Here is a 59165-nt window from a genome sequence, read left to right as displayed (position 1 = left end):
GAAACCAGGAGCTAAGCAGTTTAAAAAGACCTTTCAATCTCAGATATTTTAAAAACAAGTGTTCCAAATCCTCATCTTTTGTACAAAACCTACACTCCACTCCCACTGCAGTACTCAGGTGCGCCACATGTCTGTTTGTAGCTATAGCCCCGTGAATAAGCCTCCACTGTAGATCAGCCATCTGCTTCTCTATGGGAGGCTTATACTGGACTTTCCACCTGTCCCTCACAAGGAAGGCTGGTCCCAGAAGGTCTGGCCACTTTGACACTCTTTGCTGTCTCAGTGCTTTCTTTGGTGCTGACTCCAGATCACCAAATTTAGGGGTATTAAAAGATAAAATAGAACCACTGTCTTCTTCTTCTTGTTCCTCACTGATAGCTGGAGTGATCTTAATTTTGGGAAAGTCGTGTTCCTCTACTTTGTTTTGTCGAGGTCCACTTAAATGAGACGTGCTGATCGCAAGCGTGTCACCACTTTAAGGGCCTCTTCAGATCTCCAACCATTTCCATCCAGTAGATGTCCCAACTTTGTAACTCCATTTCTTAAAAGGCAACTCTCACAGTTGATGAAGACAACAGTTTGGTGTGAATAGCCGGATTGAAGAGAAGGGGTTCTTCAAAAGCCCAGTCCCCTTCTTCGTCTACAGTTCTTTCCACTTTTAGAATGTTCCTCCAAGCTTGCAGCACTGACTTATAAAAGGGTGTACTTTCGGCCAGATTTACCTCATCCCCTTTTAGTAGAAATATGTGTTTGTCGAGTCCCAGGTTGCCTGCTCTTTGCAGAATTAGACAGGCAGTTTTGGTTCAAGCCAGATCTTTGTGGTAAAGGAGTCTCTGAGCTGCTTGTAATCTGAAGGCCCGGATGCAAATCTTAATGTATACTAAGCCTTGACCTCCTTCTTCAATTGGCAGAGACAGCATCAAGGCCCAGATCCAGTGCTGGTCACTTCAAAAGAAGGATTGTTTTTTGTATTTTGCTTAGGAGTTTAGGAGTTCATCAGGTGGTTCTATGACTATCACTTTGTGCCACGAGCTTGAGGCAGCCAGGTTGTTCGCCACCAGAACTCTACCTCGGTAGGACAAGTGTGATAATAGCCATTTCCATTTAGACAATTGGGCGAACACCTTTTCTAGCAAGCAATCACAATTTTTGGCTTGAACTTGATCATTCCCTAAAAACACCGCCAACACTTTCAACCCCTCCCTTCTCCACCTGAGGCCACTGGGAAGCTGTGGGGTGGGGGGTGGGGGTAGTTTCATTCCATTGCCCAATGATAAACCTTCTGTCTTTTCCCAGTTAACTTGGCTGAGGAAGTTTTTTTGTACTGTTCTATGCATTCTCAATTGTAACATCATTCTGCTCTGAAATAAATATTGTTACATCAGCATATGCTGAAAGGTAAACTTTAACACTGTTTCTAGCACCTTGCATTATGACTCCATAAAGATCCTTCCTCAACTTTCTCAGAAGAGGTTCTATAGCTCGACTGTACAGCTTCCCTGACAGAGGACATCCCTGCCTGATCCCTCTTGAGGCCTGTATGGGAACACTTAGCCCTCCACCCACTTTGACCATCACTGAAATATTATTATACAGCAACTTGACAAGAGAAATAAAAGAATCACCAAAGCCAAACCTTTCAAAAACATTAAAAAGATAGCTATGGTCTACCATGTCAAACACTTTCTCTTGGTCTAATGAGAAAACATCCAAGTTATAATAATTTTTATGGCTAAGATCTATGACATCACATTAAAAAAAGACTGACCTTTCTGGAATGCAATATGTTTCTTTCTGAATAAGTAAAGTTAAATGGTCTTTTAATCTGTACAGAGAGAGAGAGAGAGAGAGAGAGAGAGAGAGAGAGAGAGAGATGGATACAGATAGTTAGAAAGACAAAATGAGAGAGAGACAAAGAGTAAGAAAGTAAGGGAGGGAGTTAGAGAGAGAGAGAAAGATAGATAGATAGAGAGAGAGAGAGAGAGAGAGAGAGAGAGAGAGATAGATAGTTAGAAAGACAAAATGAGAAAGAGATAGACAGAGAGAGAGAGAGAGAGAGAGAGAGAGATGGATACAGATAGTTAGAAAGACAAAATGAGAGAGAGACAAAGAGTAAGAAAGTAAGGGAGGGAGTTAGAGAGAGAGAGAGAGAGAGAGAGAGAGAGATAGTTAGAAAGACAAAATGAGAAAGAGATAGACAGAGAGAGAGCGAGAGAGAGAGAGAGAGAGAGAGAGAGAGAGAGAGAGAGAGAGAGAGAGAGAGAAAGAAAGGAAAAAGTGAGAGTGTGAGACAGAGAAAAGGAGAGAGGGACAGATACCGGTCTGGCATCAGAGGTGAAATACCTGTGGCCAGTAGTCGTGGTTGCCCAGGGCAGGATACACCGGCAGCTGAGGGAAGAACTGGCGTATGGTTTGTGTCATATTGCTGATCATATTTATCACAGTGTCTGGGGACAGCTTATCTGCTGGAACATGTGGAGGGCTGTCTCTACACAAAAGAGACAGAATTTAAGTTCCGCCCTGAACTCAGGTGTATATGTTTGTTATCATCACGCTCATCATTTATATGAATATAAATGAAAAAGTCCTCAAATGAGAACTACATGCAGCATTTAAGGACATATTGAGAAAAATCCAAATTAAAAATAAATGTATAGAAATATGTAGAAATGAAATGAAAAAAATTCTTACCCAGTCCAGATCATAAATTCAGGCTCAAGGTCCACGTTTTTCATATAACTGAAGGCAGACAGAATGAGCTGGTAAGGAGAGTCGCACATGAAATCTCCAAAGATTCCTGGATCGGATGCAGGGAAGCCCTTCGAGGAGTAACACACTTTGGTGCGATCTTCTGTGACGTGGTAGGTGGGATCGATGTGCAGGTCAGATATATGCCAGAATTTACCTGGAATTAGAAACAATATGTACATAAATAGCTACATTTTTCTTCATTCTCACTCTTAAACATTGGCACTGGTAGTGCACCGGTTTACTGCTCCAGTGTTCTTGATTCGATCCTGAGCTCAGGTTATTGTCTGTGTGGAGTTTCACATGTTCTTCCTGCACCTGTGTGGGGTTCTGGATTCTCGGGTTTTCTCTAATATCTAAAAAAAAACATGTACACTAAACTTCCTCTAAGGGTTTATATGACTGAATACATTGATTTACCTGACAGCCATGAGATTATTACAGTTATCATAGAAACTCAAGAAAACTCCACACTTGCAATTTTTTAAAATGGCCGCAGATTTTCTATAGATTTTTTTCTGCAAAAAAGGCACAAAAAAAAGAGCAACAGTAAAATAAAGCTGCAACTATTTCAAATGTATTATTGATATTACACCAGGAGTAATCAGGCTAAATTCTGGAAACTGAGAAAGAAGCATTTCAGTTTAATGCAAACAAACTACCTTAAGAATTGAATTTCAATGGCATGCCATGATGGGAAAAAACAGATCATTTTTCTCTATAAACAGAAATCATGTTAAAGTCAGAGACTCACACTGACTGACGGACTCACCCACTCATTCACCCACTCATTCACCCACTCATTCACCCACTCATTCACCCACTCATTCACTCACTCATACACTCACTCATACACTCACTCATACACTCACTCATACACTCACTCATACACTCACTCATTCACCCACTCATTCACCCACTCAGTTACTGACTCATTCAATCACTCACTCACTCACTCACTCCCAATGTGGTAGCCTAGTGGTTAAAGTGTTGGCCTACTGTTTGAATCCCAGGTCCACTAGGGAGCCAATGCTGGGCCCCTGAGCAAGGCCCTTAATCCATAATTGTTCAGTTGTATAAATTGAAATAAAATGGCAGAAAAAAATATAATGATATAAACACTCTCTCTCAACTGAACACCATTTTATTCCTTTTGAATTTATTTTACACATTTCTATATTAAACTGTTGCAAAAACAAGACCATCTGTAATTGTTGTTTGCGAATTACTACTCTACTTTTACAGTATTATTTTTGATTATTATACTGTAATATCTCTTTCTGTACTTCATGTAGTCCTGTGTAGCCTCATGTCTTGTACCGCCATGATCCTGGAGGAACGTTGTTATACAGTATTTCACTGTGTATGTACATGGTTGAAATGACAAAAAAAAAGCACTTGACTTTCTTTGATTGTTTGTTTCCCATCTCTGAGAAATACTTTATATTATGCATGCACAATATGCTGTGGATGATACCATCACCATCACCCTGGAGATGTCTTGGGACCCCATGTTTACATGCTACTTACATCCATCAAACTGTTTACAAGTTGTTTTGCACACTTTTTTGCTCCTTTGCACAAACTGTCCAACATTTCAGTCGTTTTGCACGTACTATACAATATTTCAGTCATTTGCTGTTTTTGCACAATTCTATACATTATCCTAAGGACCTGCTGATAAGAAACTGTGTTCATTCTAGTATTACCGCACAAAATATTGTGTGAACATTCAGTATTTACATACAGTATTTACAATGGTCAGCGCTGTTTCTGTTTACTGTTTATTGTCTTTTGTGTATTGTATTTTTGGTACTTTTAGTATTGTCTTGTCCTGCACTGTTTGCACCAGGTTGCACAGTTGCACTTTATGTGGCTAGGACTACTTACAAGTCCTTAGCCCTGTCTTTGTTTTATGTAGCACCTTGATCCTGGAGAAACATTGTCTCATTTCACTGTGTACTGCAACAGCTATATATGGTTGAAATGACAATAAAAGCTTCTTGACTTGACTTGACTTGGACTGCAGATGATACAAATATATTTTGCAATGGTGACTACGAACAGTTTTGCACACAAGTGATTTGTCGGGCAAATAGCTACAAAAGGGAAATGATTTTATAATCACACACTGTAGTGTCACCCAGATGATGATGAAGAGTTCCCTTTTAAATCTGGTTAAATGCTTCCTCATATTTTCCCAGGGCAATATTACTATAAAAATATTTTCTGAATCTGCCTTGTTTTTAATGTCAATTATAGAAAGTGTTAAACAAATAAAACTGTATTTAACTGGTACATGATATTCTAAGGATTTGTATTGTTTGTAAACTATGAAACAAAACTATGACTGGACATTAGGTGAAGCAGAAAATGTTATACTTACTTATATCCAGCAGGGGTCTCTCTTTAAAGCCCTCATTTCTTGGAGCAGCACAAATCTGCTGGTACAAAAGAAAAGCAACCCAGCAAAACAAAATCAGTGCCATTACTTGACTTATTACCGCTCAGTTCTGATCCTACTGCTGCTAAGAACAATGTCGAAAACCCCAACCGGAAGTAAACAGAGATCACGTGCTTTCACACAGTCCCTGGAAGAGACCGTTTTTTTTTTTTTTTTTGTTTGTTTGTTTTTTTACTGGACAAACGAGTTTAGTTTTTATTCAGCCGCTAGAGGGCAGTGTAGATTAAATTTATTTTTGTCTCAAATTTATAATCAAAACTTGTTTATGTCTATAATTAGATTAGATTAGATAAATGATTAGACTTTTGCCAGGATTTGCTTTGTATAGTTACAGAAACAAATCTGGAAAATAAATAAATTATAAATAGAAGAGAAACAAAATAGTGCTGGTTAATATTATGAACAGCAGCTATGCTAATTTCACTCCACTTGCTTCTCTTTTTTCTATCCATCCTGAAGCATCTAGAGATGACGCTTCATGAAGAATTCTGACCTTCAGCGATAAGATACAAACTCCATGTGGTCTTTGAGGACAACAACCTCTTAATCAATACACAATTATGGGACCATATCTGACTGTAGAAAGGACATTATTCATAATAACACTCTTCTGTGTTTATAACAGTTTATAATCACACCCTCCAGTGTCACATAAATGAGGATGAGGTTCACTTTTGAGTCTGGTTCCTCTCAAGGTTTCTTCGTCTTCCATCTAAGGGACTTTTCCTCACCACAGTCACTTAAGTCACCTCAGGCTTGTTCATTAGGGATAAATACACATTTAAATAGAAGGTTAATTATTCATGAACTTTTTGTACTAAGTTTCTTATGTTCTGTAAAACAGCTTTAAGACAAAGTACATTGTTTAAGGCTCTATAGAAATAAAATGATTTTACTTGAATATTTGCTTAAGATGGCATACAGCACAACTGTCCATTCATAGATTCTATTACACATGGATCTATATCTTATATATTAATCTTGGAGTTTTGTTTAATATTAATATTTTTTTATTAAAGTTTTTGTATTATATTTCTTATGTTCTGCTTTGAGACAATGCCCACTGTTAAACGTGCTATACAAAGCAAATTGAATGAAAATTAATTAATATATATACTCATAATACACTCATCAAAGGACATAATCTCACACATATTCACACACCATGCATGTCAATGGACTGGGAGAGGAAACTCGAGGACCTAGTGGAAAGTCCTGAGCACTGAGAGAACATCCAGACTCCACACACACACATGGAGGTGGGAATCCAACCCCCAGCCCCGAAGCTGTGAGGTAAATAAAGTGCACATGGCACGATACACCTTCCAATACATCTGATTCAACAAATGAGCTAATTAATGTTGTTCTGCCTCACCAAATTGTATTGTCAAAAGCTACTGATGCTATATTTTTAGTACATTCTATGTAGGACAATTACATCTGCTCTTCTGTTCTAATGTGTGAGAATCATGGTCATCAAGGTCTGTGCACTTTTCCCCAACTTCCAACCATATTAACTGATAACCATGGATCTAAGCACAGAGGTCATTTTAGTCACTGTTGATATTGAAACACAGTCTTGCAAAGTGTGTTTGTGACTGAAGCTTCTGCCATGTTTGCACCAATAACAAACTCTCTTACAAATCATTTAGGAGTTTTCTTCTTGCCAAAATCAAGGGTATCCTTTACTTTATTTAGTTTACTAACTACAAAAATATATTCACTTCAATTAACGTTTGCTAAATACTGTCTCATATCAGTTCTACAGGTATAAATATTGCCACCTACTATTCAGGCTTGCTTAGAAATGTAGCTACTACTGTACATCACCATGAATGTATTATTTCTGGTATTGGACAAAAATCTGGAGCTATTTTTACACACAGATTGAAAACAAATGTATATTGATGTAGCATATGTTGCTTATTTGGTCGCATATTGCTTGATTTACTTGTAGTTATTAGTTATTAATGCTTAAGACAACCATTTTAGTTGATTAAGGAAAAAGTTTTGTTTTCTAATACTAAGGTTCAAACCTGATGTGGGTCAGAACTACAGCGTCAAACCCTGTTCTGATTTTTCAAGTATGTAGCTTTAGATCGCAGTACTTCTTGGATTTTACACCATGCAATGTCTTTATACATCCATTTGTCTGTTTTAACCCTGAAGCCAAGTCATGAGAGAACCAGAGACCGATGCATTTTTTGATACATTTTTCCGATACATAGTTCTGAGCATACTCCGTCCAGGGTGTATCCTGCCTTGATGCCCGATGACGCCTGACATAGGCACAGGCCCCCCGTGACCTGAGAATAGTTCGGATAAGCGTTAGAAGATGAATGAATGAATGAATGAATGTTCTGAGCATCAGTCACAGTGGAGACCAAAAAAATGTGTTTTAAATATAGTCTGGGTTTTTTTGTTGTTTTTTTTTATTTAGGCTACAAAACAGTCAATAAAAATACACCATAATAATATATATGTACTTTGTAAATGTTATGTCACAGACTTTAACTCCCAGCATCCTCCAGCACTCCCATGCTCATGGTCACAATTCTTTTGATTACATTCAACTGTGTTTGATATCCACTCCTTCTAAGCAGCCTGGATTCAGTTCCTTTGGTCTGTGAAGTTGCTAAGTCTGTTTATAAATGGTGCTGAATTTCTGATTTTTGACTTTGCTTGGCATGTACAGTGCTCCGTGTAAATGAGTACAGCCCCTTTAAAAAGTATGGTGCATGGTGCCTACAGTGAAACTTGGTGGTGGCAGTATCCTTATGTGGGGCTGCATGAGTGCTACTGGTGTCGGGGAGCTGCATTTCATTGATGGTATCATTAATTCACAGATGTACTGCTCTATACTGAAAGAGATATCTTTCCGTGCCCTTGGTCATCGTGCACTTTTCCAACATGACAATGATCCTAAAAACACATCTAAGGCCACTGTAGGATTTCTGAAGTAGAACAGGGTAAAAGTGATTCAGTGGCCAAGTATGTCTCTTGAGCTGAACCCAATTGAACACCGATGGGGAATTCTGAAGAGAAAAGTTGAGCATCACTCTCTATCCATCATTCAATCTCTAAAAGAGGTCATTCTTGAAGAATGGAAAAAAGATGGATGTTACAAAATGTCGCCAGCTTGTCTATTCCATGCCTAGAAGACTTGGTGCTGTCATTAACAATCATGGAGGTCATACAAAGTACTAGATGTAGTCTTCTTGTTGTGGGGTGTACTCATTTTTTTATCACCCTAATTTGAGTTAAACTGAAAAATGTGTATTTTAAATTAAATTATTAGCTTTACTTTCATGTTATAAGTTAAACAGATGTTATATTAAACTTCTTGTCAACATTTTAGACAATTGCTTTGTGTTCATTGAGATATTGTTTAAAATGTTACTTTTTAAAGGGGGTGTACTCATTTACAATGAGCACTGTATGTATTTGTTCACTTCTGCAAACCTGTGCCTCTTCTGACCTGAGTATTGCCTGGTGATTAGTATTCTGTCCCGTTCGGATATTTTCCTAATTTTTTGCCTGTTCTGAATACTTTTTGTGAATAAACACCCGTCACTCACAGCCTGCTTTCTGTATCTACATCATGACGATAAACCATATACATCAGAGCAGCTTCCTTAGCATCGGGATCATGTCTGGTATGATAAGATATAATCAAGAATCAACTGATTAGTTATTGTCTCAGGTGGTTTAAGAATTTCTATAGCTACCAGACATGGTTGGGTAAAACTATTTAAACATGCTGTTAAGAAGCTATAATTCAAACTGTTTGCATGGAATGGATTTTTGCTAGAACATCTGAGTTTAAAAAAACTTTAAAGCTGAGACCACTTTAAAACCCTTAGACAATGTCTTCCAGAAACAGTGTTATAAAGATGAGATCAAATAACATTGATGTTTCAATGTTGACCACTAAGACCTTGGGCTTAAAACTTTAACCTATATTTTACATGCTTCCATTTTAAGTACTAAGCCTCATGGATTGATTTCTAAAAACCTCAGTATTAGGTTTCCCAACATCAGGGAAAGGGCCAGGGTGGAGAAAAACAAGCAATGAAACAAAAGAACTGATAAAACAAATGTGATTTAATTATGATTTCAGAGTGAATTGTAGTCATTTGTTATTACATAGAATCAACCGCACATTTTAACAATCTGATTTGGCATTTATTTATTATTTCTTTTGGGGGGGGCTGGAATAGAATTTAATTTAAGTTTAATACCTCTCAGATATTTGCATTAAAATATGCTTTTAGACTGGAATGTGGTCCATCATTTATACCTTCTTATAATTGTGGGTGGAAACCGTCTTCTCATAGGTGAAGGTCTGCAAAATCCAAAAAACAATATATTAAAAAATGTCATTGAACAGCTTATTACACTACAAAAAGACAGTTTCAAAAATGTGAATTTGACACATTCTTACCGTGATCATGTTTTCACCCTTGACCTCCCGAACAATCGTGGTTTGTTTATCATTCCACTTCTGCACCTGTACAAGTTTGTTTCCATCCAGGGTTACGACATTCTAGAAAAATAGTCTCGTGTGAGTGATTTAAAGCAATGATTATTTTACTATACAATGCCTTGGTTAAGTATTAATCTCTTTTGTCACGTATTGAACCACATTTTGAGGAGTTACAACCAGGAACTAAAATCGGTTTATTTGAGTGTCATTAATCTAAAGCTACTTTTCTGATTAATACCCTCCTTACTCGTTTACTGACTTTTGATAGACAATTTTTTTGCTTTCTTTATAACCGATACCCAGACTTGGTTTGGTGAGCCAGTGAACCAGGATTTAAACTTGCAACCTTTCGGTCAGTTTCCCAATGGTTTACCTACTGAACTTTGACTGCCCAAGTCATGGGAAATATTTCTAAAGTTACATCTATTACATTTACTTTTTGTAAATAATTAGGCTAATAATTATGCCAATTTATTTTGACAATGCAATGATGGAAATTCCAGTAGAACACTAAACTAGAAAATAACACTAGAAAATGTGGAAAAGAATATATACTGTATGCATGACAATGATCAATGATTTAATAAAAGTTCAATGACATTTAAAGTTTAAATTTAAACTCTCCTAAACTAACTTATGACTACCAAATGAATTGAATTTTTTACCATGCATCGTCTGCCATCCTTGGTTACTTCAAAATACTCTTCACCCAACCTAAACCAGACTTCTCCAGTAAGAATGCTGGTCTCTGTTTTAACAACTATAAATTCCCCATCTTTGTAAAAGGTTAAAATTGGTTGAACTATTAGGGCAATATTTATCTGTTCCTCTCCAACACCTGTGAAATCATGAAGAAATATTTTATAAAAAGGAATAATAAAGATCATAGATGCAAAAAAACATTTAAGAAGTTAAAAAATATTTCAATTTAAAGATGTTTACCAATGGCTGCCAAGTATTCACTGTAATTCTCTTTCTTGACAAGTTTCCAACTTCCAAGGAACGCGTCCATATTTCTAATAAATAGTTTTCCTGTTTTTATTTATTCTTTGTTATCAAAGGGGCTCAGAAATTATGTGACTCTCTCAGTCACAGCCTTCAGTCTAATAGTGTATTTATACAGTATGCACTGGGTGGAAACGGTTCCTTTAATGGCTGTTAGATTATTCCCAGACACCTTTTTTGCTTATGAAATTGCGTTAATTCTGTCGGTAGTTACAGTTTGGTTGGGTGTGTAAAGGGTGTGAACACACACTGCTGACCAATGGAAAAAATTATTTAGAGTTTAAAAAAAGTGAACGCAAAATGATAGTATCAACGTGTTAAAATCTTTAATGCTCTTGACTTCTGGAAGTTCCCAGAATATCAAAGTACACTAAAGTCAGTAGAGCCTTTTTCTATTTAGCTCCTGAACATAGGAATAGCCTTTCTGACAGTGTTCGGGGCTCAGACACACTCTCCCAGTTTAAATGTAGATTAAAGATATCTCTTTATTTAGGCGTACAATTAACCTTGTGCTCCAGTAGATCTGATCAAATGCACATTATTATCTGGTGCTGGTTAATATTATGAACAACTGCTATGCTCATTTATCTCGAATTGCTTCTCTTTTTCTACTACAGAGGTTGTTCCAGCTTCTGTTGTGTTCCGCATCATGAAGATTTCAGACCTTCATTGAGAAGAGGCCAACCATGCAAGGATCCTGAGGCATCTAGAGATGTACCAGCTCCAGTTGTGTTTCACTTCATGCGTATTCGGACAGTCAAAGAGAAGATACAAACTCCATGTGGTCTTTGAGGACAACAACTTCCTGATCGATGCACAATTGTCAGACTGTCTCTGACTGTAGAAAGGACATTATTTACAATAACACTCTCTGGTGTTTATAACAGTTTATAATCACCCTCTCCTGTGTCACTTTTGAGTCTGGTTCCTCTCAAGGTTTCTTCCTCTTCCATCTAAGGGACTTTTCCTCACCACAGTCATCCCAGTCACCTCAGGTTTGTTTATTAGAGATAAATACAAACACATTTAAATAGAAGTTTAATTAATCATGAACTTTTTGTACTAAGTTTCTTATGTTCTGTAAAACTGCTTTAATACAAAGTCCATTGTTTAAAGCTCTATAGAAATAAAATGATTTTACTTGAATATTTGCTTAAGATGGCATACAGCACAACTGTCCTTTCATAGATTCTATTACACATGGATCTAATATGGCATAATGCTCTTGTTGTAACCAAGCAATGCCATCAAATGTGTGGAAACCAAGCAATGCTGTCACCTCTGTCTTAGATAAGTTGCAGATTCTACAGTAAAAATGAATCAAATTCACATCACCCTTTAAGATAATTATTGTGACTCTTTAGTCTTGTTAAACTTCCCAATCAGTAAAAAAAGAATGGTTGATGTTTGAAATCCCTAGCAAAGAAATAAATCTGTTGTGAACTGATACTGGTTCACAACATCACAGGTAAAGAATATAAATTATAAAATCTATCTCTGGAGTTCACTCAAAGCACTAAACAATACATAATATAGTAAGACAAGCACACCGACAACAGATTTATTTATTTATTTATTTGTTTGTTTATTTATTTATTTATGTGCTGTATTTCAAAAAGATGTAGGTCTTTGGATGTCCTTTGAAGACAACCAGTGACTCAACATTTTAAACATCTGGGGGAAATTCATTTCACCACATAGATGCCAAGAAAAGTCTTGATGCATACCTTCCTTGTACCCTGCGTGGTGGTGGGACCCGTCAGGCAGTGTTGAAGGATTGGACGGAGCATGGTACAGTACACGGGGGGTTGAATAAATACTTCGCAAATAGGGGGTTGTGGTTTCTACAAAAAGCTAAATTAGAAACCCAAGGCCCCAGACACCACTTTGAGATTGTGGGATTAATAAGCGATGAATCATTTTTGTTTGAAATGGCAAAATCTTCTCAGCTGACTTGATTTCTAATCCTTTGCGAATGCAAAAACAGGTTGAAAAAATTCATAATAAAAAATAATAGCTTCATGGTCAACACTCTGAATGTTTTACCGCTATTATCTTAATACAAGATATTTCATTCATCTTCTACCGCTTATCTGATCTACCTCGGGTCACGGGGAGCCTCTGCCTGTGAGACGGGGAGTATCAGGCGTCATTGGGCATCAAGGCAGGATACACCCTGGACGGAGTGTCAACCCATCGCAGGGCACAAGATATTTCAGTATCTATTTAATATCAGTATCTATTTTACAGATACTGACTGTTTGGAAATACTGAGAAAATAGACAGTATGAAAGTGCTGTAAGTTGTGGAATAATTTAGCATGGATTTGCACTGTGTTTGATGGACCACTTGGACAAGCGGAGTCTGCTTTATGGCAGTATTACATTATTCATATTCAAGTAGCTCCTGGATTTTGACACCACAAGTCAGGCTCATCACGACAGTTTTTTTTTTCTTCCTGTGGTGCTTATGGCATTGGCATCATAATCAGACAGTGAAGTATAATGTTTTGCAAACCAAATATCTGTGGCGCTTTCTATCTGAATTACGTCTTACTTTGTAAAGATGTCTCAAAGCTGTCAATGCCAACCATAGATTTACAACTAAGAATACTGAAAATCATGCTAATTTGTGAAGTTTAAATACCTTTGTTGTGTTTTTCTTTATGTGCATCTAATAGCATTACAAGCCTTATTGACATTAAGAGGAAATGACATCATATCTTTGCCCATATTAGATTTGAACCTTAACTTACTCAAGGTTGTTTATTTGTCATATAACTGAACAACAGAAAAAAAATAAAAACAGAAAAATGGAATTTTATATATATTTATTATATATATATAACAGACATATAAACTTATATTAAATTAATTATATTAATTATGGTAGTCTATGAGGAATGTTATGAGTATAAATAAAATGCATTGGATGCAGTGTGCAAACTGCTTTGTGTATATGTATGAAGTAAGTAGTTACCTAAAGCTAGTCTAGTCTATAATAAAAATATATTATAAGCTTTCAATAATTCTTATTTTAACATCATATATATTTTCTTATTACATTTATTACTTGGGTGCCTTTACAGTGTGGTCATTCTGAAAAGTTTGTACATGATATGCGGGTCTATATTTATTTGAAAATAGGGACCTCTGTTGTTCACCCGAAGCACTAAATAATGAATTATTCCATCTGATCAGCAGATAAGCACACTGATTAATACATTGTATGATTATTGCTATATTCCATACCTTTTTTATTTACCATATAACACCAAGTATACCATATTTCATGTATCTTGGGTATTTCAGGCCTTTATCATCATCCTTGTCATCATCAACATCATCAAATACTTTTTTGAAAAACCCGTTGTATTCAGTTACGCCTTTATTTTCTCACACCTAGTGGATTATCTGCGTTCTGTAAGAAGTAGAAGGTCTTAAATCTGCTCTTCATCCTGGACAACACCCACTACTGTACATACACAGCATATTCGTCAGGTAGAGGAGTGTGTTCACTTAAGTCATTCTCCACTACAAGACTGAGGAGCTCTTTTGTAACCCTGGACATGAGACTGTACAAAATCTCTCAGGGTGAAAACATACCAACTGTAAGCAAAATTACAATTTTTTTTATCTGTATTTACTTGTCATTTGTAATTACTTACTAGACTTACTTATGTGTGTGTGTTACTGTGATTGTGATAATTTATTTCTCTGTATGTTGCTACTGGATGCTTAAATTTCTTCAATAAAGTATCTATCTATCTATCTATCTATCTATCTATCTATCTATCTATCTATCTATCTATCTATCTATCTATCTATCTATCTATCTGTCTGTCTGTCTGTCTGTCTGTCTGTCTGTCTGTCTGTCTGTCTGTCTATTGTGATGGAAATTTTACTAAGAAGCTGTTTGTAATGGTCTGACCTTCTGTGTGTGTGACTAGAAGTTGTTTGTGACTAGATATTGTTATTAGCAGAGACTGTTTGTGTGGGTTTATATATTAGAGGGTCAGAAGGAGCTGGAGACGAGATGGCGAGACTCATGCTCATAAACAACTTAGGCAGACCTTGGTTAGGGTAATATTATACTGATCAGACGTTGTGCGTCTAGCCAATTTTTAAGGATGTTTCCCTTTCTTCTGCTTCTGTGTTTGAATCATGCTTATAAAATCTCAGTGTAATGAATGGTCGGTGCCATTTAACTCTCATGCAGCCAGCAGCCATCTCCAAAGCCTTAATGTTGATGTGATGCACCATTTGTAACTCTTTGCTGATTTTGAAAAAGTAACAGTAGGAATTATATTTTTATTGTCACTCGTATTTCAAAAAGAATAATTAATTGATTGATGGTGTATCTTTATGAAGCACCAAGGTACTGGAGGAAAACTGTTTTATGTCACTGTGTACTGCATCAGCAACATATGGTCAAAATGACAGTTAAAGCCACTTGACTATTAACTATTGATTACTGTTGTTTATTTTGTAGGTTTAGTTGTATTTGTGTTTAAAAGTTAAGTATCAATTAATATCAAGCAGTTATAATTCAACTTAGTCAACTGAGCATTATAGTGAAATCATTATTTGTTATGTTAAATTAATTCTATAGATGTAACATAATAGATCATCTTAGCATCTATACGCATCACATTTTTTAATGAGTTTTCAGTTTCCATTATGTTCTGATAATAAGTCCTATACTTTGTTTCTGTATACTTTATGGTACGTGTAAATACTCACCATGCCATAATGCAGATATATTGTCATGACACAGAGACTGAGATGGATGCAAATGCAAGGAAATCAGCTGTAACAATAGGCAATATATCATGTGTACAGACTTTTGTATAGCACTCAATATTGTGAAGTATAAAACATCACTTTTACTTTCAACAATGTGGCTATACACAGCTGAACTTTTGCCATATATTACAATCTCTACTTTCACCACAATGGAAGTATTTCAGTTTTATTTTTGGTTAATAATACTGTAAAATATAAAAGGATAGACTGTAAAATACTTAATCAAGTAATTAACATAATCAAGTAAAAATTCATACAAACATTTATGCAAACATCATTTAGTCTTCCTTTTCTTTGTGTCTCTTGGAAAAACTCTTTTTATTGCAAAAGCTATGATTGCTAATTTTAAAACAGTTGCTTATGTGAGAATTTCATGCTGCGTTAGGATTTATATCAGTGGAGATTATGCTAAATGTAGAGAATTGTAGGTACTATTTTGTGGGTTTTGTGGTATTTTTAAGTGTGGTTTATAATTACACAATGAGTGAGAAACAGGAGCTTCAGCTTACAGGTATTGTTCATGGTGCTGCAAGTTCCAGTATTAGCAGTTAAACAATTAAAGGTAGGGTCTCCGTTTTTTTGGAAGCCAATGTTGACATATAAAATCACCAAAACAAACACACCTCTAACCCAAATGGGTCCCATCCCTGTATTGACAGCTCCACCCACACATACATACGCAACCCAGGCAACTAATGGAAAGAAATATCTTTATTATAGATGAAGGGAAGAACAATACGATTACAGATAAACAAACAAGCAAAAAGACATACAAGCATAATCATGTAAAGGACGGCATATATTAGTTCTGTGAAACAAAGCAAAACAGTGTTTAGCTCAGGAGTTATTTACTCAGGAAACTCCAATCTGTGAATATGCGGCCAACTTACCGCTCCTTCAGTTCTGGAAAGCTGGAAAGCTGATCCTATGTTAACACGGGTCCTACTTCTTGCCTTATTGTAAGCCTTTCTTTGCTTTCTTTCTTTGTTTTTATCCTCCATGTCAAGGCTAAAACCACTTTCTGCTAATGTCACACATGCGCACTGAACACTCTCTCCACACATATTGACAAGACCCGCCCCTTTCTGCTCATTGGCTACAAGTTTGCTGCATAGTTTTACAGTGTATTGTTTTCTCTTGGAGATAAAGTCCATGTTCATTCTTTGTCCATCTTCAATAAGTGCCTTATACTAGTCAGGGATAAGGTGGGTCTGGAAATGCTGGGAATACATTTAAGGGCAATTTAGAGTCACAAACTCACATACCTGCATACTTTTGGTTGGTTTTGAAAAGATGGTGAAGTAAAATACAAAACACGCAGGTTGGCGGTACAGTAAACTAAGAATCAGCTGTATGTATAAATGGTGGTTGAACAATGAAACTGAAACATACTATATATCTGTGGCCTGTTGGCCAATCTTGATACACTTCAATCTTCATTCTTCCAATCACTGATTTCACATACTATTAGTACGAGCAGAGTATGATGGTTGAATTAGCAGAGCAATAGCAATCTGTACATAAAATATTGTAATCTACAAAACAAAAGAGGACAAATTGTTGGTGCAAGTCTCAGTGATGAGTCTGTGACCAAGACAGCAAGTTTTTATGGCATATTGAGAGCCACATTATCAAGGATAATGTAGGGTTTCCACCATGAAGAACAAACCACATCCAGCAGGAACGAAGACAAAGCTGTGTGAAAGGGATGTCTGCGTACTAACCAGGATTGTGTTCAACAATCATTAAAACACAGCTACCCAACTCCCTGCAGAATTAAATGTGCACTTTGACTCTCCAGTTTCTATAAAAATGGTTGGTATGGAGCTCCACAGAGTCAACAAACATGGTCAGGCTGCCATAGCCACACCTTTGGTCAGGCGTTCCAAATGTTGGTTTCAATTGTAGAAATCTTGTTTTCTTATAAATCTACCTTAATATTTTAATGAGCGAAGTATTCCTGAAATAATTTTAAGCTGAATTCTATCATTTGTGTCATCTTTAAAAAATGGATACCGTATTTATAAATGCACGTAGCTCACTGAAAAAAGTAGTTGTATCACTATCCAGTTGACTAACACTGTTTAAAAATATGCATTTTTAGTGCTCTAGATATGAGCAGTTATTAAGCACACTGCAAAATAAGGCTTTATTTCCCGCACTTCTTTATTCTTTCTGTTGTTTGCAGGTGTACAATTGTACTCCAGAAATACGACGAAACAATATAAAAATCTTTCTTCTTATCCGTTTTAAACAGATTTCAGCTCAGTGAAAGAAGAGGAAAATAGAAGATATGTGGTCTGATTTTTAGACCTTATCAAAGGTGCGCACTGCCACGATATCCTGGTATGTCATTGTCTGCAATATATAAAGAATTGTTTGTTACAAAATGCTTTTAAATAGTTGATCACTTTGTGGTGCAACTTTAAAAGAGTAAAAAAATATATATAAGAATGAGTTTCATCTTGATCAGTTGCCCATCCTTGATCTGGTAGACACAGCATGACTCGGACTCATCCGACTTTGACACCTCGATAAGGCGGTCTCTATCTAAAATCACAGTCACCTAGCAAACAGGCTTCTGGTTATCTCATGATATTATTTAATAGCAAAAAATGTGTTAGATAAATGGCTGGGTAAATGCCATTTAAATCATCATTATCCAGTTACTAAATGTGCTGAACATTTTATTCATACCAGGATTTGTACGGGTACAAATTGTACACTTAGTAGGGATGAGCGAGTACAGCATTATCTGTATCCGTATCTGTATCTGTTAACCATATGAATTATCTGTATCTGTATCTGTACTCGGAGTAGGCGGGGCTTGTCTTGAAATGGGCGGGGCTTTAACCGGTATGTTATTTTAAGCATGCAATTGATATGGGTTGATCAGAAATTGTTATATTTATTGCTGATTAGAAAAATATTTACAGGACAGCATCAGGATTGAGCTTCAGATCAATGGTTTTGATCACGATAGCAAACGAACTATATTACAGAACAAGTTTTGCAACAATGAAAACAAAACAATGCAGTGCAATTATGAAGTAAAATGTAATGAACAACATAACTTTCTTTTTTAACTTTTAATTTTTTGATGATCAGTGTGATTTTTTTTTATTTTTTTTCCACACCAGGTGTGTGTGTGTAGCTTAATAAATAATTTGTAATATTTATAACACTAGCTTACTACTTTTATGTTTTTATGAAATACAGCAAAAACGTGTCAGACACTCAGTGTCTGGTTACTGGTTAGAGACAGCTGAAGGTTTAAAAAAGAAAAAAAAACGAACGAACGAACCCACGTTTACCAGAACTCTACTGGTTAGTAAGTATGTATTATTAACGTTACAACCCGAAGTAAAAAGCTGAAGAAACCCTAAACGTTAACGGAAAAGACCCGCGAACCCGAGTGACTGAGGGAGAGACAGAGAGCTGTTCTGTGTGTGACTGTGAGTGAGCAGAGCGAGACACAGCAACACAATACATCTGTATGTGTGTAGGAGAGGGGCGCTGTGACTAGCCTATCACAGAACGCCGACACAATCAGCTACCCAATGATGATTTTCATTCAATCCGAGCACAGATATTGACTCGTATTACTCGTATAATACTCGTACTCGGCAGAAGTGCTTTATCCGTACCGGATACTCGTTTCAGCCGAGTATCCAGCTCATCTCTAACACTTAGGCACATAAGGTTAGCTAATTAATAACCTTCTTTGGAATGAATTCTAGGTACTTACTTTGCAGTCTGTGCCAACCATTGTCTTTGCTTGGAACTCCTCACCCAGTTTGAAAGAGGATTTCTGGTTAGTAAAAAGGCTGTCTAGATTAAAGACCACCGTGTCACCCTCTTGGGAAATGGTCAGTTTTGGTTTAATAACACGTGAAACCTCTCTCAATTCATCAGCAATTCCTGTGATAATATAAACATTTGTCAGGAGAAATAAATTTGAATCATATGCATAAGTGCCATCACTTGGCAGAACTTACTGAAAGCCTTCATGTACTCATCAAAGTTCTCTGCAGAAACAAGCTTCCAAGTGGCAATAAATTTATCCATTTTTATAATTATTTCTATTTGCCAGTCACAAAAACGTATTTGATCCTGAAATCTTCTTGTCTCTTATGTGGACCTTGAATAAGGTTATTTATACACTATGTGAGGGGAGGAGATTTGCTATGAAGCAAGATCCAAAAAAAACGTAATTTGTTTGTTAGATTATGTAAAGAGAACTGTTGCATAATTACAAAGGGTGGTAATGGGGATTCTTTAAATAATACTATATAAAGTTACTGTAGTAATTTTAGTAATAAAATCCTAATTGAATGCCTAAAAATGCCTAAATTGCACTTTTATGATTTTTGCCCTTTTCAAGCTTTAATTCATGAATTTATTGTCTGTAGAAATGTTTCTGTTTAACACAACGAGAGAAAGTTTCTTGATTTTTTTACTCACCTGGATGTATTTTTTTATGCTTACTCCATCTTTTTTCTAATTGAACAGGCTAAATATAATTAAGATTAAATATAATTTTACAGAATACCTAATCTTACCACAATATAAGATTTATTGCCTGTTTTTTCATAAAAAAGTGAGTTGCAGCCATGGATTGAAGTGATTTTTATTATTTGTAATTGCTTAAATTAAACCAAAATGCATCAACCCTCACTGGGTAGTAGACAATAATGTAAGGAATAATGGTCAAGGGCCAGAAAAGAGGAATACTTTTGACTGTCCTCTTGAGTCATGTCTAGTGAGCTATACTAAGTTACAACATAGAATTTTAAGACCATGCTTTAATCACAATGGGTGGATGAAGCTGTTTGCTAGTCTGTTTTACCAGACTGCAGGAGACCAAAGAGTCCATAACTGAAGTGAATGTTGTCCTTTATAATCTTTTCCATCTTTAGACCACTTCTCTATCAATTTTTTTTAATTAGATTGAAAATTAGATTGAATATTGAAAATCAATAACTGTAGTATCAGTGATGGTTCTTGAAGGTTTTAATCACTCACAAAAAGTGTCATTTGACGCCATGACATATGGAAATTAGATTTTTCCTAAGCTTATAATTTTGTATTCTTACCAATTTCTTTTAATTTGTAACTGCTGAGGCTAATACAACACTTACATTTATATTTACAGCATTTGGCAGACGCCCTTATCCAGAGCGACGTACATAAGTGCTTAAATCTCTAACATTGAATCATTAATGCTGGCTCACTATGTTACATACTTAAGATACCATGACTTTAAAACATTTGTTCAGAGTTAAAATGAAAAAGTGTCAAAGGTTTTTTTTTGTTGTTTGTTTTGTTTTTTAAATGCAAAAGATAAGGAAAGAAGTGCTAGTTGAAGTGTTTCCTGAATAAGTAGGTCTTCACAAGTTAATACAAGTTGGCATTATATCACAGGCAGTGGCTAATGGCACCCAAATGCTCTTTGAACCAGGGGAAACTAAACTTTCTTGGGGCAAGTGTTAATTGACAAACTAAATGTAATTTAGATTTACTGATGGGGTATAGTTACCAGTCTCAGGTACAATTTAGGCTATCTTTGCACACCCCCCCTAGGGGTTGATTCAGACAAACATGACCAGCTGTTGTACCACACAAAGAACAATGGTTTTACAATGGAGAAATTTACCTTTTTTGGGGTTAGGGTTAATGTAGGGTTAGGTTTGGCGTTGGAGTAGGAGTTAGGTTTTTGGAATGTACAAAGTTTGGGTGTCATCTTGGATAGCACACTATCTTTTAAAGCTCAAATTAATAATATAACACAGATTGCATACTTCCATTTGCGCAACATTAATCGGCTCCATCCCTTTCTTTCAAATAATAATACTGCAATTCTCATTCACGCACTAGTCACTTCACGTATAGACTATCGCAATGCTCTTCTTACAGGCATTCCTTCCAAATTGCTGCATAAGCTTCAACTGGTTCAGAATTCTGCAGCTCGTGCTCTCCAGAACACCTTATACTGATCACATTTCACCGGTTCTCCAGCAATTGCATTGGCTTCAAGTAAAATATAGAGTTCAGTTTAAAATCCTGCTACTCACTTATAAGGCACTTCATAATCTTGCACCACAATACCTTACTCAACTTCTCCAGGTTTACACTCCTTCACGTGCACTCAGATCTTCATCTCCAATTTCTCTTGTGGTACCTCGGATTCAACTTACTACTATGGGTGCCAGATCTTTTAGTTATGTTGCCCCCACCTATGGAATTCTCTTCCCCTCGATGGTCGCAATAGCGAGTGCTTGCTGACTTTTAAAACGCGTCTTAAGACTTATCTTTTTATACAGGCTTTCTTATAACATGTTTTATTGAGACTTAAATGCACTTATATATATAGCATATATATATGCTGTTTGTTTGTGTTTTGTCTTATGTAATGACCTGTATATTGCTTGTAAGGTGACCTTGGGTGTTCTGAAAGGCGCCATGAAATAAAATGCATTATTATTATTATTATTATTATTATTATTATTATTATTATTATTATTCCCAACACCTCCTGATACTGTGCATGATATATCTGGTGTTGTGCCGTTACAGCTGGTTTATAGTTTGGTGACAATTCAAATAAGCCACATATCATACAACTCACGTATGATTACAGTAGTTCACTAGTGTCAGGTGATGAACCTGCTTGGTTGTTGATCTTGAAAATGGTAGCTACAGTGCATTCTGAGGAGTTTATATCATACCTGGAGTTTAAGTTCGGGAACTTTAAAACTACTTGTCGTAGTTGGTCCTGGAAATTTAATGTTGGATCTTAGTCTAAAGTAGACTGGGGTGTGAAATTGTAGTGCAATGTGATGCACAAACTAGTGACATTTTATGCCATTGCATATGCCAGTATACTTAATAATGGTTTTGGAATGATTATTTATTTGCATTTGGTTTTCACCAGAAGTGAATGCATAAATAAAGCAAGCATAAATAAAGCAAGACTTGCATAAATTTATTTATTATTATTGCATAAATAAAGCAAGACTTGAGACATTCACTTTGAGAGTGTCATTTATTTCTCTTAAATATATGACACTCTCAAGGTGAATGTGTGTCATAATTATGTTAATTTTGACCAATGATGTATGTTATTTTTATATTTTTGTTTTGTATTAGTTAGATTTTCAGTTATAATGTTCTAATCCAACTCCATCACAGTGTACTGGTGTGTGGATGTTTTTATAGCATTTGCTCTGCAACTCTGTAACATTGTGAACTGTTGAATACCACGAGACAAACATATTTTACATAATTCTTTATTAAGTATGGTTTCCGGTGGTTTACAATAGACCTTTGGACACGTGAAGTGCAAGATATTGATGGTGTTTCCTCTATTGGAAACATTTCCAGTCTGCAGGTGATTAAAGAAAATAAAGTAAAATTGATGGCAAGATGTCCAACATTTACACCCTCTCAAAGGTTTGCACTGCTGTGATGTCTTTGAACGTTATTGTCTGTAAGGTTTAATGGAAATATATATTATCATCATTCAAATATCTGATCATATACAACTTTTATTTACAAAATAAATCTGAATTCAGCCTGCTCTCACCTTGATCATTTTCCCATCCTTGATCTCGATGACAGACACAGCTTCTTTACTATCCCACTTTTCCACCTGTATGAGTTGGTCTTCTTTGAGATCTACTTCAACCTAGAAAACAAACTTGTGGTTATCTCTGGCCAATCTTAAAAAAAAACATGAGTTCCATATTTACAGGGAAAAAAACATCTAAATAAGGACCAACATATTTAGCGGTTATAGAAAATGATTTATTTCTACCAATGAATAATAGATATTTTTATCCATTTATAGTTATCTTTGTCATGAAATGCTCATGAAATATTTCAGTTATTGTTATCACTTACATTATAGCAACAGTAAAGAGTTGGTACCCTTTCCGGTCTTTTTTTCTGAATTAATATCAGCGGAAAGCTTAAAGGTTTAAAGTAAATGTGATTATAGTTATAATTAATGATAAAAGAAAATGTATACAATAATACCAAGTGAGATGAATGCCTTTTGGATTTAAATATGCTTCATATCATATTCTATCATTCATTCATACATTTATTCATCTATACTAACTGCTTTATCCTAGTCAGGGTTATGATGGAACTGAGGCATAGTAAAATACAAGAAGTTCAAAAATGTATCGATTTATAGTTTCTTACTTTGCAATATCTCCCATCCTTTTTGTTCAGATGAAACTCTTTACCCAGTCTGAAGGACTTTTCTTCAGTTCCAAGGCCACTCTGTACTGTAATGCTCACAATGTCATCGTCTTTGGAAATTGTGACAACTGGTTTGAGTACATTTGAAATAGCAATCACTTCCTCCGCAGCCCCTGTGACAGTATACAATCAGTTTAAAAGTATTTGTAAAGATTAAAAAAATACAATTATTTCAAATGACATGAATATGTGACAACAGGGTAAAGGAAACAAAAAAAAATAACGTACCAGTTGCTCTCAGGTACTGATCATAGCCTTCACCTTGGATAAATTTCCAAGTGCCAATAAAAGCCTCCATTTTTTTAAATTATTAAGCTATTTTATTCTAAAGGGAACAGAAATGGGAAAGCAGACTTAAATTGTTTGACCTGTGCAGCTGTGCACCATTATTTATACGCTATCTTGAGGGAGGAGATTTTTACAGACATTTCTCAGATATCTGATTTGTTTGTATGATTGTGTGGTTAGCTTTAAATAAAAAAACTAAAAATTTGAATCACAATGGGAGTACGCCAATAACGTTTGATTATGTAGGATGAATGAAGCAAAAGCTTTTCGAGAAACAATCACAAAAACTAAGTACAGAGTTTATTTTACAGAATAACAGCATTTGGTACATTAGTGCAACAGACAACAATAGGGTTGAAATCATACACTTGATTTGCAAAGAATAATCAGAGATAAAGATTAAATCAAACGTTTTATCTTTGTGAATGTGCTTTCTTTTGAAAGCACAAAATAAAAATATAAAGAAAAGTCATGATACCACATAATCATTGAAAAATTCTGGCTTCAGGACATCAAGCGTAACATTCAACAACAGTTAATAAGGACAATGAAAAGCCAAGCTACATAAACATCAGATCCATATTTACTCATTTTGACTTTGACAAAAAAAATAAAAAAAAGACTCAGAAAATGTATAATATGTATATCCATAGAAAAGAAAAATCACAAAATAGATGATCTACCACATTCTCAATGTTTGAACTGTACTTACATAACCATTTGGAATGCTATTATTTTAGTTTACTGACAACAAAAAAAAAAATCAAATGGTCCCTTTTAAATCTAGGAAAATAATGTTATGGTTCTCTCTAAGACATACAGACACACACACTTTTATTCTTTGTGCCAGTTGACCATCAGTCAGTAAGGGATTTTTTATTGATTCGATTAAACCGAAGAGGAGAAGATGTGCACGCTCATCCATCAGCCTACATCAGAATAATATCCTACAGTGACGCTGAACTTGCATAGCACACACTGCAACCATAACAGTAGTTTGGTCATGGAGGCAAAAGGAGAGATAGTTTGTGGTGCTGTCTGTTGTGTTTGATGTTCAGTTTAGTCCAGTTTAGTTCAGGCTGTATGGTTATGTTCCTTCTGCCTGGTCCTTTCCCCCTACAGGGTTGCTGGTCAGGTCACTCGAGGATGAACCTTCTCCTCCATGCTCAGCATCATCTGTGAAAAGTATATCATGGATTGATAAGAACACTGTAACAAAACTGCAACATGTCCTTCTAAAAGAAATCAAACACACCACCCCTGTCTTGATTATTTTCCAAAAACAGCAGGCCAATGGGTATGTTTAAGAACTCACTTCTCCAGTGCCAGCTGTTTTTTATAATAGTCAGTAAATTGTCCACCACAGGAAAGTCTTCAGGACAAAATATTTAATGTTTTTGTTGCATCAATTCTCTTTATACTTATGTTTCATTCCTCTTATGCAAGCAATTCCTATCCCCGCAAGCAATTTGCCAATGTTTCCTTTTTTTTTTTTTTTTTTTACAATTTATTAATAGGTAACACATATTATAAACTCCCAGAATTCCCCAGAATACACACCGGCATACAAAGATGGACGCTCAAAAGGCAGCCTAACTTCTACGTTCAATACTGAACACAATCACACACACACACATAAGTAGATGTAGGTGCAAGTTTTCATACTATTTTGAGAACCAAGATCAATCAGTTGTCTGCATTTTACAAACAGATCCCAAACCTTCATATAGCTGTAGTATCACTCAGTGTTCATATCCTGTGCTGAGCTTCATATTCTGGTTTAATCTTTGTTTCTGGTTACACAACTCTAAATTTTCACTGTATAGTCTGTTTGCTGATCACAAGACAATCACAACGTTTTGCCTCAGGATTTGAATTTGTTTGTCCGTCTGCTTTAAATGAAACATATACATCTGCAACTGCATCCACACTTGACAGCTACATGTAAAGTCCTTAAATGTAATTTATGCTGTAACCGCTACAAAGTCCACCCTTACCAGCTTTATTTAGTCTGCCTGAAGGTTAATAAGACAAACAAAAAATAAATAATGAGACAAAATGAAGAAATCATGCACTTTCCTGTGGTAGAAACTACTGCCTGTTAATGGAACCTTCACCATATCAATGACGTGCACTTTTCTTTGTAAATAATTCAGATGGGGCTAATTATAATTAATTAATAATTACATTTAGAATAATTAAACAATAATTAGGGAAAACATGTGCAAATGGCATCCCTGATATCATTAACTCTGTTTATCACTCTTCATACCTCCAACAGCTAGATCAGCCAATTTGTTAGGAAGGTCTGCTGCTTCAGCTCCTGCATTGGAACCTAAAATATCTGGCATGGCGTTTCTTCGGCCGGTCCTTCCTGTGGCAGCGAAGTCAGTGACAACAGTCTCCACATCAGTCATTTCTGCTCTTGCTTTTCACATTATCATCTGCAAGATATAAGAGTTTTTTTATTCATTCTGAAATTCATTTATTCTGGCAGTAATATACATTACAAGAAACGATTTTCCTGTCAGTATTGCATCAGAGGTGCTAGCATCTATAGCATTTATGATTTTTGACTCTTTCCAACAGTGTTCTGGTCTCTGTGCTGGTCAAATTGTGGTGCTCAGAACCAATGTGGATTCATTTTGCCTGCCAAAAAAGCCATCTCTTTTATAGTGAAAAGACAATTTAGCTTTTGGCAATGGCTACATTTTGCTTTTTTGTGCCCACTTTATCTAGATTATCTTTATCCTGAGCCACTGTCTTGTAAGCCAGTTGGAAACAATTGGATGTTTAAGTAGCAGACACACTGGATATTTGCCTCAATGTTTTCTTAATGCTTCTTGTCTCACAAAAAAAACTATATTGTTATATTGTTTTATCTCTCCGCTTCCTAGGACTTTCGTTTCAATGTTGGTATATCTGATTAGTAGTGCTGTAGTCATAAAATATTTAATTCCAAGTAAAAAACATTACTAGCTTAGGTCAAGACAGGTGTCAAAGCCAGTTCTACTAATAAAACTTATATTATTACTATCTAACTACTGTTAGAAATATATTGACAGCCCTAAAAATATTTTAAAGAATTATTCTTTGGAAAAAAAACAACATACATTTTAGCTTTGTTCTCCATCTGATTATCAATATTCTCTAAGATTAAAGCAATGTTACGTGCATATAATACATCTGATCTGTCATTCTGTTATGTACATTTTTATATTTTGGAAAGTTGAAAAGTATGAGACAAGTGTACATAAGTATACATCATTTTTTTATTATTAAACCCTATCTAAAGTTATGTCCTGAATGTTCTATTGCATGTATGTATGGACAATATATTGTACTGTTGTAGTACAGTATAAAGCTCTATTTAATCCATGTTTTCCTTTATACAGCTTTTAATTTAGATCCCTACTGAGCAAGCAAGAGGTGACACTGGCGAGGAAAAACACCCTGAGATGACTTGAGGAAAAAACTTTAAGAGGAACCAGACTCAAAATGGTACCCAACCTCTTCTAGTTGACGCTGGATACTAAATCAGTACAAATTATGAAGCAGGTAATATTTTCCTGAGATTTTTTTTGGTGGTATGGAATCTGAAGCATCCATCCATCCATCCATTCATCCAATCAGAGTCCATAAGAACACTAAGCAGAGAATATCTCCTAGAAAGGACACAGGTCTGTTACACACCACTACCTATTCTTGTGAACATGTGAAAGGCCACCAGATGCCTTTTTTATTGACTGTAAAATGTGTCTCCTGAAAGCTTTGTTGGTCAGCAAGGACTTAACAATAAGTCAAATGAAGGCTATTTGACTGAAGGTGATTTTGAGAAATACAGTAGATACATACATGAACAGATCAAGGGACAGTTTGCTGTTTTTGTTTTTGAAATGCATTTGTGTGGGAAACCTGATGTGGGAAAAAGTTCCACAGACTTCCAGGTTTCCCACAGGCATTTTTATAATCAAATACTTTTAGATTTAAATATATTTGTTTGGCAGACAATTTATACCAATTTGTGGCAGAATTCACTCCAACTGGTAAACTGATTACTATTAAGAATTCTTCTCCATTTCCATTTCAAGAGAGCACCAAGTCACACCTCAGATCAAGAAGCGCAATTATATTGTAAATACAGACCTGTTTCCCTTCATCTATTTATTCCCAACTGGATTCAAGGTGAGTGATTTACAGATACTACTGCAATCACTAAGGCACCAAGCTAAAAATTGTCTTTAATTGTTTTGACCTGCTAGCTGCCTTTGGAACTGTGAATCATTAGACAATTGATGGTGACACTGAGAGGTTAGCACTCATCAGTTTCCGCCATGTATTCAGTTCAACTCCCTTTTTTTGCCCTTATCCAGAGCGACTTTTTTATACAACTGAACAATTGAGGGTTTGCTCAGGGGCCCAGTAGTGGCAGCTTGTTGAATCTGGGCTTCAACCTCAATCTTTCAATCAGTAGCCTAATTGATTGTTCAATCAACACCTTACCCACTAGGCTACCACAGAAGACAGTCACAAACAAGCTTTATAGATATCTGGATATACTTAGATACCCAGGAAACAAGCCAAATGAAACAGTGGTATAGGAAACTCCAGAAACCAGAACCAAAGGAAAGTAATCTTCTTCTGAATGTCTCAAGAGAGTGAGATTATTAAAGATAAATCATTATTTTTCCAGGAAGGTATATCTGTATATCTATTGTTTAGCTTATGAAAGCTCAGTTACATCAGATTGCATTACCTACTCACTACCTGAATTTCCCAGGGGTTAATTACTGGTCCACTCTTGTTCTTTGTTCAAGAAAGTACTGAGTAATCAAACTACATAGCTGATATGTTCATGTCATACATTTTGTTCAAATGCTCATACAGGCTCTATTTTTCCCCAGACATCATGACAGCACCTCTCCATTTTTTTTCCTTTGTCTGCTCAAAGATATGATTTAGTGTGATTTTCTCATTGTTTTTTCTTTTGTAACGATCATTTAATTGTCCTTCTTTAAAAAAAAAAAAAAAAACCTATCTTTTGCTGCAAAATCTTAAACTTGTCGTTGCAAACGCTTAAAAACTCTTTTTCTTTTCTTTTCTTTTGGTCACATAGTATGTGCTTCTGCTCGTAAGGAATAAACTCAAAGGTTTTACTGTTTGGGATCCGGTGTCTCCCTTCCTAATAAATAAGCCAAAAGATCTATCTCTTCATATAATGTACATTTCTATACACTGGCCTATTTTTTTATTTTGAGTCCTATTCTACTCTGGAGGTGTTGTGTATATGTCTCAGATTGATTTTATTTGCATAATATATAATATGCATTTATATATATATATATATATTTGTATATATATGAGACGTATATATATGTATGTATATGTATATATATATATATATATATATATATATATATATATATATATATATACATCTTCAACAATCTTCAAATATATATAAAATAATATTTACAAGTGGTGTGGTCAAATAAATAAATAAACAAATACATAAATAAATAAATAAATGCCATTAAAAAACATTATTTTATATTTACAAAAATGGAAAAAAAAATAAAATAAAAAAAAAAAGTCTCTCAAAATACTCTTTTCTATTTCTGTTTTTGGAAATGCAGGTAAAATGAAGGTAACACATTATCTAACTCGTAGTTGGTCAGGAAATGCCAGACCTCCAATTTCTCTAAGAAACCTATGGCACTAGAGTAGAGTTAAAAGTAAACTGGACTGGGCAAACACTATTACACTCTTTTACCACTAGGGGTTCCTGTACGAACAAAAATATATCCTTATGTACAAGCAAAATTAGACTCAAGACATCCAGTGCAGTGAAACATGCATATTGAACTCAAGTTTAAATAAGTATTCCAATGCATTTACCCCTTGTGAGTTGAAGCAATCTTCAAGCTGAGTTTGAAATGTTGTACAGTGTTGTAGTGGAAGTAGCAGTAACAGTTGTAACAGTAGTGATTATAATGGGTAATATAACATCTCGATACGGAGCTGACATATGTTAACATTTTTATAGATTGAAACTGGAGCTGGTCTTCTATACTGCCCTGAAAGCCCTGAAATGGGACAGACCAATGCAACAGCGGAAAACAAATAAATATGCCTGTGTAAATGTTTTTTCTGGTGTAATACAAGGCAGTTTACTACACCACCACCAGACTGTAATACATTCAACATCTCTGTCTACAGCAGTACTGGTGTGCATTGCATTAGCATTAATATCTAATAATAGTAATAATTTATGTGGAAGTGACTTCTTGTTAATCATTCAACAGATGCTTCTTCATCCCGAGCATATAATCACCTCCTGGAAGCAGAAAAATCTGGAATTTAATCAAAGCCCATCAGTGAAGCAGAGATATTTGGAGAGAGCCGGATGTATTTCTGGAATAGACCTCCACTAAATGCATGAGCTAATTGTGTAGGTATTATACACCGCTCAAGGTTGAACTCTGAGCCCCTGCATGGATCACATGGCATTAGAATCAACGTATATCCTAATTGAGAATGACTTAACAAAGTCTACTGGTGTGTCTCTAAGCCGTGAAACACTATCACGTAACAAAGCTCCTGAAACTAATCAATCCTGACACATCTCAGCCTCTTGTGTTGCTCTGAGCTAAAAGCGAGTTCTTTAATGGATCAGCATTAGCTTTCCTTCAAGGCACCCTTCATTGTTTTTCAGGGAGACTCATCGTACCAGCCTCATCGTCATTCATTACCTGCAGGTCCACCAATTTCTTTCTCTCCATCTGTGAGTGTAACCCAAAGACATGTCAAAAACTGGAAACCTGCACAGGCATAATTTAATACATTTAGAAACCACAATAAAATCTCAGACACAAATTCTGAGCCGATTTAGGATTTTAAAGTGCATTTATCCTACATTACCTTTGCTGAACCTGACGATCTTTACTCAAGACCAAACAACAGACCATAATGTAGACAGACTGTGGATAAGGTGTGACTTGAATATCTATTAACATTATTCAGACCAATAGATCAAAACAGAATAGCTTAACGGCCCTTAACACTGTTTGAGAAACAATATTTATGCTAATTTTCTTAATGAAGCACCACTTCAAGACCATAAGTGCTCACTAAATGTATATTAAAGGGATATTTTGTTAACATCATGACATGGAAACAAAGATGAAAATTAGGCTTGCGCGTTTTGAGCTTTTCTGTAGATAAAAGGATAAAAGAAGGAGTGCTCATCGAAGTACAAAAACTTTAGTCATCTCTAACAGTCAATAAATACCAAAGAAATCATTCGAGAAGCTCTGCCACCCTTTCAAATCTAATCTTGCACATGGTATGCCTCTTTTATGCTTCGCTGCCCTTAAAGTTATAGAGAAAATAACCTTGTGTCTTCTTTAAGAGCGCCTCAATATCGCACGATAAAGCTGCTTATAAATAAGTAGCCATCAAAATAGCACAAAGAGTCGTGTCTATTTTTTCCTTTCTTTTCATTTCATTTCGTTTTAAGTTCAAAAGGAAGGTTTAAGCCATGATGCTGTGTAAATGTCACCTGTACACAAAGAACCTGAGAACAGAACTGTTTAAATCACTGGTCTCATTCGTGCATACCGTGAGGCACACAGAGGCAGACATTGCTTCTTGTCTGTTTTGATTAATGTCCCAAAATGTCATTAATTAAAGCAGTCTATTGAATGTTTGAGCGTAATCTACAATATCTATGAAGATATTCTTCAAAGCATAATCAGTCTGTTTAGATCTGATATTTATGAATCAGTCACATGGACTACTCATATATGTATTTACCCGGAGTACTTATTTTGTTTGCAATTTACTCCGTTAGGCTTATAGGCTCAAAGGCTACCAATTTAAGATATTGCTAATTCCTTATCCTCCAGTACCAAAGAACAGATACTATTCAGTGATAGAAAATGCTAACACATGCTTCCTCTGAGACATGTCAAGGCAGAACTGCTGCTCAAGCAAATCACAGGGCGACTAAACACATCTGAAGAACAATTTAACACCTTATGTTAAGAACTAGATGAATATAATTCTTTTTACTTCTGCATGTTGACCCCAACTTCATAACTTTGGCTATGCGAAGAAAATAATTTCACTGGGCTGTAATGTATATGTAGTCGTCTTCTTCTTCTTCTTCTTCTTCTTCTTCTTCTTCTTCTTCTTTTTCTTCTGCTAAATCTTAAAACAAAACCCACAAACATGTAATTAAACTTTGAAACCCAGATTTCATGGAAAAGAATGAGCTTGGTAAAAAGCTATTGCCAATAAACCGTCAATTTAGAGGACTTTTTACTGAAGAGGAAAACAATTGTAGTTTCTGTCGAACTTCAGAGTCCAGAATTAATCCATCAGCTCAGCAATGCAATGCAAGTCTTTCTTCATGTAGTCCATGCTGTAATTAACAGACAAAAACAGAGACCAATGGTGCATTTCAGAATCTGCTAGATGTGATGAGTCAAAGCTGTGAACCATGGGGTGTATTCACAGATGTTAAATATAAGATAAAATAAGAAATGTATTAATCCTAAAGGAAATTCTTTGCCAGGGAGAGAAAAGAATAAAAAAAAGATATAAACATATATACAGTATTATACATACAACAATGGTGACAGTAAATATAGCACATGACATTGTTAATTGTAATTGTACGATATGTTATTGAGAGGTGGTATTACACATGATACGATATTCCCCAAAGTTCCCTTGTTGCCAGCATCATAGGTAAATTTTCTAGAAAAAAGGTGTATGGGAATACTTTTCCGGGTTCGCCATGCCGTTGGGAAAGCACTAATCAGATTTGACAACTGGATGTGCCAAGCTCTACTATAAAGGGAATTTACGGGTCAGGGTGTTTTTAAATGGGGTCAGTGCTTTCAGTCAAACCGAGCCTTTTCGTCTTTCCCGGTACAAGTGAGGTGATTGGGGAGGCCACTGTTGAGTTGGTGCTGGAGTAGGCGGGTGAGGACAGTGCGCACATAATGAACATGGTCTTCTAGGGTGGCTGAGTAGATGAGAATATCATCAATGTAGGCTATCATGTAGTGGTTGAGCAGGTCTTCGAATATTTCATTAACGTAAGCTTGAAATACTACGAGCGTGTTAGCTTGAACGGCATAACTAAATATTCGTAGTGCCCAATAGTGGTGGGGAAGGTGGTTTTCCAGTCTTCTCTCTCCTTTATTTGGATAAGGTTGTATTCACTAAATCAAGTTTTGTGAAGATGAGCGCTTCCCCAAGTTGTTCGAAGTCTGTGGGGACCAGATGGAGTATGAAAGGATAGTGTACAGCGATAGCGTTCAGGCCTCAATAATCTATACAGGGTCGAAGCCTGTTTAAATATCAGCCAATATACAGTATTGCTTGTGGTCGCTGTTGTATTATTTTTTCATGTATTTTGCACCACCCATTTTTCTTACATCCTAGTTCCCAGATGAAAAGTTACATCTCTGGGGAAATGAAGAGACTAAAACAGAAAGATAGCAGGAATGGTATTTAATCTTTCTGGCAGTTTTGCTGAGGTGGTGTCAGGGATCAGCGCGGACCTTTGGACATGTGCGAATGTTTTTATTATTGTCACGTGTCTGCCACGCCTTCGTCCGCTCCTCCCTGTCCCCTCACCTGTTTCCCATCCTGTGATTGACTGTGTGTGTGTATTTATGTGAGCCGCGTTGCCGATGGCAGGGCGGATTCATTAGTGTATTTAAGTTAGATTAAGTTACGTTAGTTCCCCGTGTCGTGTGGATGTCTGTTTGTTTCCCTTGTGTATTAAACCCCTATCATTTGAAGCTATCCTGCCGACGGGTCTGTCTCCTTTCCACCGGATCCGGGGGCCTGACAGATGGCTTGTGTTTTTTTTTGTTTGTTTTGTTTTGTTTTTTTAAGATGCCATCACACCATGCTTTTTTTTGCATTTGACAAGGCTTTGCCTTTAAGAGCTACAGCTTCTTTACAGTTGCCATCAGCCTATCATCAAGTGTTCTGATCCAAATTATTTTTGCTTGGTTTTTAGGGATAAGCTAATTTAGAATTTTTTTCAAACCTCAGTTTCCTCCTCTTTAAACAATGTCCACACTTGATGGCTGACTGGATCACTTGATACATTACTTCTGTAAAGGGTGGAAAATTAAAATTCAGTAAGTTACGATTTGGGCTATTAGTCCCGATTTGAGCATTTTCCATATTTTTGTTTATTTAATTATGTAGTGGGCAGAACTCAAACTCTAAATCTATCAATTTAGATAGACCAATACCAATCCAAAAGTTAATATACAGTAAGCATACCTAACATCCACTTTTGTGAAGTTGTGACTTAAAAGCTTCGCCCAGCAACCTCTCTGCTCCAGGGCTGCCATGTTATCGCAGATCCTGTGGTCTGACCCCAAATTTCTAGCAAAAAGCTGGTATTTGCGATATGTCAAAATGTTCTCCAGAGAGCTCTGGTTTGCTACTCTTGATCTGAGATTATCCTGTTCACTCACAGTTTTCTCACTAAACCACTGTTCTGCTTGGCCTTTCTAGTCCCCCATGGGAATCTTTTTCTTCTCTGCTGACTCACTCTCTGTTTGTTTTCTCAGCATGCCATTTGCACGCCTCTGACTAAAACCATCTTCAACAAGCAATTTTTCAATGTGAATATCCTTTCTCTGCCAACACAACAATTTACAAAACAATTTTCTCATGATTTTCTAGAATTATTCTTAGTCTTTGACCTATTTTGTCACATCTGCTCGGCACCAAATCAATGTGAACACTGCTTTCACATTGAAAAAAAAAACTAACATGTACATGTAACACTATGTATGCAGTTTAATGAGCAAAATTTCACTCAGTGATCATAAAAACATTTTATGGCTATTAATCATAGAGTATTCATCCTGTGCAACCTATAAAAAGACCCTGGCAAAAAACTACCTGACATCAAACTCACAATCACACAACACTCTTAAAAACAAACATAAAATGGTATCAATTACTGTGTTTTTCTTTTTCAAGGCTATATGATCCAGTGTCATTTTTTGCTTTTTGATTTTTCATCATACGTGGTCCTACGACAGATGTACAGTATATAAGATATGTGGGAATCAACATTCTCTTTTCTGAGGGATATATGAAATGGATGCGAACTGCCAGATTGGAATTCATGTGTCTTTTTCCATCTCTCATGGACATATCTCTATTTTTGCCAGCATCCAGTATAAGAAGTGTGGCAAAACAACAACGAGAGACAACAACAGTGGTGATGTCAGTAATATTGTTGGCTTACTTGATATTTGTGGAATCGATAAATTGAAAATTGGAACCTATTGAAACTAAGTAAAGCTCAAATATTATTCAGGGACAATATGATTCAAGGGACCTGTGCATTCAGGTTAAAAATAGATAAGGGTCACTTGCAGCTATGAATGTCAAGAAGCCTATAAGTCTAACAGCCAGGGAATAAACAATCCATCTCCCACAGCTCTTAGGCTGGTTCTAGGACCCATACTGCAATACCTTAAAGTAAAGATAAGTGTCCAAAACCACCGCAAGATAAGGGAAAACAGATTATGTAGTGCTACAAGTTTAAGAAGGACTTAACCCTGTGTACCTGACTGAGTCATGGAAACCAAGCACCCAAAATCTCAACCTTAGTAGTTCAGCTCTAAGGTGGAGCAACAATAAAGCATTCTCCATATTATACTCATTGGGTCAGTGGGCCAAGACAGCAGACCGTGCTATAAGTTCCGGTTACTTAGAGTTCAAATTAATATGAAAGTAATTAGTCAACTCTCTTTCTCTTCCAAGTCTGAGAAGCTTGGACACTTCATGAACAGCAAAAAAAACTATCCCAGGGGACCTACAGCACAAAGCAGGGAACACCATTGACAGGGTGTCAACAATTTAGAGATGCCATTCAGGATACAACAAATGTCTTTAGACTGGGGAAGGAAACTGTAGTACCTAAGGGAAAGCCCAGAAGCACAGGGAAAACGTAACAAAAACAAAACAAATTTGAACCAGTTACTGAGCCTTGAGGATTGCCTTAAAGGATTCCTTGTGTGACAACTAGCGTAGCACATTTATATTTATCAAAAGATTCAGTGAACTGGATTTTCTCAGAGAGAGAACGAAGAAGAGACCAGCTTCAGACTGCAATTATGTCCAACAGACTAAGAATACTTGGCACCAGTGTCAATCAAAAGAGAATAATGAGTAACACTTTCAAATCTCAGTGGTGTGTAGAAGGACTCAAAAAACAAAGTTGACAGGAAAATCATTCTGTATAAATAAAAAAATTCCTTTCTATAGAAATGGTTTAAGTAGAGCAGTTTTAAGGAGTACAAGAACATAATCAGAATTTAAGGGGATGGTGATGAAGTAGGAGATGGGGCATGAGATTACAGATGAGCTGACCTTGATGAGGAAGGTTGGGGCAGGGCCCAGCTGGCAGGTGGAGGAATTAGATTTAAAAATAAGTACAGGGTTTGTTCCAGTGGGTAAAATGTGAGACAAGAAAGATTCAAGAAAAACAAGAAATTGAGAGGACAGAGAAAAAAATGTTGACATTAATTTCTTTAATTGAAGAAACTAAGGTAAGCTTGAAATCGGTTCACAGACTTAAAAGCAATTCTAACAGATTGCTTAAGAATTTTAGTTGTAGAGGTTTTGAAGCAACATTTATTTCTTATCTGTGTTGGTCACAGTCACATTTGGACAGTGGTTCTTATTATGTTGGCTTTGTAGAAGCCAACATTCTGTTTTCCTATTTAAGCTTAGACAAAAATTTATAAAATGTAATGCGGCCTACAGCTTTCGAGCCACATGCACCAAATTCGGATATGTTGTAGACCCTGGTCTGAAGTTTGTTGCTATTACTTTTCTAAGTGATCCGAGTACCGGTACTTCTGGTACCGGGTCTCAAATTGGCCTTTTTGGCTAACGGTGGCTTAGTGGTTAGCACGTTCGCCTCACACCTCCAGGGTCAGGGTTCGATTCCCGCCTCCACCTTGTGTGCATGTTCTCCCCGTGCCTCAGGGGTTTCCTCCAGTCCAAAGACATGCATGGTAGGTTGATTGGCATCTCTGGAAAATTGTCCCTAGTGTGTGATTGCGTGAGTGAATGAGTATGTGTGTGTGTGCGCCCTGTGATGGGTTGGCACTCCGTCCAGGGTGTATCCTGCCTTGATGCCCAATGACGCCTGAGATAGGCATAGGCTCCCCGTGACCCGAGGTAGTTCGGATAAGTGGTAGAAGATGAATGAATGAATGAAAAGGTACGATAGCCACCAAGCTGACAAAAGTGATTCTGAAATGCTTTAAAGACTTCATTAGGATCAACGCAACCATAGCATACATTTTTGATATTCTCATTAATTCCCAAAGCATTAAAGAGCTTACAGAGCTTCCTTCACATGAATATTCCACATTAAATGCTGAAAGCGGCACACGTTCCGTTACACATTATAGACTGGAGGTGTAAATGACATCATGATGTTCCTGATCAGTATCAACAGCAACGACATTGAGACATTGAAGACATCTGTAAAGTGATAATGATTGAGAAAAGTTCACTTATACATTTCGCTATGCTACATATAAACTAGAATCTAAAGACTAGAAGGGCACAGAAGAATTGAAGATTGAAGAGTCAGCTGAATATGAATAAAAAGCCCAACACCAAGACTGCCATGAACCAAGACTGCCATGAGAGGAGCTTTCTAGAGGAATCCACAGCTGATAACATCTCATTTTAAAACCTTAATGGGAAAAAAAAACTCTGAGGGATTCTCACTGGACTGGTAATTGAATGCATTGAATCTTCTGGATGACAGTACAGTATTCTGACCCTGAGATGTATGTTAATGAGCATGAGTGCAAGATAATTCTCAAAAAAAGGACCAAATTCAAAAAAACATTTCCAAATTACAGTAGTAACCTGATGGATCATGTCACGTTTTGTCTCTGAAATCAATACACAGGTCTCAGGAAGTCTACATAAATGTACTTATATTGCTGGAACTACAATCTAAAGCAGTGTTACTCACTGCGCGGCTCGCGAGCCTCCTGCGGCTCGCCAAGCTTTAATATGCGGCTCGCATGGCAGTAAATAATACAATGATATGATCATGTGGTTAAAATTTATTTTTCATTTAAATAACATTAAAAACAATCAGGGAAGCACAGAAAAACGAATGTGCTCTATTACAAATAATAATATATATTTATATATATTATTTGACTCGTCACTGACTCACTGCGTTCTGCGCAATAGCCAGTTTTTGGCGGCCTGCCAGAAGCTAGTTTGTGTTTCATGCTAGTTAACAACTTGTGTTTACTGTACACACGGACTAAAAAATGGATCGATTTCTTATCAAACAATCCCGCGCACAAAATGAACAGCAACAAAGCAATGTGACAGTGACAAAAGAGTTAACTGATGGGGAGCATGCATCATCCGCAACTCTAGTAATTATTGTATTGCAATATTGTACATTGTATTTAAGCAGATAAGCTATTTAAGACTAAATAACTTGGCATACTTTGCGGTGAAAGTGGCTCTCCTATTGACTTTGTCCTATCAGTGTGGTTTACATGAAAAAAATAGTGAAGACCACTGATCTAAAGTGTGAATGGCTCTGATTAATACGGCGCATCATTAGCATGCCAACGGAAACGTATTCTTAGGAAAATATTAGGACATAAAGTATTAAAGTACCTGAAGCTATGATTGCATACTTTCTTTTTTTATTTTTGTTTTGTTTTATTTTATATGAACATTAAAAGAACTACACCATCTGGAGTCTGGAGCCAAGTGCATTACAAATAAAACATTTTCACACAATCCACACGTCAAGAAAAGCTCCACCTCCAGTTTAAATAAGTTTATCCAGAAATTTTTGTGATATGTTTAGGAATTCCTGTGCCAGTTTGTTGGCTGTTACAGTTTTTTCATTATTCCCATGAGAAATTAGTAACTAGCTGTCACAGCGGGGCAATGCAAGCATAATAACAGTTTAGTTTATTAACTAAAAACATCAGGGTCAGGGATAACAGTTTACTCGTTTTTGCTGACAATGTTTTGTTTTGTCTCTATTATTAAAACTTGCAATTTACATATTTCAATACAACATAAACGCAGCATTAATCCCACCGTACAAAAATCAGCTGGTAGGCATACGAAGGTCCAAGGTAAGTCCATAATAAAGTTAACTCTGATGTTCAATACACAATAATGAATCTGAAGATCAGGTTTGTGATGATCTTCTCTTGCCTACCAGTGTGCTATTTTCTCAAGACTTCAACTACACACAACCAGACACAGTATGACATGTAGTGAAGTATCGTTTGACTGACTGTCTGAAAAGAGTGGAATAAATATAGTTACAATAAAAATAGCATTAGAATTCCCTTCATATGGATTGCTGTCAAAACAGTATGACTAGTGTGATTTAAAATGCAGACGTGTGCAATTTTAATGCAATATATGTAATATCTGCCGTGCAATAATCTGGCTGAAGTATTAGTTAGATGTTGTGCAGAAAAAATCCAGTAAAAGAAATATATATCTATATGTATATATCTATAGATAGATAGATTTCCTTTCACAGCATTCAACACAATTCCTTTCACATTTTCACCTCAACAATATATAGATCAATATATCTAAAAGAGAAACATCCCACCATACATTAGGGGCAGAGGTGGCTCAAGTGGTTATGGCTCTGGGTTGTTGATCAGAAGGTCTGGGTTTAAACTCCAGCACTGCAAAGCTACCACCATTGGGCCATTGAGCAAAGCCCTTAACCCTCCATGCTCTAGGTAGGCTGTTTCGTAGAATAAAATCTTCTATTTCAAATTCATACTTCCAGCTTTAGTTCACGTTACAATTCCTCTGACTGGTAACGATCCATTTTTCATTACTACTACTGTACAACACTATCTAAAAAAAGTGTAGGTGATCTACATTTCCAAAGCATCTCTATGATACCTCCTACCTCAATTTCACAAAGGCCATAATGAATTATTCAGCCCTTTAGCCTGAGTGAACTCCAGGATCAGATCGATGATGAGCTTTCTGTCAGCACCGCACCTATCCGTTTACTGCTCCATCCATCCTGTCACACGATAGTTATGAATGTAAACAGAGGTATTATTGAACACAAAATGAGAAAGGTAAAACGTCGCTGTTCCCTTTTGTTTACTCAAGGTCTGTGTGGATGTGGACCTAGACAATAAATGACGACATGCTATGTCATGGGTCAGTCCTTGTACAAAATGTCTTATTGACAGAATCACGTTTATTTTTAGCTTCATTGGGGGACCCTGTCAGATCTGGAGTTTTATGACAGCATGGGAGGTTGCTTTGCACTGTCAGAGACTTCAGATCTCGGATCTCCAACACTTCAATCTTAATAAATGTGATATGGTAGCATATGATCTGGTTTTAACCTTTTTGTGCTGTGTGGTCTTTAACACAACCACGTTCAGAAAGAAATCAGAACTGTGCAAAATGGTGAGAACTATAAAAAGCACTGTATATTATTCAGTATGACCCTCTGCATAAACAGCTGCCAGCTGGTAGGTCCAGATGGTGTAAACAATAAAATTACACATGATATGCCCTCATAGAAAGATAAGGCTAGATTTAGACACATACAGTACAGATTACAGTGGATAAGGATGATGTCGTTTTGGGGTTTCTTAGGCCATTCGTATTTTTGCCTCTGTCAAGTTTGGTATGCAGTATGAGCAGTGTGAGTTGCACAAGAGTGAGAAAGTACCATTCTGCTGGATCAGATAAAGGCTGAATGGAATGGAGATGAGATATACTTCTGGAGCTACCAGCACAGAACTCATGCAGCATTCAAGTCAAGTCAAGTCAAAAAGCTTTTACTGTCATTTCAACCATACTGTATAGCTGACGCAGTACATTGTAAAATGAGACAACATTTCTTCAGGACCATGGTGCTACATAAAACAACATAGAGCTAAATGAAACGACAGACCAAGACAAATGACATCACAAACAAACAAAACGCTACATGACAAATACAAAAAATAGCCCTGACCAGTGTGCAGTCTATATATTATACAGTACAATGTGTAAAAATAGAGGATTCTGAACAAAGAGTTCTTGTAAACATATATACACTTGTGTTATAGCAGCAGTTAGATGAGGTATTGAAATGTGGTGTGCAAAAACAGAGGTACCATTCAGTACCACATCATCAGGCTTTGAGATGTTACTTGAAAAAAGATCAGAATAAGCATATTAAAACAAACGTGTTGTCACGTTTTTAGAGAAATCACTAATCAGACCCAAATGCAGGATAACATTCCTTAATTGTATTCACATAGAACACAATATAGCCTGATCACAATACAAAATGAACACAACATAAATACCCGGTAACAAAACATGACACGCAACAACGACTTGACAAAGACGGGTACAAAAGGGCAGGTATAAACAGAGTAAGACATTAGGTATAATGAAAAACACATGACATAACTACATGATGTTAAACAAACTTTAGCAAGAAAGAACCTGCCAGCACTCGAACTGATGGTCTGGAAGGGAATTGTCCCAGTAGTTCCTAAGACTTATTAATATACAACTGTGTTTTTTTTTTATGGCAGCTGGAACTAATGTCAGACATGTACTGTAATATAATCGATCTTTAAAAAAGATGGACAGTCTTAAGACGTCTATAAAAAACTAATTACAACTGACACGATTGGCTGGCTGTGAACACAAAGTTATTCAATTTAATTCAATGGGCAATGGAAAAAAAATGTTATTCCGGAAAATTCTGTCTAAAAATGATAAAGCCAGAGGACATGAAAGAAACCAGCTTCAAAAATGAATCCTTTCTCAACTGGGTGACACTAGAGAGTGTAATTGTCAATCATTTCCTGTCTATAACTTTAACTATATACTCAAATGCAATTATCGAATACATACATAGTTGCAATTGCAACTACTTCATCAATCCTGGCACCCAAGCCTGGTTGGCGCCTCATTGCATGGCGTACACTCTGCTGGGGATAGATCGTCGGTTGGCTTTGTGGTCAGGTCTTCATCAGTGACCATTTGAAGACATCAGCAGGAAGGAATTAGTGTTAAGTCTGTAATGACTTTACAAATTGTGCTGACCTGTTAGTTGCACAGGAGCTCTTGGTTGCTTAATTCCAACAACAAACTGTTGTAAAAAGGACATAAATTACATTTACATTATTTACTGTCCAGTGTCACCCAAATGATGATAGGTTACCTTTCTCATATCTCAGGGAGTTTTTCCTTGCCAGCTTGACCTTAGGCTTGCTAATTAGAATCTGTTTCTGTTTCTATACTTCTGTAAAGCTGCTGTGAGATGTTGTGAAAAACAACCTACAAGCAACCTACTGTACACAATCAGTTATAAGTTACAACCATATATATCTCCATACATGCACTTTATAGCTATCCACACCAATAGCACCTGCTTTTTTTCTCTCTGTTGGGAAACATTCCTCGAGATCATCATATCCAGCTAATAAAGTACAGTAACTTTAAAAAAGTATAAAAAAAAAGCATATGTGGTGAACCTTGTACCATCACCACACATGCTGCAATTTCAGTCACGTCACTGATGTATGGAATACAAGAGGGCTGAAAAACTGTGCATAGCAACACAGGCGCTCTGGTCAGAAACTTTGGACCAAGGAAAGTGACCTATATGGCAGGTTTGCCTCATTAACCATCCACAGAGTGTATAATAACACTGTGTAAAGATCACAGTCAAAGTAGCTGAAGCGAACTTTGCACATCTGCTTGTTAAAACGTTTTCACCAGAACCATAAATGAAACATCATGAGCCGTCGATGGCATCGGGAACACGTTAATGTGTTGTGCAAAAAAAGATTTTTGGAATATAATGAGCTTGGACACCAACTGTGCAGAGAAATATTGCACATTGCTAATGAGTATGTGGATTATATGTGAATGCAGGAAGAGTAAATTTGAGCCTATTGCTACCGTTTAACCCCTTTGGGAATAATTACACTTTCTAACAGGTGCACATGGTTTCTGTGATAATCAACAAGACCAATTAAAAGCTGACTTCCACTGGAAGCAGTAGAAGTGTCACTGCAAAGACAAACCAATGACGTGGCCACCATTCTCAGTGTATGTGTTTATATAACACATGTATAACATCATTATCATTATACATTGTGTGACAGTTTTCTCATTTTTCTTTTTGTCATTTTTTTTTTTATCTTAAATATGATGTGTTTGACATTTTTAATTAAAGGGATTTTTTTTCTCCCTTTTGGTGAACAGTATTTTTGTGAGGCATGTTGTGTACTATAGAAATGCCTTCCAGAACCATTCAATGATATTTTTGTCATATTGCACACATGGTGCTTAATGGCTCATATGAAAGTAGACACTCAGGGCTTTAAAATTTTTTATATTATCATAAGAATTTCTGTTTTTAACCTAGAATGCTAGAAGCAATTCATTCATAGAAAAGTTCCAAAAAAACAAATGTTGGTATCTTCAAAGTAAATTGTGATATGTGTAAGTGTAAGGTTATCAACAGAGGGACAAACACACGTCTCACACTGAAAGCCAACAATGTCTTGACTCATTTTAGATAAGACTTGTGGCCATAAAATAATTCACATATACTTATACTATACTTTAAACTCGTTTATACTGATTGAGAATGCCCAGTAATTTGATTTCTACTTTTTCCCAATCAGATATTAGTTAGATTGTTAGATTAGTTAGATTATAATATAACTAATAGTTAGATTAGTTAGATTATTATACAATAGAATGATATTAATACGTGTGACCAGTGATCAGTATCATCACTGCTACATATGACTGTGGTTCATTCAGTTAATTAGCAAGAAATGCAAAAAATAAAAATTTCAAATAAAAAAATGTAAAAAAAAAACATTTTCATTAAAATAAAAATATATATTTTTTTATTTCTCCACAAAATATATAAAAACTCTTTTGAAAAGAAAGTGATTTTAAGAGAGGTGAAAAGCCAGTTATTCTTCGGTGTGTGTTAATATAAACACTGCAAAAATCTCTCTCTCTCTCTCTCTCTCTATATATATATATATGTTATTTAAGAATTTTCAGGACCATCCATTACTGCAGTAAAAATAAAGGTGTTAGTGAATGCGGGGATAAAAGTAGACCCAAATGCAGGGATAACAAAATAAAAACCGAGATTTTATTACCAAAACACAAAAAAATAAATAAAGGAAACAGGAACCGAAACACAGAAGTCGACAAAAAATGAGGACTTTGCAAAGCTAACCACAATGCAGAGGAAATAAATACTCATAATAATTAAACCAATTACAACCAGGTGAGTATTACAAGACACGTGACCGAAAACATAATGCCGAAACGCCCCTAATGAAGTCCTGACAAAAGGATGTTTTATTATAAAATGCCTCTTCACTGACATTTACAAAAAGTAAATGCTTTTTATTTACCAAAAAAGAAAAAAAGAAAAATCTGTACCCTGGAAAAAGGCCAGGGCAAGTTGTGTATTTGTGTACGAGCATCCCAGAGAAAACGGCTGCTAATACACCCTCTACAACATGTGCTCTCTTCCTGTTTTCTGTGTATATTACCATCTCAAGCGCTATTTCCTGATGTGGTAATAACGTGCACCGACACTTCTGCTTAAAACACTGTAATCCACAACAATCCTCACATGGCATTCTAACGAAGAAGCGCAATAATAGTGTTTCGTTCGTGAACAAATTGTTCTTGTTCACTTTTGATTACTGATTAATATTTTTCGAATCAGTTCAATTAAATTTTATTTGTGTAGAGCTTTTAACAACAGACATTGTCTCAAAGACGCTTTACAGAACATAGTACAGAAAGTTAGTACAAAGATTGATATTATACAAAAGTTCAAAATTTAATATTAGACTTCCATTTAAATGTGTTTGTATTTATCCCGAATGAACAAGTCTGAGGTGACTGAGGTGACTGAGGTGACTGTGGTGAGGAAAAACTCCCTTAGATGGAAGAGGAAGAAACCTTGAGAGGAACCAGACTCAAAAGTGAACCTCATCCTCATTTGGGTAACACTGGAGGGTGTGATTATAAACTGTTATAAATACCACAGAGTGTTATTATAAATAATGTCCTTTCAACCTTTTTATTAAAGGTTGTTGTCCTCAAAGACCACATGTAGTAGACATCTCTTTACATCTTCTTAAACTTAAAATGTTTTTCTTTCATTTAAGTCCTGCCTGTGTAAACCATGTGATTGCTATGGCAGATCTTTCCTCTTTAAAGGCTGTGAAGGAGCATGACATTGGTTGGACGTTTTAACAACTAAACCTCTTACTGATTGGGACTTGGTGATGAGTCTGAATGAGAGTGGTACTCCTTTTATACAAACAGAGACATGCATGGTTCAACAACAAGAGATGGGGCAGAGGCATGCTATGCAAAACTGGAGCACTGGGGAAGTTTTATATCTGTACACGAAGCATAATCCCAGTTTAGGAATAATGACTGATGATGAACATATACAACAACAAATGACAGACTGAAAGTTTAATACTGCAAATGTCATTGAGCTTTATATATATTTTTTCTTATCAGCAGTATACAGGAAAATATAATAACTCTGCTGTGGGTCGTTTGAGTAATATTAGAAAATAGAAAATATTTATTTAAAGCAATTTTCAAGCCTACATTTGTAGAATTGTTGACAAGGACATTTTATAACAACAAGAAGGCTCGTTGAACAAATCAGTGAACAAATCTGAATGAATCATTTTGGTGAAAAGAATCAGAAGATTCCAGTCACTGGGATGAATCAGAATCAAAAGATTTGAGTCACTGGGATGAATCAAAACTACCGCCGCCAAAGTGCAATGTTTAACACACTGTGTACACAAAAAATGTACATAATTTTAATCAGTAACATTAAAATACACTTCATTAAAGTACAATCATAAAAGGTGATACAGGGACACAGTGAAAGAGCACTCGTCTCCTGTTATTCAAAGTAGAACTGCATGATATACCGGACAGATGCAAAAAGCATTTCACTGCATGTTGTACTCTGTATGTATGTGTATGTGACAAATAAAATTTGATTTCATTTGATTTGATCTAAAATCATGTAAAAATCCTGATCTCTATTCATTAATGTGGCAAATAAGCATACACTTGGTGTCACATGACCTGCCCCATGCCTCTAAAGCAATTTTAAATTGCCCCAAATGCTGGTTGTAGAGAGAAAGAACAATATTGTCCTATACAAATGTCTAGTATTATGAACTGAATGATAAATTCAGTGCTACTACACAAAATGATGATTAAACAGATGAAATGAATGAATAAAGAGAGTGAGTCATGGCTGTAGTCATATCTCACTCAACATTAGCTAGTGACACATTACGCATCGAGAAAATGAGGTTAAAAGTTACACAGGGAAAGTTATGAACAACAGGAATCGGGTTATGTGCATGCTTAAATCGATTACCTGGTTGTGTCATTAAGACATTTTCATTAAGCAGAAACGTCTGTGATAGCATTTTCAATAGCATATAGATCACTGCCTTAAAGAAATAAAAGAACTTGCACTTAATCCCAAAAAAAAATCAGGGATAGAAAATGCGGACTGAAGATGTAAATGTTCACAATAATCTCTCAGGCGATAACAACCCACAAGTGAAAGGAAAGTAATGCTAAATAAAACAAAGATGTTCTTGTCGATCGCAAGCATGTGTTTAGAGTATATACAGTACATATTGGTCCTGACAAAACTGATGAGAAATGAGAATCGTGATCTCAGGTATGTCAAATGACTTATCGGCTAGTTCCATGGCAAAAGTCTCACTGCAGTATGTTTAGTACCTACTGTATTTAAACTTATTCCACAAAACATATTTCAACTTAATATTTCATTATGTAAACTTAATAATGCATATTTTTTCAGTAAAACTCATTTTATTAAATATAAGCAATGACTACAAACTTGCCATACATTGCTGTAGAGGAATTTGTTGATATTCACTTAAATGCATTCAGGTTTGGACTGCTGATGGAATTTCCATAATGTTCACTTCGCTCTTTGATTTGACAATGTGTATTTGACGTGCAAAGATAAAATAAATACATGACACCAGATAGAATTGTTCACAGCACAGAAATGTCTGCCTCGGTACAGTTTGCACCATGGGGCTGAGTAATTATGCATAGCAACAGATAAATGCAAAATGCACATGCACACTAGGTGAGCATGAATCCTATTGCTATAACACAATTCAGATTTTTTTTCCCTTGTGAATTGGATTAATATGCAAACACTAATTTGGACTGATCAGATTTATGCACTGATTTGTTACAACAGGCCAGTGCTATGGTGCCTTATTAACTGATTTGTACTATCCAGATCAAAAGGTCTGAAACCATATATTTACAGCGCACAACAGCCCAAGGTCAATAGGATGCACTATGGGTTTTTTCCTCCCTGCCACAAATAGAATGTAGGTTACATCCATTAAGCACATTATGTCTATTTATAGATGAGGTCAAGCTTGGCTTTTTGTACTGACAAAATAACAATCTAGTATCAAACGTACAATGTGTATTATTTTTGTTATGCATGTCCCTAAACATGCATAAATCAGCTGTGTCGGAACACCTTTCACTTAAATGTTTATCTAAAAAAATTGTTTTTCTTTCTTCCCTGTGTGTTTAACGCACGTGACGTGCTGTAGGTCTGCATCCGAAATGAACGGGCAAGGCGCGCGCAACGGAATGGAACAATACCGCTAATACTGCGCGTGAAATCTGGGACGCGTGGAAACTTATGAGACGTGTGACACGTATCTAATGCATGTCTCTATTAATGTGCACGGTCATCGTGGACGTTTTGTATCTATTCTATTGTGTTGCCAACAACAATAACCGTCGCTAAACGAGGAACTTTACACAAAGACGCAGATGAGAGAAATGTCTGAGAGAACTTACCGAGCAAGCTATGCGAAACGTTTTTCCATCACAATAGGGGAAAGTCCTTGTATTCAGAGCATCCTTCCTGCTCGGGATTGTCTCTCGGACAGTTCACGTTAATTCCAGTCCGCGTGCGCTGCTGCGACGTCACGCGCCAGCGTTTCATTAGAAACGGTAACCAGGAAACACCGAATTCTTATTTTCCGACCCGATACCCAGCGATACTCGGCCTTGCATCCCGATAACGATACCGCGTAATGAGACTGGGGTCAGTTGTAACAGAGACACTCATTGCGCACGTGATCTGTTGGCCTATTAATTGGGTCCTAAATTGCATAATTACGCACTATGTTCTTAACCCACGCACTATGTAAGTTTCCATATAGTGTATGAATTTTAGAACAGATCCAGAGCGACTTACATTTTTATCTCATTTTATACAACTGAGCAATTGAGGGTCAAGGGCCTTGCTCAGGGGCCCAGCGGTGGCAGCATGGTAGACCTGGGATTCGAACTCACAACCTTCCGATTGGTAGCCCGACACCCTGAACCACTAGGCTACCACATCCCCAGTAGTATCACCGCAAATGGAACACTAACAGTATTTTAATAACTAGAAGTATTGCCCGTCTTCTGCCTTGCCCGTCTTCTGCAATAAACAGCACTGCAACGTTGAGTGTATTAAGTGTCCAATATTCCAAACTTCTTTTTTTCAGTTTAAATAAGTCCAGGTACATAATCCAGGTACTTCTTCTACACCAAGTGCACTACTTCTTGTTAGAATTTTCAGTTTGAACACATTACTTACAGTATTTGTACTACACAATGTAGGCTCCATGTTTTTGCACACCACATTTCGATACCTCATCCATCTGCTGCTGTTACACATGTGTATATAGGTTTCCAAGAACCCTCTTTGTTCAGATTCCTGTATTTTTGCACATTGTTCTGTATAATATACAGATTGCACACTGGTTGGCACTATTTTGTGTATTTGTGCTGTAGTGTTTTGTATTGACTGTTTGCTCTGTCTTGTGTCTCGCACTGTTTGCACTAGGTTACACACGATGCACTTTATGTGGCTAGGACGACTTACTAAGTAGTTAGCTTAACAGCATTTATTTTATACAACTGAGCAATTGAGGGTTTAAGGGCCTTGCTCAGTGGCAGCTTGGTGGGTTTTGGGCAGCTTGGTAGATTTGGGAACTCACACCCTTCCAACCTGTAGTCCAACACCTTAGCCACTGGGCTAACACGTCACACCCATATACATGTGTGTGCATGTACATGCCATATCAGCTATATACACAAACACACAGACAGACTTTAAGGAGCTAAACATTTGTCTAGAAAACATGCATCAAAAAAGATGGACATAAACATAAGCACAAAGCAAGACCCAGGCACAGGTGGAACTGATGGCCCTGATTATTTAATTAAAACCATGCTCTCTGGCTCCATCTGGTAGCAGGAGATGCTTGGCCAGTATTCCTTTTTTGTTTTCTGCCTCCCTCTTATGATGGAACAAAAAATAACCTTTTTCTTACAATGTGTTTAATGTTAAATTTAAGTAGAAGGCTCTTGGGTACTGATCAGAATGTCAAAAGTTCAAGCTGCTTTTGTTGGGTTCCTTGAGTAAGGCCCTTAACCCTATCTGCTTGCTCAAGGGACCAGAAGTGGCATCTTGAAAGTATTGGGGCTTTGAACTCCAACCTCCTGATTTGTAACCCAGAGACTAAACTCCTGAGCCACCACTGTCCTTTAACTCAAAAAATGTAACCATCATTTGGTTTTCAATTATAAGTTGCTTTAGATAAATGTGTCTGCTAAATGAATAAATGTAAATGCACTTCAAGCTGCACTGTTATAGGAAAATAATATCATTTTTGATGGGAAAAGTAACAATGCTGATTATTTCCTTATCACAGCATACCCAGTAGTGTCTTATTTCTTACATATCTACTTTTATTTCAGCGATTTAAGTAGAAGTTCAGATTTTACAGCTATTAGAAATTCATTCTCAGATGTATTCAGTTGCTTAGTAAATTCTCTGAAACAGTTATTTTAAAACCTGTTTTTGGGTCACATTTTATAATATAGCACTCTCAATAGGTATTTTTCAGCTTCTTATGTGCTTGGCATGAGTGTTTTGTTTGCCAGTGGATACATTCCTGCTGTGTTTCTATGATCTCTTAGATCTCTATGCTTTACATAGGTTGGAGTTCTATTTTATTTTTTGAGATTTGTTTTGCACTGAGTGAGTGCGTGAGTGAATGAGAGTGTGTGTGTGTGCCCTGTGATGGGTTGGCACTCCGTCCAGGGTGTATCCTGCCTTGATGCCCGATGATGCCTGAGATAGGCACAGGCTCCCCGTGACCCGAGGTAGTTCGGATAAGCGGTAGAAGATGTTTTGCACTGACATGTATGTTTTTAGAGCCATTATGTGTCTCCTGATGATAGCTTTTAGTTGCTCTTAAAGTGCCTGCAGACTTGTTTTCTTGTCTATTACACACAGGGAAACCATGGCAAGCAGAGGGGTGAGGTTTGAGCACTGAAAATATCAGAGAAACCTGGGAAAGCACCTAGTAGGGATAAATGTTCTTCCTTTAAATGATGTTCATGTTTTGGGCAGACAGGGCTTCAGGGCTTCATCTTGAGATGATGAGACAACAAGTGAGAGAGTGGAAAATCTGACATCTGTAATTTTGTTGAGTTTTGTGAGTTGTTTTTTTTTTTGGCCCTGGGGTTTTTAATGTTAGCTAAAGATTTCACAATAAGCACACTTAGCTGCTTTTTGTACAGTTTGTCCCAAAGATCAAACAAGCGGCAAAAGCAAATAGTCATTAACCAGTGGTCATGAAAAGCTTACCTTTGCCCTAAATATGCTTTAAGAAAGATAAAAAAAAAAAAAAAAAAAAAACATTAGAAGACCTTTCATGATCACAAATGAAACATCCAGAATGTGGGCCCCCTTCTGGAAACACGGGCTGAATGATCACGACAATGATCTGCAAGTGTTTATCAACCTGTTTGATAAGACTGATGGCATGTGAGTGGCCAAACAAACCACTTTACTCAATTAATCTTCTGTCAGGGGAACTCCAATAGCCACGCATATTGCATTCTTTCTTGAAGAATGCCATTATGCAAAGAGTTGTCCTCAAAAAGACTTTAGAGAACTCTGGTAACAAGGACTAGTCTTGTTTGTTCAAACCATTTCCCAAGACCTGAAATGGGAGTCCAACATAAACTCCATTCTCAAAAAGGCCCGGCAGAGGATGTACTTTCTATGCCAATTAAGGAAGCATGGTCTGCCACAAGAGCTGTTGATGCAGTTCTACACTGCAGATATTAAATATTGTGCACATCCATCACCATCTGGCTTGGATCAGCAACAAAACAAGACAAGAACAGACTGCAACGCACAATTAAAACAGCAGAAAAAATACCCCCCCCCCACCCCCCCCCCCACCCCCACCCCCTCCCCAGGACTTATACCATACAAGAACCAGAAACCGGGCAGGAAAACTCACTACTAACCCTTCGCACCTTTTACACAACCTCTTTCAGCTCCTCCCTTCTGGCAGGTGGTAGAGAACTTCGTTTACCAAAACTGCCAGGCACAGGAACATTTTCTTTCCCCAGGCAATCACCCTGATTATATATTTATATACTGCTTCATATTTATAAGTACTGCATTATCAGAACTGTCAGTCATCACATCATCCGTATATATTACACACACTATTGCTGCTGTATATTGTACAAAAGTTCTAAAGTAAACTCTTTATCATACCTGACACACAATACTGTTATTTGCACTACCATGCACTCTCACACTTTATGTACATTACTCACCTGTCATATTCCTGTTTAATACTCGTACTGTCTATATTATCTGTTTTTGTCTTGTATAGTCCAAGCTAAATGTATAGTGTTATGTCTGTAGTCTTGAGAGTCACCAACAGCTAGAACCAAATTCCTTGTGTGTCAGCACACTTAGCCAATAAACCTGATTCTGAACAATTAAAATGAACAAATTCCAATCTATAGCATAGAACCATAACTGCTAAACTTGTAGAAAGCAAGATCATAAACTCAATTTCACATTCTGAATTAAACAAATGCTGAATCAGTTAATTTGACAGATTTGAACAAATAAAATTGCAAATGTACAGGACGTACAAACATATTTAGAGAGCTAACTTCACACTATATTGGCTGAATCAGCAGTGTTTGGGTTTCATAGCTTTCCCATAATATTCGATATTTATAAAATCGACAAAAGCTACAGAATAAAATATTTTAATCGACTTGATGCTGCTATACTCTGATTAAAAAGTTGTATTTATTTATTTATTTAATCCTTGAAACACTCAGAGGCTTAATTATGAAATAAGTAGGAATTTTTTTTATTTATTTACTTTTTTTTCATACAGATATTTTTGCTTTTGCAAGATTTTTAGAATACACTAAAATACACAAAGCAGACGTCAACATGTGGACTTTTACAGTGAACTGAGGGCGCTCCACCGCTTCTGCTTCTGCTTCTGGATTCTGGATTCTGTAAACACACCGCATCCATCTTCAGTATTTTGCCGTCAGACTCCGCAGTGAAAACATGGGGGGTGTTCTTGGCCTTTGTTCTATGGCGAGTTGGGTACGTTTTTTTATTTTAATCAATATTAACAACATCCAGAAAATAAGGATGTACAACAACAAACAATCCTTATCGCTGAAAACAAATGCGCTTTACACCGAAAAAACAACTTGCGGTATGAAATGGTGACTCGTTCATCGTGACTTGCATTTAAACTCCTTTTGTACGCTTTTTAAACATTACGAGACGTCTTGGGGTTTAAAATACTGTTAAATGAATGTATTCTTTTCAGTTATTCGATATATTTTGCAAAATAATCGGCTGTCGATCTCGTTTTGTGTCAGGTTTATATGTTTGCTGGGTGTTTTCCTGTGGCCTAGGGACGTTATTAGTATTGTTAACTGGATAGATAAAGTTTTTAACCTTTTTAACTGTCATATTTTAATACAAACAGCAAGCTAACATTTAAACAGTATCGGATATTTTCTTTATATTCATATTAAATCGTATGATCACGCAGAGGAAGCACGGTTAACCCGAACTTGCCTGTGTTGTTATTGTGATTACGCCACTCTTAGCCTAGCCTAGCTTAGCGGAGCCCAGCCAAGCCCAAGCCTAGCCTAGCATAGCGTAGCCTAGCTCATTTTAGCATGTTTTGCAGATGTCTGATTGTTTTTCTCCGAAATGTTGCGCCGCAAGCAAAACAGATATCATGTGTCGGTTGTAAATAATACATAGATATCTTCACAGTTAAAGAGAAAAAATTGCTTATATTTTTATATTTTATATATGGTAAATATTTTTATCCAGTTTTGGTGAATGCGACATTTCCGGGATTTGTGGCATGACGTCGTGTATTTAGCGGCGTTAAATGTAATATTTTGCCAAAACTTTGGTTGTTTTAGTAAGGATTAAATGTCTATATATATATTTTATATATATACATATATACATTTACATATATATATATTAGTAACCAGATTACAGGAAACGTCTGCTTGCTGTGTCATTTTTACGGCTCTATGGTGTGATATGGTTTCAGTGTCCACTTGTTTTTGTTAGACATGAAGCAAACCGCATGTTGCTTTGCTAACCTGATATCCACCATGTGACATGAATATTGATGCACTGATGTCATGAACACCAGCAGTATACCAGGCTTAATGCTCTGGATCGATATCAGTTTTGATAGTCGGTATATAAAAAGGATGATGTCACGTGTTCATAATTAATTTTAGCATTACGTCATTATTCATTTTATTCAAAACCCTGACTAAAGATTATTTTTATCAATAAATAATCTATCCATCCATCCATCTATCCATTCCTCGCTCAGGGGATATTTGGGTGCTTCGGTGACAATTACATTGACATTTCAGAATCAGGTTTATTGGCCAAGTGTGTTGACACAAGGAATTTGGTTCCAGCTGTTTGTGACTCTCAAAAGTACAGACATAAATAACACTATACTATACAAACTATACAAGACAATGCAGACGATGAGATACAATATAGACAGAATGAGCATATACAAAGTTATTATAGCTTTATAATACTCACCAGTCACTTTAATAAGAACAGCTATCAGCATTGGATTTCAGCTCACAAAACTCTCTATCGCTCGGCGTATTTTATTTATTTTTTTTGCACCATTCTGTGTGAAATGAAAGTGATGGTGATTTCTAAATTACTCCTATCAGCACCAAAATCCATGCCACGATCATGGTCACATAGATAATACAATTCCTTCCTGATTGGCTGATTAGACTAGAATCCGGTTTATTGGCCAATTACGTAAAGATTTTGGTTCCGCTGTTGGTGACCCTCGAAAGTATGGACCAATAAAGACGGTATACATTTAGTTCACAGACAGCGCTATACAGTGTCTGAGTGCAATATGCAGTACAAGATGTGCGAGTAGTGCAAGTAGCAATAGTGCATATAATATATGGGGAGGAAGTGATGAGTGGCTGGTCTTACAGTACAGTATACAGATCACTGCATGATTGCACTGGTGTTTATAACAAAGTGGATGGTGAGACTATATTAACAATTCCGATTTAGTGTAAAGATGGTCAAGGTGCAGAAGGGAATTGTGTCCAGGTGAAACGGGGAGATGTTGTGGAACCTGGTGGCAGTTGGTAGAAATGACCCCTTTAGTGATTTTTAAAGCACTACAGTGATGGGTAGAACTGTTCATGATGACAATCTCCAGTTTTTGCTTCCATCTGTTTTCCAGTAATTGTACATAAAAATGCGACGGAGTCTGTGTTTCTGATCAGCTTCTGGAGGTGCTTGGCATCTCCTGCAATGATGCCTCTCCCCTAGAAGACTATTTATTTCCCTAAACTCTAAAATCTAAACTTTTTTTTTCCTGAAGGTCCCCTGCCTTTGTGGCAGTGCTCCTTGCCTGTTGTGTAAATGTTGCCCCAGTGGAAACAACTCCACGGTTACACGGCTCATCTACTCCTTCTTCCTGCTTCTGGGAGTCGGCGTCGCCTGCATCATGCTGATGCCTGGCATGGAGGGGCAGCTCAAGAAGGTAGTTTTTTTCTTGTTCAATATATTCGTCAAAAACTATTTGGATCTGTTTTAACAATACTGTCCACTGAGGAAAAAGAGCTCATTAATGAATATTGAGAATGTGTTGTGTTTGACTGCAGATTCCAGGCTTTTGTGAGGGAGGAATGGGGACCTCGATCCCAGGAGTAAAGGGTCACGTGAACTGTGATGTGCTGGTGGGCTACAAGGCTGTGTACCGTGTGTGCTTTGGCATGGCTATGTTCTTCCTTCTGTTCTCTCTCCTCATGATCAAGGTTAAGAGCAGCCAAGATCCACGAGCTTCTGTACACAACGGGTATGGGAACATTCATACTTGAACTTCAGCTCCAATATAATGTTCAAATATTAACCAGATATCTGATCATTTTCTTTTCAATTCCTCGTAGGTTTTGGTTCTTCAAGTTCGCTGCCGCCACTGCTATCACCGTGGGAGCTTTCTTTATACCCGAGGGTCCGTTTACAACCGGTAAAGAGCATTGCAGTCATGAGGTCCAACCTTAGATTAAACATTGCGATAAAAAAGACTCTCTTCACACTCACATTGTCTCTTGCACTCATCCTTTAGTGTGGTTCTACGTTGGCATGGCTGGCGCTTTCTGTTTCATTCTGATTCAGCTGGTGCTTCTGATCGACTTTGCTCACTCCTGGAATGAGTCCTGGGTGGAGAAGATGGAGGAAGGGAACTCTCGCTGCTGGTATGCAGGTAAGCAGGAGTATGCACAGGTATATTAAGGGTGGACAGACAAGCAGTTTAAATGAGCTTTTATCGATATGCTGTGAGACGCTGAACCTCCTTTTCCCTGTCTCTGAATAACAGGGATGTATATAATGCTGAAAGAGGAAATGAAAACATCAGATCTTAAATATTCAGATAATTGAAAGAAGACTGAATTCTAACACGCGTGTTTATAACCCAGATTCCGATGTAAGGATTTATTAATGTGTAAAACATGATCAAAACTCGAGTTGTGATGTCTAATGGCAGTTTAAAAAGCAAAACAAAACAAGCTAGTTGTGCTCAGTTATTTGTTTCTGCACCCTCCAGCTCTTCTGAGCGCCACAGCCTTGAATTACGCCCTGTCCCTGGTGTCTCTGGTGATGTTCTACGTGTACTACACCCACACCGAAGGCTGCACCGAGAACAAGGCCTTCATCAGCGTCAACATGCTGCTATGTGTGGGAGCCTCCGTCATGTCCATCTTGCCCAAAATTCAGGTAACCGACTCACATTTAACAAACACAAGAATCATGCTTCGTAATTCAGTTGGCGCAGTAGATTCATTGCCGCCTACTCGGAAGGTCGGCAGACTGAGAACCGCAACGTTCACTAAGGAAGTAGGAGTTCAGTGATGTTGGTACATTTACAACACAAAAAACAAAGAAAATCTCTGAAGAATCACTCGAAAATGCTTTTTTTTGTTCAGTTTTGTGCCACGTTTCTATTTTTCTGTTTATTATACATTAAAAAGCGGTTTATATCAAATGATAGATCTGGTTATCCAGAAGCATTGTGTCCTTGAACTTCTTTAGCTCATTAAAAGAATTGACGCATCCTAAAGAACGGCAGACTTTTATTTATTTCCGGGACACTGAAGTATAAGGACTTAGGATGTTAGTTGTTAGTACTCTTTCAACAGATATTGTGGGAACACTTCAAACTAATTGTGTCTGTTTTCTTTAGGAGTCACAGCCCAGGTCTGGTCTCCTGCAGTCTTCTGTCGTCACCCTGTACACTATGTATCTGACCTGGTCTGCTATGACCAATGAGCCTGGTAATGTTCTTGAGATGTTTTAAAGAAAAAACATTTAATACTTGTTTAAAAAAACAACAACAAAAAAAAATATGGCTGGCTTTTGTTTTCAGATCGCAAATGCAACCCGAGTCTTCTGGGCATTATTGGCCTGAACAGCACCACCCCAGCAGGCCAAGGTCCTGTGGTTCAGTGGTGGGATGCCCAGGGCATTGTGGGATTGATCCTGTTCCTGATGTGTGTTCTGTATTCCAGGTAAGTCTCTGTTTGTTTCTAGCATCCGAAGCCACGGTTACGTTCACTAAATTCGTCACATTTATCTGAGTCTTTTTATTTTTCAGCATCCGCAATTCAAGCAACGCTCAAGTCAACAAGTTGACGCTAACTAGCGACGAGTCTGCACTGATCGAGGACGGCGCAGCGCCAGAGAACTTCGACGAGGGAGACGGTTCAAACCGGGCCGTCGACAACGAGAAGGACTGCGTCACGTACAGCTACTCTTTCTTCCACTTCATGCTCTTCCTGGCCTCTCTTTACATCATGATGACTTTGACCAACTGGTACAGGTAATGACCAGAGCTGGAACCCAACCATTGTAAACAAGTCCTCCAACCCCCATCTTAAGCATTAGGCTTCGTTCTAGTTATTGATTATAAACATTGTTCTGGAGGTATTAGTTAATATTGTTCAAAGCTTTCTAACATTCCACCATGGAAAAAATACTTCACAGTCCTCCTTAAACAATACAAACAAATTTAAATTGTTTTACATTCAGGATATAATACTATGTTTATAGTGTGGTGTCAATAGATTTTTAGTGCAACCGTGTCTCTGTGTATAATATCGTTCTCAGCTGCTGTGTTTATTTCCATTTCCACAACAAAATATTGACCACACTGTTGTCCGTCAGTTTAAATTAGAACTGCTAATCTTTTCAGCCCCGACTCCAACTACGAGGCGATGACCAGCAAGTGGCCGTCGGTATGGGTGAAGATCTCGTCCACCTGGATCTGTATCTCGCTATACGTGTGGACCCTGGTGGCTCCGCTCGTCCTGACCAACCGCGACTTCGACTGACCACGAAGAAGAAAGAAAGCTTCACGCAAACCTCGCCCTTCATCATTGTGAATATCCGCCTGTATACGCAGGGCAGGTCGGCTCATATTTGTAAATAGCTGAAGCTGGTGCATTCCCCTGTGGTTAATCGTCAGTTTTGGTAGAACTGTTGCATGTAACATTGTGATATTTATTTGTGTTGTCGTAAGCAGTCAAAACAATTAACCAGGCTCAAGTTTTGTAAAGGAGCACAGGATTATTTACGTGTCGATCCTAAAAAAAAAAGAAATGATTCTTGGAAAACATTGTAAAATTTCGATGTAAGTAGCTTGGGCTTGACTTTACTGTTTAAACCTTTGACATAGTTAATTCATGAAGCTTAGGAACATTTCCTTTAGAACGAACAGAAGAGTTGAGTTTTGGAGATTTTAAATATCATTGCTAAGTAGATGTTCTCCCCCCGAACAATTTGCCTCATTTCTGAAACAGCTCATGTGAAATACTGTTCTATTAACATCAGTGTTCGTGCATGTTAATGAATTTCCAGGCTTTTAGTTAGGACTGTAAGATTCTACAGTGCTAATCCTTTTGCAACTTGCACAGGTTAGTCGAGTTTTGACGTTTTTATTGTGTTTGAAATGCTTTTTGCACTGATTCCTTGCTTTACAAACTCATATCGAGATGATAGAATTTTATGCATGGACTTTGCTTCTATGCCATGTAGATGTGTTACCAGCCTGCTGGAGCTAATATTCTAGTAGCTGCTGTTCTGTAACATTACAGGTGTTGATGCCTTAGTGTATTTCTTTTTGTCCTTTTGACATGTGTATTGTAATTGATCTTCTTGATTCATTAAAGGTTTAAAGCCCCATCACTGGTCTCGGATTATCTCTCTTTTTATTCCCCCCCCCCATCAAATTTCTTTCAATGGCATTTCCAGCAATAAAATGACGAGTTAAAGGTAGGGTCTCTGTTGTTTGAAAGCCAATGTTGACATTTGAAATCACAAAAACAAACACGCCCCTAACCCAAATGTGCCCCACCCCTGTATTGATAGCTCCGCACACATGCATTTGTAACCCAGGCAACTGATGGAAAGAAGTATGTCTTTATCATAGCT

General features: G+C 36.8%; 5 protein-coding genes across 7 annotated transcripts in view; 1 reads left to right on the top strand and 4 right to left on the bottom strand.

Annotated features, from left to right (window-relative positions):
• smpdl3a (sphingomyelin phosphodiesterase acid like 3A) overlaps positions 1-5297 on the bottom strand; it is a 9976-nt gene extending 4679 nt beyond the window's left edge. Inside the window, exons 1-3 of the mRNA XM_060866220.1 lie at positions 5135-5297; positions 2692-2905; positions 2344-2488 (exon numbers count right to left, since the gene is read on the bottom strand). Coding sequence (XP_060722203.1) covers positions 2344-2488; positions 2692-2905; positions 5135-5237 — 462 coding nt within the window. The 5' untranslated portion in view covers positions 5238-5297. The remainder of the gene's footprint in view (positions 1-2343; positions 2489-2691; positions 2906-5134) is intronic.
• A 4209-nt stretch (positions 5298-9506) lies between these two features.
• Positions 9507-10710, bottom strand: LOC132842417 (fatty acid-binding protein, brain-like). The gene is made up of 4 exons (XM_060865096.1): positions 10641-10710; positions 10364-10536; positions 9657-9758; positions 9507-9557 (listed from the first exon to the last, which is right to left on the bottom strand). The coding sequence occupies exons 1-4, from the start codon at positions 10708-10710 to the stop codon at positions 9507-9509; spliced, it is 396 nt and encodes a 131-aa protein (XP_060721079.1).
• A 12234-nt stretch (positions 10711-22944) lies between these two features.
• Positions 22945-24074, bottom strand: LOC132842286 (fatty acid-binding protein, brain-like). The gene is made up of 4 exons (XM_060864965.1): positions 24005-24074; positions 23717-23889; positions 23094-23195; positions 22945-22995 (listed from the first exon to the last, which is right to left on the bottom strand). The coding sequence occupies exons 1-4, from the start codon at positions 24072-24074 to the stop codon at positions 22945-22947; spliced, it is 396 nt and encodes a 131-aa protein (XP_060720948.1).
• Positions 24075-24547: 473 nt separating this feature from the next.
• Positions 24548-48300, bottom strand: pkib (protein kinase (cAMP-dependent, catalytic) inhibitor beta). 3 transcript variants are annotated; one of them, XM_060864963.1, is made up of 3 exons: positions 40071-40166; positions 26337-26508; positions 24548-25240 (listed from the first exon to the last, which is right to left on the bottom strand). In XM_060864963.1, the coding sequence occupies exons 2-3, from the start codon at positions 26479-26481 to the stop codon at positions 25152-25154; spliced, it is 234 nt and encodes a 77-aa protein (XP_060720946.1). In that variant the 5' UTR covers positions 26482-26508; positions 40071-40166; the 3' UTR covers positions 24548-25151. The 3 variants fall into 3 exon arrangements, with proteins under 3 accessions (XP_060720946.1, XP_060720947.1, XP_060720945.1); XM_060864964.1 differs by lacking the exon at positions 40071-40166 and adding an exon at positions 32138-32214; XM_060864962.1 differs by lacking the exon at positions 40071-40166 and adding an exon at positions 48095-48300 and having other exon boundaries at positions 24549-25240.
• Positions 48301-52598: 4298 nt separating this feature from the next.
• Positions 52599-58916, top strand: serinc1 (serine incorporator 1). The gene is made up of 10 exons (XM_060866219.1): positions 52599-52736; positions 55057-55218; positions 55340-55533; positions 55625-55704; positions 55804-55941; positions 56284-56453; positions 56920-57010; positions 57103-57244; positions 57331-57555; positions 57928-58916. Exons 1-10 carry the CDS (start codon positions 52698-52700, stop codon positions 58064-58066), a joined length of 1380 nt encoding a protein of 459 aa, XP_060722202.1. The 5' UTR covers positions 52599-52697; the 3' UTR covers positions 58067-58916.
• Positions 58917-59165: the final 249 nt, after the last annotated feature.

The sequence above is a fragment of the Tachysurus vachellii genome, chromosome 3, assembly GCF_030014155.1.
Source record: "Tachysurus vachellii isolate PV-2020 chromosome 3, HZAU_Pvac_v1, whole genome shotgun sequence".
NCBI lineage: Eukaryota > Metazoa > Chordata > Actinopteri > Siluriformes > Bagridae > Tachysurus > Tachysurus vachellii.
The sequence above is the reverse complement of the archived record's forward strand: the minus strand, read 5'-3'. Positions and strand labels throughout refer to the sequence as shown.

Coding starts and splice junctions, on each gene's coding strand:
- pkib (XM_060864962.1), bottom strand. CDS start 26,481: ATGACTGATGTGGAGACTGTTGTCACTGACTTCGCTGCCACAGGAAGG. Junction 25,241..26,336: donor GGCTGATCTAGCTGTTGGAG/GTATGAAGAGTG, acceptor TACTTTTCACAG/ATGATGCTGAGCATGGAGGA.
- LOC132842286 (XM_060864965.1), bottom strand. CDS start 24,074: ATGGAGGCTTTTATTGGCACTTGGAAATTTATCCAAGGTGAAGGCTAT. Junction 23,196..23,716: donor AGGATGGGAGATATTGCAAA/GTAAGAAACTAT, acceptor TTTGTTTTCTAG/GTTGAAGTAGATCTCAAAGA. Junction 22,996..23,093: donor AGGATGGGAAAATGATCAAG/GTGAGAGCAGGC, acceptor TAAACCTTACAG/ACAATAACGTTCAAAGACAT.
- LOC132842417 (XM_060865096.1), bottom strand. CDS start 10,710: ATGGACGCGTTCCTTGGAAGTTGGAAACTTGTCAAGAAAGAGAATTAC. Junction 10,537..10,640: donor TGAATACTTGGCAGCCATTG/GTAAACATCTTT, acceptor ATGATTTCACAG/GTGTTGGAGAGGAACAGATA. Junction 9,759..10,363: donor AGGATGGCAGACGATGCATG/GTAAAAAATTCA, acceptor CTATTTTTCTAG/AATGTCGTAACCCTGGATGG.
- serinc1 (XM_060866219.1), top strand. CDS start 52,698: ATGGGGGGTGTTCTTGGCCTTTGTTCTATGGCGAGTTGG. Junction 57,011..57,102: donor TGCTATGACCAATGAGCCTG/GTAATGTTCTTG, acceptor TTTTGTTTTCAG/ATCGCAAATGCAACCCGAGT. Junction 57,556..57,927: donor ACTTTGACCAACTGGTACAG/GTAATGACCAGA, acceptor TAATCTTTTCAG/CCCCGACTCCAACTACGAGG.